This window comes from Balaenoptera physalus, assembly GCF_965194825.1.
Source record: "Balaenoptera physalus genome assembly, contig: HAP1_SCAFFOLD_393, whole genome shotgun sequence".
In the NCBI taxonomy this organism is placed as follows: domain Eukaryota; kingdom Metazoa; phylum Chordata; class Mammalia; order Artiodactyla; family Balaenopteridae; genus Balaenoptera; species Balaenoptera physalus.
The window spans coordinates 721,441-793,529 of record NW_028126293.1 but is presented as its reverse complement, the minus strand read 5'-3'; positions in this window follow the sequence as shown (position 1 = coordinate 793,529).

The following is a 72,089-nucleotide window of genomic DNA, read 5'->3' as shown; positions in this document are numbered from 1 at the left end:
TATCTACGTCCGTTTTCTTTCTTTTTTTTAAAGTGAAACAGAGAAACTTACCTCTTCAAATTGTTTCCTTGAAAAATGTGCCATGTTCTGTGAATTCCTGTGGCCATTACCTGCACCAGGACATTTTTTGAGGGCAGGTGTCGTTTACAGCCCTGTAGTAATCGTGAATATCACATGACCATTAGTTCTGCGTTTAAAGCTGCTGTTGCAGGCAACGGCCACAAGGGGACAGCATTTCTATATTCCCAACTCTGGTTACTAGGGCAACAGAGCCTTCCTGGAAGTCCTGTTTGTAGGTTGTAGAGTAGAGTGGAATGTGCCAGGACAACCCCCCGAAAACTATGTCTACTTATTTGTTGTTGGTATTCTCAGTTTAATTTTTATTTTTCTCAGAGCAAATTTGATTGCAATGTTGTGTTTGTTCTAGGTGTACAGAATCTCTTTCATTGATTTATATATCTTTTCATGTTTGGATCCTGTTCCATATAGGTTATTACAGAATGTTGTATAGACCTCTCTTGGTATTCGGTATGTCTGATGATTATATATTTTATAAGTATTATCATATGTCTGTTAAACCCAATATCCTCCGTTATACATTCCTCACACCTTTCCATTTGGTTAACCACAGGCTTGTTTTCTGAACACGTGAGTGTCCTTCTCTGTGGAAATAGGTTCATTCCTATCAATTTTTAGGTAACACCTCTACGTGATATCATAGGATATGTGTCTCTCGCTTTCTGACTTACTTCAAGTTGTGTGATTATCTGTAGCCACATCTATGGTGCTGCAAACGGCATTGTTTCATTCTTTTCTGTGTCTAATATTGCATTGTGTACATGGACCACTTTTTCGTCCACTCATCTGATGATGGACATTTTTGTTGCTTCCATGTCTTGGCTATTGTAAATACTGCTGCAGTACACGATTTTCCATCCTGTGTCTTTCTGATTCTGGCTTTCACAGGTGACAGGCCCAATAGTGGGCCTTCCGGATCATATGGTGACTCAATTTTTACCTTTAAACGCACTGCCATTCTGTTCGTATTATTGGCTGTTTCCAGTTTACATCCCACTTAGACCGAGAGGTTACGCTATTCTCCACAACTTCTTCAACATCTATCGTTTGTTGACTTTTTGCCGATGGTCATTCTGACTGGTGTGAGGTGATACCTTTGTGTAGATTGGATTTGCATGCGTCTAATAATTCCTGATGTTTTGTGTTTATCAATGTCCTTTGCATTTTTTTTTACGATTCAGCTAAACTTACAACTTCAAATTGCCTTCTTGAAAAGTTTGCCGCGTTTGGATTTCTTTGGCCATTCCCTACCCCAGGACAGTTTTTGAGGGCATGAGTCATTTACAGCCCTGCGGTCCTTGTGAATATTAATGACCATTAGCAGTGGATTTAAAGCTGCTGTTTGAGGAAACGGCCTTAGGGTGGCAGCATTTCTACGTTGCCAACTCTGCTTGCTAGGGAAACAGAAGCTTGCTGCAAGTTGTGCTTTTAGGTTGCAGATTAGAGTGGAATGTGTCAGGACAAACCCCCATAAGTCTTAGCCTCCTTAATTCTTGTTTGTGTCTTTAAGTTTTAATTTTTATCAGAGCAAATTTGATTGAAATATGTCTTTTGTTCTAGGTGTACAGAATCTTGTTCATGAACACATATACATATAACTATTGATCTTTGACTGCTTTTCCATGAAGGTTATTACAAAGTGTTGAGTAGACCACTCTTGGTATTCCATAGGTCTTTGGGGACGATATATTTTATATGTATTAGTATATGTTTGTTAACCCCAATATCCTAATTTATCCATTCCTCACACCTTTTCATTGGCATAACCATAAGTTTGTCTTCTCCATCTGAGATTGTCTTTGTCTATGGATATATGTTCATTTTTATGAATTTTCAGACACCATAAGTGATATCATAGGACATTTGTCTTTCACATTTGGACTTACTTCACGTTGTGTGATTATCTCTAGGCTTATCTTTGGTGCTGCATATGCCATTCTTTTATTTTTTTTCGTGGCTAGTATTCCATTCTGTACATGTACCACTTCTTCTTTGTCCATTCATCTGTTTATGGACCTTTTTTTTGCTTCCATGTCTTGGGTATTTCAATATTGCTGCAGTGCATGTTTGCCTGTCTGTGCCTTTCCGATTCTGATCTTGTTAGGGTATAGGCCCATTAGGGGATCGGCTGCATCATATGGTAGCTCAATTTTTACCTTTTAAACGCAGCTCCATTCTGTTCTCATTAGTGCTGTTACCGCTTTACATCCCACCAGCAGCTAGAAGGTACACAGTTCCCTAAAACCTCTTCAGTGTTTATAGTTTGTAGACGTTTTGCTGATGGTCATTTGACTGGTGAGAGCTGAAACCTTTGTGGACGTTGGATTTGCATGCAGCTAATAATTCCTTATACTGAGCTTTAGGCATGTCCTTTTTTTTTGTTTTCCTTTTTTTTAAAAGAGTGAGTACAACTTCCCTCTTCATATTGACTTCTTGAAAAATTTGTCATGTGTTGAATTTTCTTGCCTATTCCCTACCCCAGGACATTTTTTGAGGGCAGGTGTCATTTACAGCCCTGCAGTCCTTGTGACTATTAAGCGACCATTAGCACTGGGTTTAATGCTGCTGTTGTGGAAAACAGCCACAAGGCGGCAGCATTATTACGGTCTCAACTCTTGTTACTAGGACAACAGAGTCTTCCTGGTCGTCGTATTCCTGGGTTGTAAATTAGAGTGGAATGTGCTGGGACAAGACCACAGAAGTTTATGTCTCCTTACTTAGGTTCGTTTTTTAAATTTAATTTATATTTCTTATCGGAGGAAATTTGATTAGAGTGTTTTGATTGTCTGGCTGTACAGAATCTGGTCAGTGATTCATACATATGTCTGTTCATCTTCGGATCCTGTTACCATGTATGTTATTACAGAATGTTGAGTAGACCTCCCTTGGTATTTGGTAGGTGTTTCGTCAGTATATATTTTCTATGTATTGGTGATTATATAATTCATATAGTTTATATGTTATATGTTTATATACATTTAACAGACATTAGTATATGTATGTTAGCCCCATAATCCTAATTTATCCGTCCTCCCACCTTTCATTTCGGTTAACCATTAGCTTGTTTTATAAGTCTGTGAGTGTCTTTTTCTGTGGAAATATGTTCATTGGTAGCAATCTTAGGATAACATGTATAAATGATATCATAGGATATTTGTCATTCCCTTTTGACTTACTTAACGTAATATGATTATTTCTAGGCTCATGTGTAGTCCTGAAAACGGCATTGTTGATTTTTTTTCCAAAGCTACTATTCCGTTCGGTACGTATACCACTTCTTCTTTGTCCATTTATCTGTTGATGGACATTTTGTTTGCTTGCATGGCGTGGCTATTGTAAATATTGCTGCAGTGCATGTTTGCCTGTGTGTGCCTTTCCGATTCTGGTCTTCTTAGGGTATAGGCCTATTAGGGGATCGGCCGCATCATATGGTAGCTCAGTTTTTACGATTTAAACGCAGCTCCATTCTGTTCTCATGATTAGCTGTTACCAGTTTACATCCAACCTACAGCATAGTGGGTATGCATTTCTCCACCAACCCGTCAGCATTCAATGTTTGTAGAGTTTTTACAGATGGCATTTTGATTATTGGGTGGCGAAATGTTTTTGTAGTTTGGATTTGGGTCCAACCAATAATTCCTGACATTGAGCTTTTATACATGTTCTTCTATTTTTAAAATAACAGAGTGAGTAACACTTACCTCTTCAAACAGTTTTCTTGAAAAATTTTCCATATTATGAACTTTCTTGGCCACTACCTACCCCAGGACATTTTTTGAGGACACGTGTCATTTACGGCCCTACAATTACTGTGAATCTCAAGTGACCATTAGCCCTGTGTTTAAAGCTGCTATTGTGGGAAACGGCCACAAGGCGGCAGCATTTCTCCATTTCCAAATCTGGTTACTAGGGCAGCAGAGCCTTCCTGAAAGTCGTGTTCCTAGGTTGTAAATTAGAATGGGATATGCCAGGGAAAACCCCAATAACTTTATGTCTCATTAATTGTTGTTCGTGGTTTTAATTTTTTAAATTGGGGTAATGCGTAGGATAGTGTTTGTTCTGAGTGTACACAATCAGGTTCAATTGAACATTATATATATCTATTCATGTACAGAGCCTCTTCCCATGTAAATTACTATTATTTTTTTTAATAAATTTATTTTATTTATTTATTTATTTTTGGCTGAGTTGGATCTTCGTTGCTGCATGTGGGCTTTCTCCAGTTGCGGTGAGCGGGGGCTACTCTCCGTTGCGGTGCACGGGCTTCTCACTGCCGTGGCTTCTCTTGTTGCGGAGCACGGGCTCTAGGCGTGCTGGCTTCAGTAGTTGTGGTGCCTGGGCTCAGTAGCTATGGCTCATGGGCTCCAGAGCGTAGGCTCATTAGTTGTGGGGCACGGGCTTAGTTGCTCTGCAGCATGTGGGATCTTCCTGAACCAGGGATCGAACCTGTGTCCCCTGCATTGGCAGGCGGATTCTTTACCACGGTGCCACCAGGCAAGCCCCCGTGTAAATTATTACAGAGCGTTCAGTAGACCTCCCTTGGTATATGGTCGGTCTTTTTGATACATGTGTTTAATATGTATTTGTATACGTATGGTAACCCTAATCTTGATGTATCCATTCCTCCCACCTTTCCTTTTAGATAACCATAGTTTGTTTTCGAAGTCTGTGAGAGTCTTTCTCTGTGGAAATATGTGCATACGTGTCAGTTGTTAGGTAACAGCTAGGAGTGATATCACAGTTTATTTGTCGTCTGCTTTCCGACTTACCTCATGTTCTGTGATTATCTCTAGGCTCATCTATGGTGCTGCAAAGAGCAGTGTTTCATCCTTTTCCATGGCGAATATTCCGTTGTGTACACGGACCACTTCTTCTTTGTGCATTCATCTGTTGATGGACATTTTGGTTACTTCCAAGTCTTGGCTATGCTAAATATTGATGCAGTGCAGGATTGCCAGCCTGTGTCTTTTGGATTCTGGTCTTCTCAGGGGTTAGGCCCAGCAGTGGGCCTACTAGATCATATGGTAGTTCAATTTTTACCCTTCAACGCACCTCCATTCTGTTCTCACTACTGGCTGTTAGCAGTTTACATCCCACCAGCAACTACAGGGTACACAGATCTCTAAAACCCCTTCAGCATTTATTGTTTGTAGACTTTTTCCTGATGGCATTTTGAGGGTGGGGTGGTGATACCTTTTTGTAGTTTGGATTTGCATGCGTCTAATAATTCCCGATATTGAGCTTTTATCTACGTCCGTTTTCTTTCTTTTTTTTAAAGTGAAACAGAGAAACTTACCTCTTCAAATTGTTTCCTTGAAAAATGTGCCATGTTCTGTGAATTCCTGTGGCCATTACCTGCACCAGGACATTTTTTGAGGGCAGGTGTCGTTTACAGCCCTGTAGTAATCGTGAATATCACATGACCATTAGTTCTGCGTTTAAAGCTGCTGTTGCAGGCAACGGCCACAAGGGGACAGCATTTCTATATTCCCAACTCTGGTTACTAGGGCAACAGAGCCTTCCTGGAAGTCCTGTTTGTAGGTTGTAGAGTAGAGTGGAATGTGCCAGGACAACCCCCCAAAAACTATGTCTACTTATTTGTTGTTGGTATTCTCAGTTTAATTTTCATTTTTCTCAGAGCAAATTTGATTGCAATGTTGTGTTTGTTCTAGGTGTACAGAATCTCTTTCATTGATTTATATATCTTTTCATGTTTGGATCCTGTTCCATATAGGTTATTACAGAATGTTGTATAGACCTCTCTTGGTATTCGGTATGTCTGATGATTATATATTTTATAAGTATTATCATATGTCTGTTAAACCCAATATCCTCCGTTATACATTCCTCACAGCTTTCCATTTGGTTAACCACAGGCTTGTTTTCTGAACACGTGAGTGTCCTTCTCTGTGGAAATAGGTTCATTCCTATCAATTTTTAGGTAACACCTCTACGTGATATCATAAGATATGTGTCTCTCGCTTTCTGACTTACTTCAAGTTGTGTGATTATCTGTAGCCACATCTATGGTGCTGCAAACGGCATTGTTTCATTCTTTTCTGTGTCTAATATTGCATTGTGTACATGGACCACTTTTTCGTCCACTCATCTGATGATGGACATTTTTGTTGCTTCCATGTCTTGGCTATTGTAAATACTGCTGCAGTACACGATTTTCCATCCTGTGTCTTTCTGATTCTGGCTTTCACAGGTGACAGGCCCAATAGTGGGCCTTCCGGATCATATGGTGACTCAATTTTTACCTTTAAACGCACTGCCATTCTGTTCGTATTATTGGCTGTTTCCAGTTTACATCCCACTTAGACTGAGAGGTTACGCTATTCTCCACAACTTCTTCAACATCTATCGTTTGTTGACTTTTTGACGATGGTCATTCTGACTGGTGTGAGGTGATACCATTGTGTAGATTGGATTTGCATGCGTCTAATAATTCCTGATGTTTTGTGTTTATCAATGTCCTTTGCATTTTTTTTTACGATTCAGCTAAACTTACAACTTCAAATTGCCTTCTTGAAAAGTTTGCCGCGTTTGGATTTCTTTGGCCATTCCCTACCCCAGGACAGTTTTTGAGGGCATGAGTCATTTACAGCCCTGCGGTCCTTGTGAATATTAATGACCATTAGCAGTGGATTTAAAGCTGCTGTTTGAGGAAACGGCCTTAGGGTGGCAGCATTTCTACGTTGCCAACTCTGCTTGCTAGGGAAACAGAAGCTTGCTGCAAGTTGTGCTTTTAGGTTGCAGATTAGAGTGGAATGTGTCAGGACAAACCCACATAAGTCTTAGCCTCCTTAATTCTTGTTTGTGTCTTTAAGTTTTAATTTTTATCAGAGCAAATTTGATTGAAATATGTCTTTTGTTCTAGGTGTACAGAATCTTGTTCATGAACACATATACATATAACTATTGATCTTTGACTGCTTTTCCATGAAGGTTATTACAAAGTGTTGAGTAGACCACTCTTGGTATTCCATAGGTCTTTGGGGACGATATATTTTATATGTATTAGTATATGTTTGTTAACCCCAATATCCTAATTTATCCATTCCTCACACCTTTTCATTGGCATAACCATAAGTTTGTCTTCTCCATCTGAGATTGTCTTTGTCTATGGATATATGTTCATTTTTATGAATTTTCAGACACCATAAGTGATATCATAGGACATTTGTCTTTCACATTTGGACTTACTTCACGTTGTGTGATTATCTCTAGGCTTATCTTTGGTGCTGCATATGCCATTCTTTTATTTTTTTTCGTGGCTAGTATTCCATTCTGTACATGTACCACTTCTTCTTTGTCCATTCATCTGTTTATGGACCTTTTTTTTGCTTCCATGTCTTGGCTATTTCAATATTGCTGCAGTGCATGTTTGCCTGTCTGTGCCTTTCCGATTCTGATCTTGTTAGGGTATAGGCCCATTAGGGGATCGGCTGCATCATATGGTAGCTCAATTTTTACCTTTTAAACGCAGCTCCATTCTGTTCTCATTAGTGCTGTTACCGCTTTACATCCCACCAGCAGCTAGAAGGTACACAGTTCCCTAAAACCTCTTCAGTGTTTATAGTTTGTAGACGTTTTGCTGATGGTCATTTGACTGGTGAGAGCTGAAACCTTTGTGGACGTTGGATTTGCATGCAGCTAATAATTCCTTATACTGAGCTTTAGGCATGTCCTTTTTTTTTGTTTTCCTTTTTTTTAAAAGAGTGAGTACAACTTCCCTCTTCATATTGACTTCTTGAAAAATTTGTCATGTGTTGAATTTTCTTGCCTATTCCCTACCCCAGGACATTTTTTGAGGGCAGGTGTCATTTACAGCCCTGCAGTCCTTGTGACTATTAAGCGACCATTAGCACTGGGTTTAATGCTGCTGTTGTGGAAAACAGCCACAAGGCGGCAGCATTATTACGGTCTCAACTCTTGTTACTAGGACAACAGAGTCTTCCTGGTCGTCGTATTCCTGGGTTGTAAATTAGAGTGGAATGTGCTGGGACAAGACCACAGAAGTTTATGTCTCCTTACTTAGGTTCGTTTTTTAAATTTAATTTATATTTCTTATCGGAGGAAATTTGATTAGAGTGTTTTGATTGTCTGGCTGTACAGAATCTGGTCAGTGATTCATACATATGTCTGTTCATCTTCGGATCCTGTTACCATGTATGTTATTACAGAATGTTGAGTAGACCTCCCTTGGTATTTGGTAGGTGTTTCGTCAGTATATATTTTCTATGTATTGGTGATTATATAATTCATATAGTTTATATGTTATATGTTTATATACATTTAACAGACATTAGTATATGTATGTTAGCCCCATAATCCTAATTTATCCGTCCTCCCACCTTTCATTTCGGTTAACCATTAGCTTGTTTTATAAGTCTGTGAGTGTCTTTTTCTGTGGAAATATGTTCATTGGTAGCAATCTTAGGATAACATGTATAAATGATATCATAGGATATTTGTCATTCCCTTTTGACTTACTTAACGTAATATGATTATTTCTAGGCTCATGTGTAGTCCTGAAAACGGCATTGTTGATTTTTTTTCCAAACCTACTATTCCGTTCGGTACGTATACCACTTCTTCTTTGTCCATTTATCTGTTGATGGACATTTTGTTTGCTTGCATGGCGTGGCTATTGTAAATATTGCTGCAGTGCATGTTTGCCTGTGTGTGCCTTTCCGATTCTGGTCTTCTTAGGGTATAGGCCTATTAGGGGATCGGCCGCATCATATGGTAGCTCAGTTTTTACGATTTAAACGCAGCTCCATTCTGTTCTCATGATTAGCTGTTACCAGTTTACATCCAACCTACAGCATAGTGGGTATGCATTTCTCCACCAACCCGTCAGCATTCAATGTTTGTAGAGTTTTTACAGATGGCATTTTGATTATTGGGTGGCGAAATGTTTTTGTAGTTTGGATTTGGGTCCAACCAATAATTCCTGACATTGAGCTTTTATACATGTTCTTCTATTTTTAAAATAACAGAGTGAGTAACACTTACCTCTTCAAACAGTTTTCTTGAAAAATTTTCCATATTATGAACTTTCTTGGCCATTACCTACCCCAGGACATTTTTTGAGGACACGTGTCATTTACGGCCCTACAATTACTGTGAATCTCAAGTGACCATTAGCCCTGTGTTTAAAGCTGCTATTGTGGGAAACGGCCACAAGGCGGCAGCATTTCTCCATTTCCAAATCTGGTTACTAGGGCAGCAGAGCCTTCCTGAAAGTCGTGTTCCTAGGTTGTAAATTAGAATGGGATATGCCAGGGAAAACCCCAATAACTTTATGTCTCATTAATTGTTGTTCGTGGTTTTAATTTTTTAAATTGGGGTAATGCGTAGGATAGTGTTTGTTCTGAGTGTACACAATCAGGTTCAATTGAACATTATATATATCTATTCATGTACAGAGCCTCTTCCCATGTAAATTACTATTATTTTTTTTAATAAATTTATTTTATTTATTTATTTATTTTTGGCTGAGTTGGATCTTTGTTGCTGCATGTGGGCTTTCTCCAGTTGCGGTGAGCGGGGGCTACTCTCCGTTGCGGTGCACGGGCTTCTCACTGCCGTGGCTTCTCTTGTTGCGGAGCACGGGCTCTAGGCGTGCTGGCTTCAGTAGTTGTGGTGCCTGGGCTCAGTAGCTATGGCTCATGGGCTCCAGAGCGTAGGCTCATTAGTTGTGGGGCACGGGCTTAGTTGCTCTGCAGCATGTGGGATCTTCCTGAACCAGGGATCGAACCTGTGTCCCCTGCATTGGCAGGCGGATTCTTTACCACGGTGCCACCAGGCAAGCCCCCGTGTAAATTATTACAGAGCGTTCAGTAGACCTCCCTTGGTATATGGTCGGTCTTTTTGATACATGTGTTTAATATGTATTTGTATACGTATGGTAACCCTAATCTTGATGTATCCATTCCTCCCACCTTTCCTTTTAGATAACCATAGTTTGTTTTCGAAGTCTGTGAGAGTCTTTCTCTGTGGAAATATGTGCATACGTGTCAGTTGTTAGGTAACAGCTAGGAGTGATATCACAGTTTATTTGTCGTCTGCTTTCCGACTTACCTCATGTTCTGTGATTATCTCTAGGCTCATCTATGGTGCTGCAAAGAGCAGTGTTTCATCCTTTTCCATGGCGAATATTCCGTTGTGTACACGGACCACTTCTTCTTTGTGCATTCATCTGTTGATGGACATTTTGGTTACTTCCAAGTCTTGGCTATGCTAAATATTGATGCAGTGCAGGATTGCCAGCCTGTGTCTTTTGGATTCTGGTCTTCTCAGGGGTTAGGCCCAGCAGTGGGCCTACTAGATCATATGGTAGTTCAATTTTTACCCTTCAACGCACCTCCATTCTGTTCTCACTACTGGCTGTTAGCAGTTTACATCCCACCAGCAACTACAGGGTACACAGATCTCTAAAACCCCTTCAGCATTTATTGTTTGTAGACTTTTTCCTGATGGCATTTTGAGGGTGGGGTGGTGATACCTTTTTGTAGTTTGGATTTGCATGCGTCTAATAATTCCCGATATTGAGCTTTTATCTACGTCCGTTTTCTTTCTTTTTTTTAAAAGTGAAACAGAGAAACTTACCTCTTCAAATTGTTTCCTTGAAAAATGTGCCATGTTCTGTGAATTCCTGTGGCCATTACCTGCACCAGGACATTTTTTGAGGGCAGGTGTCGTTTACAGCCCTGTAGTAATTGTGAATATCACATGACCATTAGTTCTGCGTTTAAAGCTGCTGTTGCAGGCAACGGCCACAAGGGGACAGCATTTCTATATTCCCAACTCTGGTTACTAGGGCAACAGAGCCTTCCTGGAAGTCCTGTTTGTAGGTTGTAGAGTAGAGTGGAATGTGCCAGGACAACCCCCCAAAAACTATGTCTACTTATTTGTTGTTGGTATTCTCAGTTTAATTTTCATTTTTCTCAGAGCAAATTTGATTGCAATGTTGTGTTTGTTCTAGGTGTACAGAATCTCTTTCATTGATTCATATATCTTTTCATGTTTGGATCCTGTTCCATATAGGTTATTACAGAATGTTGTATAGACCTCTCTTGGTATTCGGTATGTCTGATGATTATATATTTTATAAGTATTATCATATGTCTGTTAAACCCAATATCCTCCGTTATACATTCCTCACACCTTTCCATTTGGTTAACCACAAGCTTGTTTTCTGAACACGTGAGTGTCCTTCTCTGTGGAAATAGGTTCATTCCTATCAATTTTTAGGTAACACCTCTACGTGATATCATAGGATATGTGTCTCTCGCTTTCTGACTTACTTCAAGTTGTGTGATTATCTGTAGCCACATCTATGGTGCTGCAAACGGCATTGTTTCATTCTTTTCTGTGTCTAAAATTGCATTGTGTACATGGACCACTTTTTCGTCCACTCATCTGATGATGGACATTTTTGTTGCTTCCATGTCTTGGCTATTGTAAATACTGCTGCAGTACACGATTTTCCATCCTGTGTCTTTCTGATTCTGGCTTTCACAGGTGACAGGCCCAATAGTGGGCCTTCCGGATCATATGGTGACTCAATTTTTACCTTTAAACGCACTGCCATTCTGTTCGTATTATTGGCTGTTTCCAGTTTACATCCCACTTAGACCGAGAGGTTACGCTATTCTCCACAACTTCTTCAACATCTATCGTTTGTTGACTTTTTGCCGATGGTCATTCTGACTGGTGTGAGGTGATACCTTTGTGTAGATTGGATTTGCATGCGTCTAATAATTCCTGATGTTTTGTGTTTATCAATGTCCTTTGCATTTTTTTTTACGATTCAGCTAAACTTACAACTTCAAATTGCCTTCTTGAAAAGTTTGCCGCGTTTGGATTTCTTTGGCCATTCCCTACCCCAGGACAGTTTTTGAGGGCATGAGTCATTTACAGCCCTGCAGTCCTTGTGAATATTAATGACCATTAGCAGTGGATTTAAAGCTGCTGTTTGTGGAAACGGCCTTAGGGTGGCAGCATTTCTACGTTGCCAACTCTGCTTGCTAGGGAAACAGAAGCTTGCTGCAAGTTGTGCTTTTAGGTTGCAGATTAGAGTGGAATGTGTCAGGACAAACCCCCATAAGTCTTAGCCTCCTTAATTCTTGTTTGTGTCTTTAAGTTTTAATTTTTATCAGAGCAAATTTGATTGAAATATGTCTTTTGTTCTAGGTGTACAGAATCTTGTTCATGAACACATATACATATAACTATTGATCTTTGACTGCTTTTCCATGAAGGTTATTACAAAGTGTTGAGTAGACCACTCTTGGTATTCCATAGGTCTTTGGGGACGATATATTTTATATGTATTAGTATATGTTTGTTAACCCCAATATCCTAATTTATCCATTCCTCACACCTTTTCATTGGCATAACCATAAGTTTGTCTTCTCAATCTGAGATTGTCTTTGTCTATGGATATATGTTCATTTTTATGAATTTTCAGACACCATAAGTGATATCATAGGACATTTGTCTTTCACATTTGGACTTACTTCACGTTGTGTGATTATCTCTAGGCTTATCTTTGGTGCTGCATATGCCATTCTTTTATTTTTTTTCGTGGCTAGTATTCCATTCTGTACATGTACCACTTCTTCTTTGTCCATTCATCTGTTTATGGACCTTTTTTTTGCTTCCATGTCTTGGCTATTTCAATATTGCTGCAGTGCATGTTTGCCTGTCTGTGCCTTTCCGATTCTGATCTTGTTAGGGTATAGGCCCATTAGGGGATCGGCCGCATCATATGGTAGCTCAATTTTTACCTTTTAAACGCAGCTCCATTCTGTTCTCATTAGTGCTGTTACCACTTTACATCCCACCAGCAGCTAGAAGGTACACAGTTCCCTAAAACCTCTTCAGTGTTTATAGTTTGTAGACGTTTTGCTGATGGTCATTTGACTGGTGAGAGCTGAAACCTTTGTGGACGTTGGATTTGCATGCAGCTAATAATTCCTTATACTGAGCTTTAGGCATGTCCTTTTTTTTTGTTTTCCTTTTTTTTAAAAGAGTGAGTACAACTTCCCTCTTCATATTGACTTCTTGAAAAATTTGTCATGTGTTGAATTTTCTTGCCTATTCCCTACCCCAGGACATTTTTTGAGGGCAGGTGTCATTTACAGCCCTGCAGTCCTTGTGACTATTAAGCGACCATTAGCACTGGGTTTAATGCTGCTGTTGTGGAAAACAGCCACAAGGCGGCAGCATTATTACGTTCTCAACTCTTGTTACTAGGACAACAGAGTCTTCCTGGTCGTCGTATTCCTCGGTTGTAAATTAGAGTGGAATGTGCTGGGACAAGACCACAGAAGTTTACGTCTCCTTACTTAGGTTCGTTTTTTAAATTTAATTTATATTTCTTATCGGAGGAAATTTGATTAGAGTGTTTTGATTGTCTGGCTGTACAGAATCTGGTCAGTGATTCATACATATGTCTGTTCATCTTCGGATCCTGTTACCATGTATGTTATTACAGAATGTTGAGTAGACCTCCCTTGGTATTTGGTAGGTGTTTCGTCAGTATATATTTTCTATGTATTGGTGATTATATAATTCATATAGTTTATATGTTATATGTTTATATACATTTAACAGACATTAGTATATGTATGTTAGCCCCATAATCCTAATTTATCCGTCCTCCCACCTTTCATTTCGGTTAACCATTAGCTTGTTTTATAAGTCTGTGAGTGTCTTTTTCTGTGGAAATATGTTCATTGGTAGCAATCTTAGGATAACATGTATAAATGATATCATAGGATATTTGTCATTCCCTTTTGACTTACTTAACGTAATATGATTATTTCTAGGCTCATGTGTAGTCCTGAAAACGGCATTGTTGATTTTTTTTCCAAAGCTACTATTCCGTTCGGTACGTATACCACTTCTTCTTTGTCCATTTATCTGTTGATGGACATTTTGTTTGCTTGCATGGCGTGGCTATTGTAAATATTGCTGCAGTGCATGTTTGCCTGTGTGTGCCTTTCCGATTCTGGTCTTCTTAGGGTATAGGCCTATTAGGGGATCGGCCGCATCATATGGTAGCTCAGTTTTTACGATTTAAACGCAGCTCCATTCTGTTCTCATGATTAGCTGTTACCAGTTTACATCCAACCTACAGCATAGTGGGTATGCATTTCTCCACCAACCCGTCAGCATTCAATGTTTGTAGAGTTTTTACAGATGGCATTTTGATTATTGGGTGGCGAAATGTTTTTGTAGTTTGGATTTGGGTCCAACCAATAATTCCTGACATTGAGCTTTTATACATGTTCTTCTATTTTTAAAATAACAGAGTGAGTAACACTTACCTCTTCAAACAGTTTTCTTGAAAAATTTTCCATATTATGAACTTTCTTGGCCATTACCTACCCCAGGACATTTTTTGAGGACACGTGTCATTTACGGCCCTACAATTACTGTGAATCTCAAGTGACCATTAGCCCTGTGTTTAAAGCTGCTATTGTGGGAAACGGCCACAAGGCGGCAGCATTTCTCCATTTCCAAATCTGGTTACTAGGGCAGCATAGCCTTCCTGAAAGTCGTGTTCCTAGGTTGTAAATTAGAATGGGATATGCCAGGGAAAACCCCAATAACTTTATGTCTCATTAATTGTTGTTCGTGGTTTTAATTTTTTAAATTGGGGTAATGCGTAGGATAGTGTTTGTTCTGAGTGTACACAATCAGGTTCAATTGAACATTATATATATCTATTCATGTACAGAGCCTCTTCCCATGTAAATTACTATTATTTTTTTTAATAAATTTATTTTATTTATTTATTTATTTTTGGCTGAGTTGGATCTTCGTTGCTGCATGTGGGCTTTCTCCGGTTGCGGTGAGCGGGGGCTACTCTCCGTTGCGGTGCACGGGCTTCTCACTGCCGTGGCTTCTCTTGTTGCGGAGCACGGGCTCTAGGCGTGCTGGCTTCAGTAGTTGTGGTGCCTGGGCTCACTAGCTATGGCTCATGGGCTCCAGAGCGTAGGCTCATTAGTTGTGGGGCACGGGCTTAGTTGCTCTGCAGCATGTGGGATCTTCCTGAACCAGGGATCGAACCTGTGTCCCCTGCATTGGCAGGCGGATTCTTTACCACGGTGCCACCAGGCAAGCCCCCGTGTAAATTATTACAGAGCGTTCAGTAGACCTCCCTTGGTATATGGTCGGTCTTTTTGATACATGTGTTTAATATGTATTTGTATACGTATGGTAACCCTAATCTTGATGTATCCATTCCTCCCACCTTTCCTTTTAGATAACCATAGTTTGTTTTCGAAGTCTGTGAGAGTCTTTCTCTGTGGAAATATGTGCATACGTGTCAGTTGTTAGGTAACAGCTAGGAGTGATATCACAGTTTATTTGTCGTCTGCTTTCCGACTTACCTCATGTTCTGTGATTATCTCTAGGCTCATCTATGGTGCTGCAAAGAGCAGTGTTTCATCCTTTTCCATGGCGAATATTCCGTTGTGTACACGGACCACTTCTTCTTTGTGCATTCATCTGTTGATGGACATTTTGGTTACTTCCAAGTCTTGGCTATGCTAAATATTGATGCAGTGCAGGATTGCCAGCCTGTGTCTTTTGGATTCTGGTCTTCTCAGGGGTTAGGCCCAGCAGTGGGCCTACTAGATCATATGGTAGTTCAATTTTTACCCTTCAACGCACCTCCATTCTGTTCTCACTACTGGCTGTTAGCAGTTTACATCCCACCAGCAACTACAGGGTACACAGATCTCTAAAACCCCTTCAGCATTTATTGTTTGTAGACTTTTTCCTGATGGCATTTTGAGGGTGGGGTGGTGATACCTTTTTGTAGTTTGGATTTGCATGCGTCTAATAATTCCCGATATTGAGCTTTTATCTACGTCCGTTTTCTTTCTTTTTTTTAAAAGTGAAACAGAGAAACTTACCTCTTCAAATTGTTTCCTTGAAAAATGTGCCATGTTCTGTGAATTCCTGTGGCCATTACCTGCACCAGGACATTTTTTGAGGGCAGGTGTCGTTTACAGCCCTGTAGTAATTGTGAATATCACATGACCATTAGTTCTGCGTTTAAAGCTGCTGTTGCAGGCAACGGCCACAAGGGGACAGCATTTCTATATTCCCAACTCTGGTTACTAGGGCAACAGAGCCTTCCTGGAAGTCCTGTTTGTAGGTTGTAGAGTAGAGTGGAATGTGCCAGGACAACCCCCCAAAAACTATGTCTACTTATTTGTTGTTGGTATTCTCAGTTTAATTTTCATTTTTCTCAGAGCAAATTTGATTGCAATGTTGTGTTTGTTCTAGGTGTACAGAATCTCTTTCATTGATTCATATATCTTTTCATGTTTGGATCCTGTTCCATATAGGTTATTACAGAATGTTGTATAGACCTCTCTTGGTATTCGGTATGTCTGATGATTATATATTTTATAAGTATTATCATATGTCTGTTAAACCCAATATCCTCCGTTATACATTCCTCACACCTTTCCATTTGGTTAACCACAAGCTTGTTTTCTGAACACGTGAGTGTCCTTCTCTGTGGAAATAGGTTCATTCCTATCAATTTTTAGGTAACACCTCTACGTGATATCATAGGATATGTGTCTCTCGCTTTCTGACTTACTTCAAGTTGTGTGATTATCTGTAGCCACATCTATGGTGCTGCAAACGGCATTGTTTCATTCTTTTCTGTGTCTAATATTGCATTGTGTACATGGACCACTTTTTCGTCCACTCATCTGATGATGGACATTTTTGTTGCTTCCATGTCTTGGCTATTGTAAATACTGCTGCAGTACACGATTTTCCATCCTGTGTCTTTCTGATTCTGGCTTTCACAGGTGACAGGCCCAATAGTGGGCCTTCCGGATCATATGGTGACTCAATTTTTACCTTTAAACGCACTGCCATTCTGTTCGTATTATTGGCTGTTTCCAGTTTACATCCCACTTAGACCGAGAGGTTACGCTATTCTCCACAACTTCTTCAACATCTATCGTTTGTTGACTTTTTGCCGATGGTCATTCTGACTGGTGTGAGGTGATACCTTTGTGTAGATTGGATTTGCATGCGTCTAATAATTCCTGATGTTTTGTGTTTATCAATGTCCTTTGCATTTTTTTTTACGATTCAGCTAAACTTACAACTTCAAATTGCCTTCTTGAAAAGTTTGCCGCGTTTGGATTTCTTTGGCCATTCCCTACCCCAGGACAGTTTTTGAGGGCATGAGTCATTTACAGCCCTGCGGTCCTTGTGAATATTAATGACCATTAGCAGTGGATTTAAAGCTGCTGTTTGTGGAAACGGCCTTAGGGTGGCAGCATTTCTACGTTGCCAACTCTGCTTGCTAGGGAAACAGAAGCTTGCTGCAAGTTGTGCTTTTAGGTTGCAGATTAGAGTGGAATGTGTCAGGACAAACCCCCATAAGTCTTAGCCTCCTTAATTCTTGTTTGTGTCTTTAAGTTTTAATTTTTATCAGAGCAAATTTGATTGAAATATGTCTTTTGTTCTAGGTGTACAGAATCTTGTTCATGAACACATATACATATAACTATTGATCTTTGACTGCTTTTCCATGAAGGTTATTACAAAGTGTTGAGTAGACCACTCTTGGTATTCCATAGGTCTTTGGGGACGATATATTTTATATGTATTAGTATATGTTTGTTAACCCCAATATCCTAATTTATCCATTCCTCACACCTTTTCATTGGCATAACCATAAGTTTGTCTTCTCAATCTGAGATTGTCTTTGTCTATGGATATATGTTCATTTTTATGAATTTTCAGACACCATAAGTGATATCATAGGACATTTGTCTTTCACATTTGGACTTACTTCACGTTGTGTGATTATCTCTAGGCTTATCTTTGGTGCTGCATATGCCATTCTTTTATTTTTTTTCGTGGCTAGTATTCCATTCTGTACATGTACCACTTCTTCTTTGTCCATTCATCTGTTTATGGACCTTTTTTTTGCTTCCATGTCTTGGCTATTTCAATATTGCTGCAGTGCATGTTTGCCTGTCTGTGCCTTTCCGATTCTGATCTTGTTAGGGTATAGGCCCATTAGGGGATCGGCCGCATCATATGGTAGCTCAATTTTTACCTTTTAAACGCAGCTCCATTCTGTTCTCATTAGTGCTGTTACCACTTTACATCCCACCAGCAGCTAGAAGGTACACAGTTCCCTAAAACCTCTTCAGTGTTTATAGTTTGTAGACGTTTTGCTGATGGTCATTTGACTGGTGAGAGCTGAAACCTTTGTGGACGTTGGATTTGCATGCAGCTAATAATTCCTTATACTGAGCTTTAGGCATGTCCTTTTTTTTTGTTTTCCTTTTTTTTAAAAGAGTGAGTACAACTTCCCTCTTCATATTGACTTCTTGAAAAATTTGTCATGTGTTGAATTTTCTTGCCTATTCCCTACCCCAGGACATTTTTTGAGGGCAGGTGTCATTTACAGCCCTGCAGTCCTTGTGACTATTAAGCGACCATTAGCACTGGGTTTAATGCTGCTGTTGTGGAAAACAGCCACAAGGCGGCAGCATTATTACGTTCTCAACTCTTGTTACTAGGACAACAGAGTCTTCCTGGTCGTCGTATTCCTCGGTTGTAAATTAGAGTGGAATGTGCTGGGACAAGACCACAGAAGTTTACGTCTCCTTACTTAGGTTCGTTTTTTAAATTTAATTTATATTTCTTATCGGAGGAAATTTGATTAGAGTGTTTTGATTGTCTGGCTGTACAGAATCTGGTCAGTGATTCATACATATGTCTGTTCATCTTCGGATCCTGTTACCATGTATGTTATTACAGAATGTTGAGTAGACCTCCCTTGGTATTTGGTAGGTGTTTCGTCAGTATATATTTTCTATGTATTGGTGATTATATAATTCATATAGTTTATATGTTATATGTTTATATACATTTAACAGACATTAGTATATGTATGTTAGCCCCATAATCCTAATTTATCCGTCCTCCCACCTTTCATTTCGGTTAACCATTAGCTTGTTTTATAAGTCTGTGAGTGTCTTTTTCTGTGGAAATATGTTCATTGGTAGCAATCTTAGGATAACATGTATAAATGATATCATAGGATATTTGTCATTCCCTTTTGACTTACTTAACGTAATATGATTATTTCTAGGCTCATGTGTAGTCCTGAAAACGGCATTGTTGATTTTTTTTCCAAAGCTACTATTCCGTTCGGTACGTATACCACTTCTTCTTTGTCCATTTATCTGTTAAAGGACATTTTGTTTGCTTGCATGGCGTGGCTATTGTAAATATTGCTGCAGTGCATGTTTGCCTGTGTGTGCCTTTCCGATTCTGGTCTTCTTAGGGTATAGGCCTATTAGGGGATCGGCCGCATCATATGGTAGCTCAGTTTTTACGATTTAAACGCAGCTCCATTCTGTTCTCATGATTAGCTGTTACCAGTTTACATCCAACCTACAGCATAGTGGGTATGCATTTCTCCACCAACCCGTCAGCATTCAATGTTTGTAGAGTTTTTACAGATGGCATTTTGATTATTGGGTGGCGAAATGTTTTTGTAGTTTGGATTTGGGTCCAACCAATAATTCCTGACATTGAGCTTTTATACATGTTCTTCTATTTTTAAAATAACAGAGTGAGTAACACTTACCTCTTCAAACAGTTTTCTTGAAAAATTTTCCATATTATGAACTTTCTTGGCCATTACCTACCCCAGGACATTTTTTGAGGACACGTGTCATTTACGGCCCTACAATTACTGTGAATCTCAAGTGACCATTAGCCCTGTGTTTAAAGCTGCTATTGTGGGAAACGGCCACAAGGCGGCAGCATTTCTCCATTTCCAAATCTGGTTACTAGGGCAGCAGAGCCTTCCTGAAAGTCGTGTTCCTAGGTTGTAAATTAGAATGGGATATGCCAGGGAAAACCCCAATAACTTTATGTCTCATTAATTGTTGTTCGTGGTTTTAATTTTTTAAATTGGGGTAATGCGTAGGATAGTGTTTGTTCTGAGTGTACACAATCAGGTTCAATTGAACATTATATATATCTAATCATGTACAGAGCCTCTTCCCATGTAAATTACTATTATTTTTTTTAATAAATTTATTTTATTTATTTATTTATTTTTGGCTGAGTTGGATCTTCGTTGCTGCATGTGGGCTTTCTCCAGTTGCGGTGAGCGGGGGCTACTCTCCGTTGCGGTGCACGGGCTTCTCACTGCCGTGGCTTCTCTTGTTGCGGAGCACGGGCTCTAGGCGTGCTGGCTTCAGTAGTTGTGGTGCCTGGGCTCAGTAGCTATGGCTCATGGGCTCCAGAGCGTAGGCTCATTAGTTGTGGGGCACGGGCTTAGTTGCTCTGCAGCATGTGGGATCTTCCTGAACCAGGGATCGAACCTGTGTCCCCTGCATTGGCAGGCGGATTCTTTACCACGGTGCCACCAGGCAAGCCCCCGTGTAAATTATTACAGAGCGTTCAGTAGACCTCCCTTGGTATATGGTCGGTCTTTTTGATACATGTGTTTAATATGTATTTGTATACGTATGGTAACCCTAATCTTGATGTATCCATTCCTCCCACCTTTCCTTTTAGATAACCATAGTTTGTTTTCGAAGTCTGTGAGAGTCTTTCTCTGTGGAAATATGTGCATACGTGTCAGTTGTTAGGTAACAGCTAGGAGTGATATCACAGTTTATTTGTCGTCTGCTTTCCGACTTACCTCATGTTCTGTGATTATCTCTAGGCTCATCTATGGTGCTGCAAAGAGCAGTGTTTCATCCTTTTCCATGGCGAATATTCCGTTGTGTACACGGACCACTTCTTCTTTGTGCATTCATCTGTTGATGGACATTTTGGTTACTTCCAAGTCTTGGCTATGCTAAATATTGATGCAGTGCAGGATTGCCAGCCTGTGTCTTTTGGATTCTGGTCTTCTCAGGGGTTAGGCCCAGCAGTGGGCCTACTAGATCATATGGTAGTTCAATTTTTACCCTTCAACGCACCTCCATTCTGTTCTCACTACTGGCTGTTAGCAGTTTACATCCCACCAGCAACTACAGGGTACACAGATCTCTAAAACCCCTTCAGCATTTATTGTTTGTAGACTTTTTCCTGATGGCATTTTGAGGGTGGGGTGGTGATACCTTTTTGTAGTTTGGATTTGCATGCGTCTAATAATTCCCGATATTGAGCTTTTATCTACGTCCGTTTTCTTTCTTTTTTTTAAAGTGAAACAGAGAAACTTACCTCTTCAAATTGTTTCCTTGAAAAATGTGCCATGTTCTGTGAATTCCTGTGGCCATTACCTGCACCAGGACATTTTTTGAGGGCAGGTGTCGTTTACAGCCCTGTAGTAATTGTGAATATCACATGACCATTAGTTCTGCGTTTAAAGCTGCTGTTGCAGGCAACGGCCACAAGGGGACAGCATTTCTATATTCCCAACTCTGGTTACTAGGGCAACAGAGCCTTCCTGGAAGTCCTGTTTGTAGGTTGTAGAGTAGAGTGGAATGTGCCAGGACAACCCCCCAAAAACTATGTCTACTTATTTGTTGTTGGTATTCTCAGTTTAATTTTCATTTTTCTCAGAGCAAATTTGATTGCAATGTTGTGTTTGTTCTAGGTGTACAGAATCTCTTTCATTGATTCATATATCTTTTCATGTTTGGATCCTGTTCCATATAGGTTATTACAGAATGTTGTATAGACCTCTCTTGGTATTCGGTATGTCTGATGATTATATATTTTATAAGTATTATCATATGTCTGTTAAACCCAATATCCTCCGTTATACATTCCTCACACCTTTCCATTTGGTTAACCACAAGCTTGTTTTCTGAACACGTGAGTGTCCTTCTCTGTGGAAATAGGTTCATTCCTATCAATTTTTAGGTAACACCTCTACGTGATATCATAGGATATGTGTCTCTCGCTTTCTGACTTACTTCAAGTTGTGTGATTATCTGTAGCCACATCTATGGTGCTGCAAACGGCATTGTTTCATTCTTTTCTGTGTCTAATATTGCATTGTGTACATGGACCACTTTTTCGTCCACTCATCTGATGATGGACATTTTTGTTGCTTCCATGTCTTGGCTATTGTAAATACTGCTGCAGTACACGATTTTCCATCCTGTGTCTTTCTGATTCTGGCTTTCACAGGTGACAGGCCCAATAGTGGGCCTTCCGGATCATATGGTGACTCAATTTTTACCTTTAAACGCACTGCCATTCTGTTCGTATTATTGGCTGTTTCCAGTTTACATCCCACTTAGACCGAGAGGTTACGCTATTCTCCACAACTTCTTCAACATCTATCGTTTGTTGACTTTTTGCCGATGGTCATTCTGACTGGTGTGAGGTGATACCTTTGTGTAGATTGGATTGGCATGCGTCTAATAATTCCTGATGTTTTGTGTTTATCAATGTCCTTTGCATTTTTTTTTACGATTCAGCTAAACTTACAACTTCAAATTGCCTTCTTGAAAAGTTTGCCGCGTTTGGATTTCTTTGGCCATTCCCTACCCCAGGACAGTTTTTGAGGGCATGAGTCATTTACAGCCCTGCGGTCCTTGTGAATATTAATGACCATTAGCAGTGGATTTAAAGCTGCTGTTTGAGGAAACGGCCTTAGGGTGGCAGCATTTCTACGTTGCCAACTCTGCTTGCTAGGGAAACAGAAGCTTGCTGCAAGTTGTGCTTTTAGGTTGCAGATTAGAGTGGAATGTGTCAGGACAAACCCCCATAAGTCTTAGCCTCCTTAATTCTTGTTTGTGTCTTTAAGTTTTAATTTTTATCAGAGCAAATTTGATTGAAATATGTCTTTTGTTCTAGGTGTACAGAATCTTGTTCATGAACACATATACATATAACTATTGATCTTTGACTGCTTTTCCATGAAGGTTATTACAAAGTGTTGAGTAGACCACTCTTGGTATTCCATAGGTCTTTGGGGACGATATATTTTATATGTATTAGTATATGTTTGTTAACCCCAATATCCTAATTTATCCATTCCTCACACCTTTTCATTGGCATAACCATAAGTTTGTCTTCTCAATCTGAGATTGTCTTTGTCTATGGATATATGTTCATTTTTATGAATTTTCAGACACCATAAGTGATATCATAGGACATTTGTCTTTCACATTTGGACTTACTTCACGTTGTGTGATTATCTCTAGGCTTATCTTTGGTGCTGCATATGCCATTCTTTTATTTTTTTTCGTGGCTAGTATTCCATTCTGTACATGTACCACTTCTTCTTTGTCCATTCATCTGTTTATGGACCTTTTTTTTGCTTCCATGTCTTGGCTATTTCAATATTGCTGCAGTGCATGTTTGCCTGTCTGTGCCTTTCCGATTCTGATCTTGTTAGGGTATAGGCCCATTAGGGGATCGGCCGCATCATATGGTAGCTCAATTTTTACCTTTTAAACGCAGCTCCATTCTGTTCTCATTAGTGCTGTTACCACTTTACATCCCACCAGCAGCTAGAAGGTACACAGTTCCCTAAAACCTCTTCAGTGTTTATAGTTTGTAGACGTTTTGCTGATGGTCATTTGACTGGTGAGAGCTGAAACCTTTGTGGACGTTGGATTTGCATGCAGCTAATAATTCCTTATACTGAGCTTTAGGCATGTCCTTTTTTTTTGTTTTCCTTTTTTTTAAAAGAGTGAGTACAACTTCCCTCTTCATATTGACTTCTTGAAAAATTTGTCATGTGTTGAATTTTCTTGCCTATTCCCTACCCCAGGACATTTTTTGAGGGCAGGTGTCATTTACAGCCCTGCAGTCCTTGTGACTATTAAGCGACCATTAGCACTGGGTTTAATGCTGCTGTTGTGGAAAACAGCCACAAGGCGGCAGCATTATTACGTTCTCAACTCTTGTTACTAGGACAACAGAGTCTTCCTGGTCGTCGTATTCCTCGGTTGTAAATTAGAGTGGAATGTGCTGGGACAAGACCACAGAAGTTTATGTCTCCTTACTTAGGTTCGTTTTTTAAATTTAATTTATATTTCTTATCGGAGGAAATTTGATTAGAGTGTTTTGATTGTCTGGCTGTACAGAATCTGGTCAGTGATTCATACATATGTCTGTTCATCTTCGGATCCTGTTACCATGTATGTTATTACAGAATGTTGAGTAGACCTCCCTTGGTATTTGGTAGGTGTTTCGTCAGTATATATTTTCTATGTATTGGTGATTATATAATTCATATAGTTTATATGTTATATGTTTATATACATTTAACAGACATTAGTATATGTATGTTAGCCCCATAATCCTAATTTATCCGTCCTCCCACCTTTCATTTCGGTTAACCATTAGCTTGTTTTATAAGTCTGTGAGTGTCTTTTTCTGTGGAAATATGTTCATTGGTAGCAATCTTAGGATAACATGTATAAATGATATCATAGGATATTTGTCATTCCCTTTTGACTTACTTAACGTAATATGATTATTTCTAGGCTCATGTGTAGTCCTGAAAACGGCATTGTTGATTTTTTTTCCAAAGCTACTATTCCGTTCGGTACGTATACCACTTCTTCTTTGTCCATTTATCTGTTGATGGACATTTTGTTTGCTTGCATGGCGTGGCTATTGTAAATATTGCTGCAGTGCATGTTTGCCTGTGTGTGCCTTTCCGATTCTGGTCTTCTTAGGGTATAGGCCTATTAGGGGATCGGCCGCATCATATGGTAGCTCAGTTTTTACGATTTAAACGCAGCTCCATTCTGTTCTCATGATTAGCTGTTACCAGTTTACATCCAACCTACAGCATAGTGGGTATGCATTTCTCCACCAACCCGTCAGCATTCAATGTTTGTAGACTTTTTACAGATGGCATTTTGATTATTGGGTGGCGAAATGTTTTTGTAGTTTGGATTTGGGTCCAACCAATAATTCCTGACATTGAGCTTTTATACATGTTCTTCTATTTTTAAAATAACAGAGTGAGTAACACTTACCTCTTCAAACAGTTTTCTTGAAAAATTTTCCATATTATGAACTTTCTTGGCCATTACCTACCCCAGGACATTTTTTGAGGACACGTGTCATTTACGGCCCTACAATTACTGTGAATCTCAAGTGACCATTAGCCCTGTGTTTAAAGCTGCTATTGTGGGAAACGGCCACAAGGCGGCAGCATTTCTCCATTTCCAAATCTGGTTACTAGGGCAGCAGAGCCTTCCTGAAAGTCGTGTTCCTAGGTTGTAAATTAGAATGGGATATGCCAGGGAAAACCCCAATAACTTTATGTCTCATTAATTGTTGTTCGTGGTTTTAATTTTTTAAATTGGGGTAATGCGTAGGATAGTGTTTGTTCTGAGTGTACACAATCAGGTTCAATTGAACATTATATATATCTAATCATGTACAGAGCCTCTTCCCATGTAAATTACTATTATTTTTTTTAATAAATTTATTTTATTTATTTATTTATTTTTGGCTGAGTTGGATCTTCGTTGCTGCATGTGGGCTTTCTCCAGTTGCGGTGAGCGGGGGCTACTCTCCGTTGCGGTGCACGGGCTTCTCACTGCCGTGGCTTCTCTTGTTGCGGAGCACGGGCTCTAGGCGTGCTGGCTTCAGTAGTTGTGGTGCCTGGGCTCAGTAGCTATGGCTCATGGGCTCCAGAGCGTAGGCTCATTAGTTGTGGGGCACGGGCTTAGTTGCTCTGCAGCATGTGGGATCTTCCTGAACCAGGGATCGAACCTGTGTCCCCTGCATTGGCAGGCGGATTCTTTACCACGGTGCCACCAGGCAAGCCCCCGTGTAAATTATTACAGAGCGTTCAGTAGACCTCCCTTGGTATATGGTCGGTCTTTTTGATACATGTGTTTAATATGTATTTGTATACGTATGGTAACCCTAATCTTGATGTATCCATTCCTCCCACCTTTCCTTTTAGATAACCATAGTTTGTTTTCGAAGTCTGTGAGAGTCTTTCTCTGTGGAAATATGTGCATACGTGTCAGTTGTTAGGTAACAGCTAGGAGTGATATCACAGTTTATTTGTCGTCTGCTTTCCGACTTACCTCATGTTCTGTGATTATCTCTAGGCTCATCTATGGTGCTGCAAAGAGCAGTGTTTCATCCTTTTCCATGGCGAATATTCCGTTGTGTACACGGACCACTTCTTCTTTGTGCATTCATCTGTTGATGGACATTTTGGTTACTTCCAAGTCTTGGCTATGCTAAATATTGATGCAGTGCAGGATTGCCAGCCTGTGTCTTTTGGATTCTGGTCTTCTCAGGGGTTAGGCCCAGCAGTGGGCCTACTAGATCATATGGTAGTTCAATTTTTACCCTTCAACGCACCTCCATTCTGTTCTCACTACTGGCTGTTAGCAGTTTACATCCCACCAGCAACTACAGGGTACACAGATCTCTAAAACCCCTTCAGCATTTATTGTTTGTAGACTTTTTCCTGATGGCATTTTGAGGGTGGGGTGGTGATACCTTTTTGTAGTTTGGATTTGCATGCGTCTAATAATTCCCGATATTGAGCTTTTATCTACGTCCGTTTTCTTTCTTTTTTTTAAAAGTGAAACAGAGAAACTTACCTCTTCAAATTGTTTCCTTGAAAAATGTGCCATGTTCTGTGAATTCCTGTGGCCATTACCTGCACCAGGACATTTTTTGAGGGCAGGTGTCGTTTACAGCCCTGTAGTAATCGTGAATATCACATGACCATTAGTTCTGCGTTTAAAGCTGCTGTTGCAGGCAACGGCCACAAGGGGACAGCATTTCTATATTCCCAACTCTGGTTACTAGGGCAACAGAGCCTTCCTGGAAGTCCTGTTTGTAGGTTGTAGAGTAGAGTGGAATGTGCCAGGACAACCCCCCAAAAACTATGTCTACTTATTTGTTGTTGGTATTCTCAGTTTAATTTTCATTTTTCTCAGAGCAAATTTGATTGCAATGTTGTGTTTGTTCTAGGTGTACAGAATCTCTTTCATTGATTCATATATCTTTTCATGTTTGGATCCTGTTCCATATAGGTTATTACAGAATGTTGTATAGACCTCTCTTGGTATTCGGTATGTCTGATGATTATATATTTTATAAGTATTATCATATGTCTGTTAAACCCAATATCCTCCGTTATACATTCCTCACACCTTTCCATTTGGTTAACCACAAGCTTGTTTTCTGAACACGTGAGTGTCCTTCTCTGTGGAAATAGGTTCATTCCTATCAATTTTTAGGTAACACCTCTACGTGATATCATAGGATATGTGTCTCTCGCTTTCTGACTTACTTCAAGTTGTGTGATTATCTGTAGCCACATCTATGGTGCTGCAAACGGCATTGTTTCATTCTTTTCTGTGTCTAATATTGCATTGTGTACATGGACCACTTTTTCGTCCACTCATCTGATGATGGACATTTTTGTTGCTTCCATGTCTTGGCTATTGTAAATACTGCTGCAGTACACGATTTTCCATCCTGTGTCTTTCTGATTCTGGCTTTCACAGGTGACAGGCCCAATAGTGGGCCTTCCGGATCATATGGTGACTCAATTTTTACCTTTAAACGCACTGCCATTCTGTTCGTATTATTGGCTGTTTCCAGTTTACATCCCACTTAGACCGAGAGGTTACGCTATTCTCCACAACTTCTTCAACATCTATCGTTTGTTGACTTTTTGCCGATGGTCATTCTGACTGGTGTGAGGTGATACCTTTGTGTAGATTGGATTGGCATGCGTCTAATAATTCCTGATGTTTTGTGTTTATCAATGTCCTTTGCATTTTTTTTTACGATTCAGCTAAACTTACAACTTCAAATTGCCTTCTTGAAAAGTTTGCCGCGTTTGGATTTCTTTGGCCATTCCCTACCCCAGGACAGTTTTTGAGGGCATGAGTCATTTACAGCCCTGCAGTCCTTGTGAATATTAATGACCATTAGCAGTGGATTTAAAGCTGCTGTTTGAGGAAACGGCCTTAGGGTGGCAGCATTTCTACGTTGCCAACTCTGCTTGCTAGGGAAACAGAAGCTTGCTGCAAGTTGTGCTTTTAGGTTGCAGATTAGAGTGGAATGTGTCAGGACAAACCCCCATAAGTCTTAGCCTCCTTAATTCTTGTTTGTGTCTTTAAGTTTTAATTTTTATCAGAGCAAATTTGATTGAAATATGTCTTTTGTTCTAGGTGTACAGAATCTTGTTCATGAACACATATACATATAACTATTGATCTTTGACTGCTTTTCCATGAAGGTTATTACAAAGTGTTGAGTAGACCACTCTTGGTATTCCATAGGTCTTTGGGGACGATATATTTTATATGTATTAGTATATGTTTGTTAACCCCAATATCCTAATTTATCCATTCCTCACACCTTTTCATTGGCATAACCATAAGTTTGTCTTCTCAATCTGAGATTGTCTTTGTCTATGGATATATGTTCATTTTTATGAATTTTCAGACACCATAAGTGATATCATAGGACATTTGTCTTTCACATTTGGACTTACTTCACGTTGTGTGATTATCTCTAGGCTTATCTTTGGTGCTGCATATGCCATTCTTTTATTTTTTTTCGTGGCTAGTATTCCATTCTGTACATGTACCACTTCTTCTTTGTCCATTCATCTGTTTATGGACCTTTTTTTTGCTTCCATGTCTTGGCTATTTCAATATTGCTGCAGTGCATGTTTGCCTGTCTGTGCCTTTCCGATTCTGATCTTGTTAGGGTATAGGCCCATTAGGGGATCGGCCGCATCATATGGTAGCTCAATTTTTACCTTTTAAACGCAGCTCCATTCTGTTCTCATTAGTGCTGTTACCGCTTTACATCCCACCAGCAGCTAGAAGGTACACAGTTCCCTAAAACCTCTTCAGTGTTTATAGTTTGTAGACGTTTTGCTGATGGTCATTTGACTGGTGAGAGCTGAAACCTTTGTGGACGTTGGATTTGCATGCAGCTAATAATTCCTTATACTGAGCTTTAGGCATGTCCTTTTTTTTTGTTTTCCTTTTTTTTAAAAGAGTGAGTACAACTTCCCTCTTCATATTGACTTCTTGAAAAATTTGTCATGTGTTGAATTTTCTTGCCTATTCCCTACCCCAGGACATTTTTTGAGGGCAGGTGTCATTTACAGCCCTGCAGTCCTTGTGACTATTAAGCGACCATTAGCACTGGGTTTAATGCTGCTGTTGTGGAAAACAGCCACAAGGCGGCAGCATTATTACGTTCTCAACTCTTGTTACTAGGACAACAGAGTCTTCCTGGTCGTCGTATTCCTCGGTTGTAAATTAGAGTGGAATGTGCTGGGACAAGACCACAGAAGTTTATGTCTCCTTACTTAGGTTCGTTTTTTAAATTTAATTTATATTTCTTATCGGAGGAAATTTGATTAGAGTGTTTTGATTGTCTGGCTGTACAGAATCTGGTCAGTGATTCATACATATGTTTGTTCATCTTCGGATCCTGTTACCATGTATGTTATTACAGAATGTTGAGTAGACCTCCCTTGGTATTTGGTAGGTGTTTCGTCAGTATATATTTTCTATGTATTGGTGATTATATAATTCATATAGTTTATATGTTATATGTTTATATACATTTAACAGACATTAGTATATGTATGTTAGCCCCATAATCCTAATTTATCCGTCCTCCCACCTTTCATTTCGGTTAACCATTAGCTTGTTTTATAAGTCTGTGAGTGTCTTTTTCTGTGGAAATATGTTCATTGGTAGCAATCTTAGGATAACATGTATAAATGATATCATAGGATATTTGTCATTCCCTTTTGACTTACTTAACGTAATATGATTATTTCTAGGCTCATGTGTAGTCCTGAAAACGGCATTGTTGATTTTTTTTCCAAACCTACTATTCCGTTCGGTACGTATACCACTTCTTCTTTGTCCATTTATCTGTTGATGGACATTTTGTTTGCTTGCATGGCGTGGCTATTGTAAATATTGCTGCAGTGCATGTTTGCCTGTGTGTGCCTTTCCGATTCTGGTCTTCTTAGGGTATAGGCCTATTAGGGGATCGGCCGCATCATATGGTAGCTCAGTTTTTACGATTTAAACGCAGCTCCATTCTGTTCTCATGATTAGCTGTTACCAGTTTACATCCAACCTACAGCATAGTGGGTATGCATTTCTCCACCAACCCGTCAGCATTCAATGTTTGTAGACTTTTTACAGATGGCATTTTGATTATTGGGTGGCGAAATGTTTTTGTAGTTTGGATTTGGGTCCAAACAATAATTCCTGACATTGAGCTTTTATACATGTTCTTCTATTTTTAAAATAACAGAGTGAGTAACACTTACCTCTTCAAACAGTTTTCTTGAAAAATTTTCCATATTATGAACTTTCTTGGCCATTACCTACCCCAGGACATTTTTTGAGGACACGTGTCATTTACGGCCCTACAATTATTGTGAATCTCAAGTGACCATTAGCCCTGTGTTTAAAGCTGCTATTGTGGGAAACGGCCACAAGGCGGCAGCATTTCTCCATTTCCAAATCTGGTTACTAGGGCAGCAGAGCCTTCCTGAAAGTCGTGTTCCTAGGTTGTAAATTAGAATGGGATATGCCAGGGAAAACCCCAATAACTTTATGTCTCATTAATTGTTGTTCGTGGTTTTAATTTTTTAAATTGGGGTAATGCGTAGGATAGTGTTTGTTCTGAGTGTACACAATCAGGTTCAATTGAACATTATATATATCTAATCATGTACAGAGCCTCTTCCCATGTAAATTACTATTATTTTTTTTAATAAATTTATTTTATTTATTTATTTATTTTTGGCTGAGTTGGATCTTCGTTGCTGCATGTGGGCTTTCTCCAGTTGCGGTGAGCGGGGGCTACTCTCCGTTGCGGTGCAGGGGCTTCTCACTGCCGTGGCTTCTCTTGTTGCGGAGCACGGGCTCTAGGCGTGCTGGCTTCAGTAGTTGTGGTGCCTGGGCTCAGTAGCTATGACTCATGGGCTCCAGAGCGTAGGCTCATTAGATGTGGGGCACGGGCTTAGTTGCTCTGCAGCATGTGGGATCTTCCTGAACCAGGGATCGAACCTGTGTCCCCTGCATTGGCAGGCGGATTCTTTACCACGGTGCCACCAGGCAAGCCCCCGTGTAAATTATTACAGAGCGTTCAGTAGACCTCCCTTGGTATATGGTCGGTCTTTTTGATACATGTGTTTAATATGTATTTGTATACGTATGGTAACCCTAATCTTGATGTATCCATTCCTCCCACCTTTCCTTTTAGATAACCATAGTTTGTTTTCGAAGTCTGTGAGAGTCTTTCTCTGTGGAAATATGTGCATACGTGTCAGTTGTTAGGTAACAGCTAGGAGTGATATCACAGTTTATTTGTCGTCTGCTTTCCGACTTACCTCATGTTCTGTGATTATCTCTAGGCTCATCTATGGTGCTGCAAAGAGCAGTGTTTCATCCTTTTCCATGGCGAATATTCCATTGTGTACACGGACCACTTCTTCTTTGTGCATTCATCTGTTGATGGACATTTTGGTTACTTCCAAGTCTTGGCTATGCTAAATATTGATGCAGTGCAGGATTGCCAGCCTGTGTCTTTTGGATTCTGGTCTTCTCAGGGGTTAGGCCCAGCAGTGGGCCTACTAGATCATATGGTAGTTCAATTTTTACCCTTCAACGCACCTCCATTCTGTTCTCACTACTGGCTGTTAGCAGTTTACATCCCACCAGCAACTACAGGGTACACAGATCTCTAAAACCCCTTCAGCATTTATTGTTTGTAGACTTTTTCCTGATGGCATTTTGAGGGTGGGGTGGTGATACCTTTTTGTAGTTTGGATTTGCATGCGTCTAATAATTCCCGATATTGAGCTTTTATCTACGTCCGTTTTCTTTCTTTTTTTTTAAAGTGAAACAGAGAAACTTATCTCTTCAAATTGTTTCCTTGAAAAATGTGCCATGTTCTGTGAATTCCTGTGGCCATTACCTGCACCAGGACATTTTTTGAGGGCAGGTGTCGTTTACAGCCCTGTAGTAATCGTGAATATCACATGACCATTAGTTCTGCGTTTAAAGCTGCTGTTGCAGGCAACGGCCACAAGGGGACAGCATTTCTATATTCCCAACTCTGGTTACTAGGGCAACAGAGCCTTCCTGGAAGTCCTGTTTGTAGGTTGTAGAGTAGAGTGGAATGTGCCAGGACAACCCCCCAGAAACTATGTCTACTTATTTGTTGTTGGTATTCTCAGTTTAATTTTCATTTTTCTCAGAGCAAATTTGATTGCAATGTTGTGTTTGTTCTAGGTGTACAGAATCTCTTTCATTGATTCGTATATCTTTTCATGTTTGGATCCTGTTCCATATAGGTTATTACAGAATGTTGTATAGACCTCTCTTGGTATTCGGTATGTCTGATGATTATATATTTTATAAGTATTATCATATGTCTGTTAAACCCAATATCCTCCGTTATACATTCCTCACACCTTTCCATTTGGTTAACCACAAGCTTGTTTTCTGAACACGTGAGTGTCCTTCTCTGTGGAAATAGGTTCATTCCTATCACTTTTTAGGTAACACCTCTACGTGATATCATAGGATATGTGTCTCTCGCTTTCTGACTTACTTCAAGTTGTGTGATTATCTGTAGCCACATCTATGGTGCTGCAAACGGCATTGTTTCATTCTTTTCTGTGTCTAATATTGCATTGTGTACATGGACCACTTTTTCGTCCACTCATCTGATGATGGACATTTTTGTTGCTTCCATGTCTTGGCTATTGTAAATACTGCTGCAGTACACGATTTTCCATCCTGTGTCTTTCTGATTCTGGCTTTCACAGGTGACAGGCCCAATAGTGGGCCTTCCGGATCATATGGTGACTCAATTTTTACCTTTAAACGCACTGCCATTCTGTTCGTATTATTGGCTGTTTCCAGTTTACATCCCACTTAGACCGAGAGGTTACGCTATTCTCCACAACTTCTTCAACATCTATCGTTTGTTGACTTTTTGCCGATGGTCATTCTGACTGGTGTGAGGTGATACCTTTGTGTAGATTGGATTTGCATGCGTCTAATAATTCCTGATGTTTTGTGTTTATCAATGTTCTTTGCATTTTTTTTTACGATTCAGCTAAACTTACAACTTCAAATTGCCTTCTTGAAAAGTTTGCCGCGTTTGGATTTCTTTGGCCATTCCCTACCCCAGGACAGTTTTTGAGGGCATGAGTCATTTACAGCCCTGCAGTCCTTGTGAATATTAATGACCATTAGCAGTGGATTTAAAGCTGCTGTTTGAGGAAACGGCCTTAGGGTGGCAGCATTTCTACGTTGCCAACTCTGCTTGCTAGGGAAACAGAAGCTTGCTGCAAGTTGTGCTTTTAGGTTGCAGATTAGAGTGGAATGTGTCAGGACAAACCCCCATAAGTCTTAGCCTCCTTAATTCTTGTTTGTGTCTTTAAGTTTTAATTTTTATCAGAGCAAATTTGATTGAAATATGTCTTTTGTTCTAGGTGTACAGAATCTTGTTCATGGACACATATACATATATCTATTGATCTTTGTGTCCTTTTCCATGTAGGTTATTACAAAGTGTTGAGTAGACCACTCTTGGTATTCCATAGGTCTTTGGGGATGATATAGTTTATATGTCTTAGTATATGTTGGTTAACCCCAATATCCTAATTTATCCATTCCTCACACCTTTTCATTGGCATAACCATAAGTTTGTCTTCTCAATCTGAGATTGTCTTTGTCTATGGATATATGTTCATTTTTATGAATTTTCAGACACCATAAGTGATATCATAGGACATTTGTCTTTCACATTTTGACTTACTTCACGTTGTGTGATTATCTCTAGGCTTATCTTTGGTGCTGCATATGCCATTCTTTTATTTTTCTTCGTGGCTAGTATTCCATTCTGTACATGTACCACTTCTTCTTTGTCCATTCATCTGTTTATGGACCTTTTTTTTGCTTCCATGTCTTGGCTATTTCAATATTGCTGCAGTGCATGTTTGCCTGTCTGTGCCTTTCCGATTCTGATCTTGTTAGGGTATAGGCCCATTAGGGGATCGGCCGCATCATATGGTAGCTCAATTTTTACCTTTTAAACGCAGCTCCCCTCTGTTCTCATTAGTGCTGTTACCACCTAACATCCCACCAGCAGCTAGAAAGTACACAGTTCCCTAAAACCTCTTCAGTGTTTATAGTTTGTAGACGTTTTGCTGATGGTCATTTGACTGTTGAGAGCTGAAACCTTTGTGGACGTTGGATTTGCATGCAGCTAATAATTCCTTATACTGAGCTTTAGGCATGTCATTTCTTTTCTTTTCCTTTTTTTTTTAAAGAGTGAGTACAACTTCCCTCTTCATATTGACTTCTTGAAAAATTTGTCATGTGTTGAATTTTCTTGCCTATTCCCTACCCCAGGACATTTTTTGAGGGCAGGTGTCATTTACAGCCCTGCAGTCCTTGTGACTATTAAGCGACCATTAGCACTGGGTTTAATGCTGCTGTTGTGGAAAACAGCCACAAGGCGGCAGCATTATTACGTTCTCAACTCTTGTTACTAGGACAACAGTCTTCCTGGTCGTCGTATTCCTCGGTTGTAAATTAGAGTGGAATGTGCTGGGACAAGATCACAGAAGTTTATGTCTCCTTACTTAGGTTCGTTTTTTAAACTTAACTTATATTTCTTATCGGAGGAAATTTGATTAGAGTGTTTTGATTGTCTGGCTGTACAGAATCTGAGCAATGATTCATACATATGTCTGTTCATCTTCGGATCCTGTTACCATGTATGTTATTACAGAATGTTGAGTAGACCTCCCTTGGTATTTGGTAGGTGTTTCGTCATTATATATTTTCTATATATTGGTGATTATATAATTCATATAGTTTATATGTTATATGTTTATATACATTTAACATACATTAGTATATGTATGTTAGCCCCATAATCCTAATTTATCCGTCCTCCCACCTTTCATTTCGGTTAACCATTAGCTTGTTTTATAAGTCTGTGAGTGTCTTTTTCTGTGGAAATATGTTCATTGGTAGCAATCTTAGGATAACATGTATAAATGATATCATAGGATATTTGTCATTCCCTTTTGACTTACTTAACGTAATATGATTATTTCTAGGCTCATGTGTAGTCCTGAAAACGGCATTGTTCATTTTTTTTCCAAACCTACTATTCCGTTCGGTACGTATACCACTTCTTCTTTGTCCATTTATCTGTTGATGGACATTTTGTTTGCTTGCATGGCGTGGCTATTGTAAATATTGCTGCAGTGCATGTTTGCCTGTGTGTGCCTTTCCGATTCAGGTCTTCTTAGGGTATAGGCCTATTAGGGGATCGGCCGCATCATATGGTAGCTCAGTTTTTACGATTTAAACGCAGCTCCATTCTGTTCTCATGATTAGCTGTTACCAGTTTACATCCAACCTACAGCATAGTGGGTATGCATTTCTCCACCAACCCGTCAGCATTCGTTGTTTGTAGACTTTTTACAGATGGCATTTTGATTATTGGGTGGCGAAATGTTTTTGTAGTTTGGATTTGGGTCCAACCAATAATTCCTGACATTGAGCTTTTATACATGTTCTTCTATTTTTAAATTAACAGAGTGAGTAACACTAACCTCTTCAAACAGTTTTCTTGAAAAATTTTCCATATTATGAACTTTCTTGGCCATTACCTACCCCAGGACATTTTTTGAGGATACGTGTCATTTACGGCCCTACAATTACCGTGAATCTCAAGTGACCATTAGCCCTGTGTTTAAAGCTGCTATTGTGGGAAACGGCCACAAGGCGGCAGCATTTCTCCATTTCCAAATCTGGTTACTAGGGCAGCAGAGCCTTCCTGAAAGTCGTGTTCCTAGGTTGTAAATTAGAATGGGATATGCCAGGGAAAACCCCAATAACTTTATGTCTCATTAATTGTTGTTCGTGGTTTTAATTTTTAAAATTGGGGTAATGCGTAGGATAGTGTTCGTTCTGAGTGTACACAATCAGGTTCAATTGAACATTATATATATCTATTCATGTACAGAGCCTCTTCCCATGTAAATTACTATTATTTTTTTTAATAAATTTATTTTATTTATTTATTTATTTTTGGCTGAGTTGGATCTTCGTTGCTGCATGTGGGCTTTCTTCAGTTGCGGTGAGCGGGGGCTACTCTCCGTTGCGGTGCACGGGCTTCTCACAGCAGTGGCTTCTCTTGTTGCGGAGCACGGGCTCTAGGCGTGCTGGCTTCAGTAGTTGTGGTGCCTGGGCTCAGTAGCTATGGCTCCTGGGCTCCAGAGCGTAGGCTCATTAGTTGTGGGGCACGGGCTTAGTTGCTCTGCAGCATGTGGGATCTTCCTGAACCAGGGATCGAACCTGTGTCCCCTGCATTGGCAGGCGGATTCTTTACCACGGTGCCACCAGGCAAGCCCCCGTGTAAATTATTACAGAGCGTTCAGTAGACGTCCCTTGGTATATGGTCGGTGTTTTTGATACATGTGTTTAATATGTATTTGTATACATATGGTAACCCTAATCTTGATGTATCCATTCCTCCCACCTTTCCTTTTAGATAACCATAGTTTGTTTTCGAAGTCTGTGAGAGTCTTTCTATGTGGAAATATGTGCATACGTGTCAGTTGTTAGGTAACAGCTAGGAGTGATATCACAGTTTATTTGTCGTCTGCTTTCCGACTTACCTCATGTTCTGTGATTATCTCTAGGCTCATCTATGGTGCTGCAAAGAGCAGTGTTTCATCCTTTTCCATGGCGAATATTCCGTTGTGTACACGGACCACTTCTTCTTTGTGCATTCATCTGTTGATGGACATTTTGGTTACTTCCAAGTCTTGGCTATGCTAAATATTGATGCAGTGCAGGATTGCCAGCCTGTGTCTTTTGGATTCTGGTCTTCTCAGGGGTTAGGCCCAGCAGTGGGCCTACTAGATCATATGGTAGTTCAATTTTTACCCTTCAACGCACCTCCATTCTGTTCTCACTACTGGCTGTTAGCAGTTTACATCCCACCAGCAACTACAGGGTACACAGATCTCTAAAACCCCTTCAGCATTTATTGTTTGTAGACTTTTTCCTGATGGCATTTTGAGGGTGGGGTGGTGATACCTTTTTGTAGTTTGGATTTGCATGCGTCTAATAATTCCCGATATTGAGCTTTTATCTACGTCCGTTTTCTTTCTTTTTTTTAAAGTGAAACAGAGAAACTTACCTCTTCAAATTGTTTCCTTGAAAAATGTGCCATGTTCTGTGAATTCCTGTGGCCATTACCTGCACCAGGACATTTTTTGAGGGCAGGTGTCGTTTACAGCCCTGTAGTAATCGTGAATATCACATGACCATTAGTTCTGCGTTTAAAGCTGCTGTTGCAGGCAACGGCCACAAGGGGACAGCATTTCTATATTCCCAACTCTGGTTACTAGGGCAACAGAGCCTTCCTGGAAGTCCTGTTTGTAGGTTGTAGAGTAGAGTGGAATGTGCCAGGACAACCCCCCAAAAACTATGTCTACTTATTTGTTGTTGGTATTCTCAGTTTAATTTTCATTTTTCTCAGAGCAAATTTGATTGCAATGTTGTGTTTGTTCTAGGTGTACAGAATCTCTTTCATTGATTCATATATCTTTTCATGTTTGGATCCTGTTCCATATAGGTTATTACAGAATGTTGTATAGACCTCTCTTGGTATTCGGTATGTCTGAAGATTATATATTTTATAAGTATTATCATATGTCTGTTAAACCCAATATCCTCCGTTATACATTCCTCACACCTTTCCATTTGGTTAACCACAGGCTTGTTTTCTGAACACGTGAGTGTCCTTCTCTGTGGAAATAGGTTCATTCCTATCAATTTTTAGGTAACACCTCTACGTGATATCATAGGATATGTGTCTCTCGCTTTCTGACTTACTTCAAGTTGTGTGATTATCTGTAGCCACATCTATGGTGCTGCAAACGGCATTGTTTCATTCTTTTCTGTGTGTAATATTGCATTGTGTACATGGACCACTTTTTCGTCCACTCATCTGATGATGGACATTTTTGTTGCTTCCATGTCTTGGCTATTGTAAATACTGCTGCAGTACACGATTTTCCATCCTGTGTCTTTCTGATTCTGGCTTTCACAGGTGACAGGCCCAATAGTGGGCCTTCCGGATCATATGGTGACTCAATTTTTACCTTTAAACGCACTGCCATTCTGTTCGTATTATTGGCTGTTTCCAGTTTACATCCCACTTAGACCGAGAGGTTACGCTATTCTCCACAACTTCTTCAACATCTATCGTTTGTTGACTTTTTGCCGATGGTCATTCTGACTGGTGTGAGGTGATACCTTTGTGTAGATTGGATTGGCATGCGTCTAATAATTCCTGATGTTTTGTGTTTATCAATGTCCTTTGCATTTTTTTTTACGATTCAGCTAAACTTACAACTTCAAATTGCCTTCTTGAAAAGTTTGCCGCGTTTGGATTTCTTTGGCCATTCCCTACCCCAGGACAGTTTTTGAGGGCATGAGTCATTTACAGCCCTGCGGTCCTTGTGAATATTAATGACCATTAGCAGTGGATTTAAAGCTGCTGTTTGAGGAAACGGCCTTAGGGTGGCAGCATTTCTACGTTGCCAACTCTGCTTGCTAGGGAAACAGAAGCTTGCTGCAAGTTGTGCTTTTAGGTTGCAGATTAGAGTGGAATGTGTCAGGACAAACCCCCATAAGTCTTAGCCTCCTTAATTCTTGTTTGTGTCTTTAAGTTTTAATTTTTATCAGAGCAAATTTGATTGAAATATGTCTTTTGTTCTAGGTGTACAGAATCTTGTTCATGAACACATATACATATAACTATTGATCTTTGACTGCTTTTCCATGAAGGTTATTACAAAGTGTTGAGTAGACCACTCTTGGTATTCCATAGGTCTTTGGGGACGATATATTTTATATGTATTAGTATATGTTTGTTAACCCCAATATCCTAATTTATCCATTCCTCACACCTTTTCATTGGCATAACCATAAGTTTGTCTTCTCAATCTGAGATTGTCTTTGTCTATGGATATATGTTCATTTTTATGAATTTTCAGACACCATAAGTGATATCATAGGACATTTGTCTTTCACATTTGGACTTACTTCACGTTGTGTGATTATCTCTAGGCTTATCTTTGGTGCTGCATATGCCATTCTTTTATTTTTTTTCGTGGCTAGTATTCCATTCTGTACATGTACCACTTCTTCTTTGTCCATTCATCTGTTTATGGACCTTTTTTTTGCTTCCATGTCTTGGCTATTTCAATATTGCTGCAGTGCATGTTTGCCTGTCTGTGCCTTTCCGATTCTGATCTTGTTAGGGTATAGGCCCATTAGGGGATCGGCCGCATCATATGGTAGCTCAATTTTTACCTTTTAAACGCAGCTCCATTCTGTTCTCATTAGTGCTGTTACCGCTTTACATCCCACCAGCAGCTAGAAGGTACACAGTTCCCTAAAACCTCTTCAGTGTTTATAGTTTGTAGACGTTTTGCTGATGGTCATTTGACTGGTGAGAGCTGAAACCTTTGTGGACGTTGGATTTGCATGCAGCTAATAATTCCTTATACTGAGCTTTAGGCATGTCCTTTTTTTTTGTTTTCCTTTTTTTTAAAAGAGTGAGTACAACTTCCCTCTTCATATTGACTTCTTGAAAAATTTGTCATGTGTTGAATTTTCTTGCCTATTCCCTACCCCAGGACATTTTTTGAGGGCAGGTGTCATTTACAGCCCTGCAGTCCTTGTGACTATTAAGCGACCATTAGCACTGGGTTTAATGCTGCTGTTGTGGAAAACAGCCACAAGGCGGCAGCATTATTACGTTCTCAACTCTTGTTACTAGGACAACAGAGTCTTCCTGGTCGTCGTATTCCTCGGTTGTAAATTAGAGTGGAATGTGCTGGGACAAGACCACAGAAGTTTATGTCTCCTTACTTAGGTTCGTTTTTTAAATTTAATTTATATTTCTTATCGGAGGAAATTTGATTAGAGTGTTTTGATTGTCTGGCTGTACAGAATCTGGTCAGTGATTCATACATATGTTTGTTCATCTTCGGATCCTGTTACCATGTATGTTATTACAGAATGTTGAGTAGACCTCCCTTGGTATTTGGTAGGTGTTTCGTCAGTATATATTTTCTATGTATTGGTGATTATATAATTCATATAGTTTATATGTTATATGTTTATATACATTTAACAGACATTAGTATATGTATGTTAGCCCCATAATCCTAATTTATCCGTCCTCCCACCTTTCATTTCGGTTAACCATTAGCTTGTTTTATAAGTCTGTGAGTGTCTTTTTCTGTGGAAATATGTTCATTGGTAGCAATCTTAGGATAACATGTATAAATGATATCATAGGATATTTGTCATTCCCTTTTGACTTACTTAACGTAATATGATTATTTCTAGGCTCATGTGTAGTCCTGAAAACGGCATTGTTGATTTTTTTTCCAAACCTACTATTCCGTTCGGTACGTATACCACTTCTTCTTTGTCCATTTATCTGTTGATGGACATTTTGTTTGCTTGCATGGCGTGGCTATTGTAAATATTGCTGCAGTGCATGTTTGCCTGTGTGTGCCTTTCCGATTCTGGTCTTCTTAGGGTATAGGCCTATTAGGGGATCGGCCGCATCATATGGTAGCTCAGTTTTTACGATTTAAACGCAGCTCCATTCTGTTCTCATGATTAGCTGTTACCAGTTTACATCCAACCTACAGCATAGTGGGTATGCATTTCTCCACCAACCCGTCAGCATTCAATGTTTGTAGACTTTTTACAGATGGCATTTTGATTATTGGGTGGCGAAATGTTTTTGTAGTTTGGATTTGGGTCCAAACAATAATTCCTGACATTGAGCTTTTATACATGTTCTTCTATTTTTAAAATAACAGAGTGAGTAACACTTACCTCTTCAAACAGTTTTCTTGAAAAATTTTCCATATTATGAACTTTCTTGGCCATTACCTACCCCAGGACATTTTTTGAGGACACGTGTCATTTACGGCCCTACAATTACTGTGAATCTCAAGTGACCATTAGCCCTGTGTTTAAAGCTGCTATTGTGGGAAACGGCCACAAGGCGGCAGCATTTCTCCATTTCCAAATCTGGTTACTAGGGCAGCAGAGCCTTCCTGAAAGTCGTGTTCCTAGGTTGTAAATTAGAATGGGATATGCCAGGGAAAACCCCAATAACTTTATGTCTCATTAATTGTTGTTCGTGGTTTTAATTTTTTAAATTGGGGTAATGCGTAGGATAGTGTTTGTTCTTAGTGTACACAATCAGGTTCAATTGAACATTATATATATCTAATCATGTACAGAGCCTCTTCCCATGTAAATTACTATTATTTTTTTTAATAAATTTATTTTATTTATTTATTTATTTTTGGCTGAGTTGGATCTTCGTTGCTGCATGTGGGCTTTCTCCAGTTGCGGTGAGCGGGGGCTACTCTCCGTTGCGGTGCAGGGGCTTCTCACTGCCGTGGCTTCTCTTGTTGCGGAGCACGGGCTCTAGGCGTGCTGGCTTCAGTAGTTGTGGTGCCTGGGCTCAGTAGCTATGACTCATGGGCTCCAGAGCGTAGGCTCATTAGATGTGGGGCACGGGCTTAGTTGCTCTGCAGCATGTGGGATCTTCCTGAACCAGGGATCGAACCTGTGTCCCCTGCATTGGCAGGCGGATTCTTTACCACGGTGCCACCAGGCAAGCCCCCGTGTAAATTATTACAGAGCGTTCAGTAGACCTCCCTTGGTATATGGTCGGTCTTTTTGATACATGTGTTTAATATGTATTTGTATACGTATGGTAACCCTAATCTTGATGTATCCATTCCTCCCACCTTTCCTTTTAGATAACCATAGTTTGTTTTCGAAGTCTGTGAGAGTCTTTCTCTGTGGAAATATGTGCATACGTGTCAGTTGTTAGGTAACAGCTAGGAGTGATATCACAGTTTATTTGTCGTCTGCTTTCCGACTTACCTCATGTTCTGTGATTATCTCTAGGCTCATCTATGGTGCTGCAAAGAGCAGTGTTTCATCCTTTTCCATGGCGAATATTCCATTGTGTACACGGACCACTTCTTCTTTGTGCATTCATCTGTTGATGGACATTTTGGTTACTTCCAAGTCTTGGCTATGCTAAATATTGATGCAGTGCAGGATTGCCAGCCTGTGTCTTTTGGATTCTGGTCTTCTCAGGGGTTAGGCCCAGCAGTGGGCCTACTAGATCATATGGTAGTTCAATTTTTACCCTTCAACGCACCTCCATTCTGTTCTCACTACTGGCTGTTAGCAGTTTACATCCCACCAGCAACTACAGGGTACACAGATCTCTAAAACCCCTTCAGCATTTATTGTTTGTAGACTTTTTCCTGATGGCATTTTGAGGGTGGGGTGGTGATACCTTTTTGTAGTTTGGATTTGCATGCGTCTAATAATTCCCGATATTGAGCTTTTATCTACGTCCGTTTTCTTTCTTTTTTTTTAAAGTGAAACAGAGAAACTTATCTCTTCAAATTGTTTCCTTGAAAAATGTGCCATGTTCTGTGAATTCCTGTGGCCATTACCTGCACCAGGACATTTTTTGAGGGCAGGTGTCGTTTACAGCCCTGTAGTAATCGTGAATATCACATGACCATTAGTTCTGCGTTTAAAGCTGCTGTTGCAGGCAACGGCCACAAGGGGACAGCATTTCTATATTCCCAACTCTGGTTACTAGGGCAACAGAGCCTTCCTGGAAGTCCTGTTTGTAGGTTGTAGAGTAGAGTGGAATGTGCCAGGACAACCCCCCAGAAACTATGTCTACTTATTTGTTGTTGGTATTCTCAGTTTAATTTTCATTTTTCTCAGAGCAAATTTGATTGCAATGTTGTGTTTGTTCTAGGTGTACAGAATCTCTTTCATTGATTCGTATATCTTTTCATGTTTGGATCCTGTTCCATATAGGTTATTACAGAATGTTGTATAGACCTCTCTTGGTATTCGGTATGTCTGATGATTATATATTTTATAAGTATTATCATATGTCTGTTAAACCCAATATCCTCCGTTATACATTCCTCACACCTTTCCATTTGGTTAACCACAAGCTTGTTTTCTGAACACGTGAGTGTCCTTCTCTGTGGAAATAGGTTCATTCCTATCACTTTTTAGGTAACACCTCTACGTGATATCATAGGATATGTGTCTCTCGCTTTCTGACTTACTTCAAGTTGTGTGATTATCTGTAGCCACATCTATGGTGCTGCAAACGGCATTGTTTCATTCTTTTCTGTGTCTAATATTGCATTGTGTACATGGACCACTTTTTCGTCCACTCATCTGATGATGGACATTTTTGTTGCTTCCATGTCTTGGCTATTGTAAATACTGCTGCAGTACACGATTTTCCATCCTGTGTCTTTCTGATTCTGGCTTTCACAGGTGACAGGCCCAATAGTGGGCCTTCCGGATCATATGGTGACTCAATTTTTACCTTTAAACGCACTGCCATTCTGTTCGTATTATTGGCTGTTTCCAGTTTACATCCCACTTAGACCGAGAGGTTACGCTATTCTCCACAACTTCTTCAACATCTATCGTTTGTTGACTTTTTGCCGATGGTCATTCTGACTGGTGTGAGGTGATACCTTTGTGTAGATTGGATTTGCATGCGTCTAATAATTCCTGATGTTTTGTGTTTATCAATGTTCTTTGCATTTTTTTTTACGATTCAGCTAAACTTACAACTTCAAATTGCCTTCTTGAAAAGTTTGCCGCGTTTGGATTTCTTTGGCCATTCCCTACCCCAGGACAGTTTTTGAGGGCATGAGTCATTTACAGCCCTGCAGTCCTTGTGAATATTAATGACCATTAGCAGTGGATTTAAAGCTGCTGTTTGAGGAAACGGCCTTAGGGTGGCAGCATTTCTACGTTGCCAACTCTGCTTGCTAGGGAAACAGAAGCTTGCTGCAAGTTGTGCTTTTAGGTTGCAGATTAGAGTGGAATGTGTCAGGACAAACCCCCATAAGTCTTAGCCTCCTTAATTCTTGTTTGTGTCTTTAAGTTTTAATTTTTATCAGAGCAAATTTGATTGAAATATGTCTTTTGTTCTAGGTGTACAGAATCTTGTTCATGGACACATATACATATATCTATTGATCTTTGTGTCCTTTTCCATGTAGGTTATTACAAAGTGTTGAGTAGACCACTCTTGGTATTCCATAGGTCTTTGGGGATGATATAGTTTATATGTCTTAGTATATGTTGGTTAACCCCAATATCCTAATTTATCCATTCCTCACACCTTTTCATTGGCATAACCATAAGTTTGTCTTCTCAATCTGAGATTGTCTTTGTCTATGGATATATGTTCATTTTTATGAATTTTCAGACACCATAAGTGATATCATAGGACATTTGTCTTTCACATTTTGACTTACTTCACGTTGTGTGATTATCTCTAGGCTTATCTTTGGTGCTGCATATGCCATTCTTTTATTTTTCTTCGTGGCTAGTATTCCATTCTGTACATGTACCACTTCTTCTTTGTCCATTCATCTGTTTATGGACCTTTTTTTTGCTTCCATGTCTTGGCTATTTCAATATTGCTGCAGTGCATGTTTGCCTGTCTGTGCCTTTCCGATTCTGATCTTGTTAGGGTATAGGCCCATTAGGGGATCGGCCGCATCATATGGTAGCTCAATTTTTACCTTTTAAACGCAGCTCCCCTCTGTTCTCATTAGTGCTGTTACCACCTAACATCCCACCAGCAGCTAGAAAGTACACAGTTCCCTAAAACCTCTTCAGTGTTTATAGTTTGTAGACGTTTTGCTGATGGTCATTTGACTGTTGAGAGCTGAAACCTTTGTGGACGTTGGATTTGCATGCAGCTAATAATTCCTTATACTGAGCTTTAGGCATGTCATTTCTTTTCTTTTCCTTTTTTTTTTAAAGAGTGAGTACAACTTCCCTCTTCATATTGACTTCTTGAAAAATTTGTCATGTGTTGAATTTTCTTGCCTATTCCCTACCCCAGGACATTTTTTGAGGGCAGGTGTCATTTACAGCCCTGCAGTCCTTGTGACTATTAAGCGACCATTAGCACTGGGTTTAATGCTGCTGTTGTGGAAAACAGCCACAAGGCGGCAGCATTATTACGTTCTCAACTCTTGTTACTAGGACAACAGTCTTCCTGGTCGTCGTATTCCTCGGTTGTAAATTAGAGTGGAATGTGCTGGGACAAGATCACAGAAGTTTATGTCTCCTTACTTAGGTTCGTTTTTTAAACTTAACTTATATTTCTTATCGGAGGAAATTTGATTAGAGTGTTTTGATTGTCTGGCTGTACAGAATCTGAGCAATGATTCATACATATGTCTGTTCATCTTCGGATCCTGTTACCATGTATGTTATTACAGAATGTTGAGTAGACCTCCCTTGGTATTTGGTAGGTGTTTCGTCATTATATATTTTCTATATATTGGTGATTATATAATTCATATAGTTTATATGTTATATGTTTATATACATTTAACATACATTAGTATATGTATGTTAGCCCCATAATCCTAATTTATCCGTCCTCCCACCTTTCATTTCGGTTAACCATTAGCTTGTTTTATAAGTCTGTGAGTGTCTTTTTCTGTGGAAATATGTTCATTGGTAGCAATCTTAGGATAACATGTATAAATGATATCATAGGATATTTGTCATTCCCTTTTGACTTACTTAACGTAATATGATTATTTCTAGGCTCATGTGTAGTCCTGAAAACGGCATTGTTCATTTTTTTTCCAAACCTACTATTCCGTTCGGTACGTATACCACTTCTTCTTTGTCCATTTATCTGTTGATGGACATTTTGTTTGCTTGCATGGCGTGGCTATTGTAAATATTGCTGCAGTGCATGTTTGCCTGTGTGTGCCTTTCCGATTCAGGTCTTCTTAGGGTATAGGCCTATTAGGGGATCGGCCGCATCATATGGTAGCTCAGTTTTTACGATTTAAACGCAGCTCCATTCTGTTCTCATGATTAGCTGTTACCAGTTTACATCCAACCTACAGCATAGTGGGTATGCATTTCTCCACCAACCCGTCAGCATTCGTTGTTTGTAGACTTTTTACAGATGGCATTTTGATTATTGGGTGGCGAAATGTTTTTGTAGTTTGGATTTGGGTCCAACCAATAATTCCTGACATTGAGCTTTTATACATGTTCTTCTATTTTTAAATTAACAGAGTGAGTAACACTAACCTCTTCAAACAGTTTTCTTGAAAAATTTTCCATATTATGAACTTTCTTGGCCATTACCTACCCCAGGACATTTTTTGAGGATACGTGTCATTTACGGCCCTACAATTACCGTGAATCTCAAGTGACCATTAGCCCTGTGTTTAAAGCTGCTATTGTGGGAAACGGCCACAAGGCGGCAGCATTTCTCCATTTCCAAATCTGGTTACTAGGGCAGCAGAGCCTTCCTGAAAGTCGTGTTCCTAGGTTGTAAATTAGAATGGGATATGCCAGGGAAAACCCCAATAACTTTATGTCTCATTAATTGTTGTTCGTGGTTTTAATTTTTAAAATTGGGGTAATGCGTAGGATAGTGTTCGTTCTGAGTGTACACAATCAGGTTCAATTGAACATTATATATATCTATTCATGTACAGAGCCTCTTCCCATGTAAATTACTATTATTTTTTTTAATAAATTTATTTTATTTATTTATTTATTTTTGGCTGAGTTGGATCTTCGTTGCTGCATGTGGGCTTTCTTCAGTTGCGGTGAGCGGGGGCTACTCTCCGTTGCGGTGCACGGGCTTCTCACAGCAGTGGCTTCTCTTGTTGCGGAGCACGGGCTCTAGGCGTGCTGGCTTCAGTAGTTGTGGTGCCTGGGCTCAGTAGCTATGGCTCATGGGCTCCAGAGCGTAGGCTCATTAGTTGTGGGGCACGGGCTTAGTTGCTCTGCAGCATGTGGGATCTTCCTGAACCAGGGATCGAACCTGTGTCCCCTGCATTGGCAGGCGGATTCTTTACCACGGTGCCACCAGGCAAGCCCCCGTGTAAATTATTACAGAGCGTTCAGTAGACGTCCCTTGGTATATGGTCGGTGTTTTTGATACATGTGTTTAATATGTATTTGTATACATATGGTAACCCTAATCTTGATGTATCCATTCCTCCCACCTTTCCTTTTAGATAACCATAGTTTGTTTTCGAAGTCTGTGAGAGTCTTTCTATGTGGAAATATGTGCATACGTGTCAGTTGTCAGGTAACAGCTAGGAGTGATATCACAGTTTATTTGTCGTCTGCTTTCCGACTTACCTCATGTTCTGTGATTATCTCTAGGCTCATCTATGGTGCTGCAAAGAGCAGTGTTTCATCCTTTTCCATGGCGAATATTCCGTTGTGTACACGGACCACTTCTTCTTTGTGCATTCATCTGTTGATGGACATTTTGGTTACTTCCAAGTCTTGGCTATGCTAAATATTGATGCAGTGCAGGATTGCCAGCCTGTGTCTTTTGGATTCTGGTCTTCTCAGGGGTTAGGCCCAGCAGTGGGCCTACTAGATCATATGGTAGTTCAATTTTTACCCTTCAACGCACCTCCATTCTGTTCTCACTACTGGCTGTTAGCAGTTTACATCCCACCAGCAACTACAGGGTACACAGATCTCTAAAACCCCTTCAGCATTTATTGTTTGTAGACTTTTTCCTGATGGCATTTTGAGGGTGGGGTGGTGATACCTTTTTGTAGTTTGGATTTGCATGCGTCTAATAATTCCCGATATTGAGCTTTTATCTACGTCCGTTTTCTTTCTTTTTTTTAAAGTGAAACAGAGAAACTTACCTCTTCAAATTGTTTCCTTGAAAAATGTGCCATGTTCTGTGAATTCCTGTGGCCATTACCTGCACCAGGACATTTTTTGAGGGCAGGTGTCGTTTACAGCCCTGTAGTAATCGTGAATATCACATGACCATTAGTTCTGCGTTTAAAGCTGCTGTTGCAGGCAACGGCCACAAGGGGACAGCATTTCTATATTCCCAACTCTGGTTACTAGGGCAACAGAGCCTTCCTGGAAGTCCTGTTTGTAGGTTGTAGAGTAGAGTGGAATGTGCCAGGACAACCCCCCAAAAACTATGTCTACTTATTTGTTGTTGGTATTCTCAGTTTAATTTTCATTTTTCTCAGAGCAAATTTGATTGCAATGTTGTGTTTGTTCTAGGTGTACAGAATCTCTTTCATTGATTCATATATCTTTTCATGTTTGGATCCTGTTCCATATAGGTTATTACAGAATGTTGTATAGACCTCTCTTGGTATTCGGTATGTCTGAAGATTATATATTTTATAAGTATTATCATATGTCTGTTAAACCCAATATCCTCCGTTATACATTCCTCACACCTTTCCATTTGGTTAACCACAGGCTTGTTTTCTGAACACGTGAGTGTCCTTCTCTGTGGAAATAGGTTCATTCCTATCAATTTTTAGGTAACACCTCTACGTGATATCATAGGATATGTGTCTCTCGCTTTCTGACTTACTTCAAGTTGTGTGATTATCTGTAGCCACATCTATGGTGCTGCAAACGGCATTGTTTCATTCTTTTCTGTGTGTAATATTGCATTGTGTACATGGACCACTTTTTCGTCCACTCATCTGATGATGGACATTTTTGTTGCTTCCATGTCTTGGCTATTGTAAATACTGCTGCAGTACACGATTTTCCATCCTGTGTCTTTCTGATTCTGGCTTTCACAGGTGACAGGCCCAATAGTGGGCCTTCCGGATCATATGGTGACTCAATTTTTACCTTTAAACGCACTGCCATTCTGTTCGTATTATTGGCTGTTTCCAGTTTACATCCCACTTAGACCGAGAGGTTACGCTATTCTCCACAACTTCTTCAACATCTATCGTTTGTTGACTTTTTGCCGATGGTCATTCTGACTGGTGTGAGGTGATACCTTTGTGTAGATTGGATTGGCATGCGTCTAATAATTCCTGATGTTTTGTGTTTATCAATGTCCTTTGCATTTTTTTTTACGATTCAGCTAAACTTACAACTTCAAATTGCCTTCTTGAAAAGTTTGCCGCGTTTGGATTTCTTTGGCCATTCCCTACCCCAGGACAGTTTTTGAGGGCATGAGTCATTTACAGCCCTGCGGTCCTTGTGAATATTAATGACCATTAGCAGTGGATTTAAAGCTGCTGTTTGAGGAAACGGCCTTAGGGTGGCAGCATTTCTACGTTGCCAACTCTGCTTGCTAGGGAAACAGAAGCTTGCTGCAAGTTGTGCTTTTAGGTTGCAGATTAGAGTGGAATGTGTCAGGACAAACCCCCATAAGTCTTAGCCTCCTTAATTCTTGTTTGTGTCTTTAAGTTTTAATTTTTATCAGAGCAAATTTGATTGAAATATGTCTTTTGTTCTAGGTGTACAGAATCTTGTTCATGAACACATATACATATAACTATTGATCTTTGACTGCTTTTCCATGAAGGTTATTACAAAGTGTTGAGTAGACCACTCTTGGTATTCCATAGGTCTTTGGGGACGATATATTTTATATGTATTAGTATATGTTTGTTAACCCCAATATCCTAATTTATCCATTCCTCACACCTTTTCATTGGCATAACCATAAGTTTGTCTTCTCAATCTGAGATTGTCTTTGTCTATGGATATATGTTCATTTTTATGAATTTTCAGACACCATAAGTGATATCATAGGACATTTGTCTTTCACATTTGGACTTACTTCACGTTGTGTGATTATCTCTAGGCTTATCTTTGGTGCTGCATATGCCATTCTTTTATTTTTTTTCGTGGCTAGTATTCCATTCTGTACATGTACCACTTCTTCTTTGTCCATTCATCTGTTTATGGACCTTTTTTTTGCTTCCATGTCTTGGCTATTTCAATATTGCTGCAGTGCATGTTTGCCTGTCTGTGCCTTTCCGATTCTGATCTTGTTAGGGTATAGGCCCATTAGGGGATCGGCCGCATCATATGGTAGCTCAATTTTTACCTTTTAAACGCAGCTCCATTCTGTTCTCATTAGTGCTCTTACCGCTTTACATCCCACCAGCAGCTAGAAGGTACACAGTTCCCTAAAACCTCTTCAGTGTTTATAGTTTGTAGACGTTTTGCTGATGGTCATTTGACTGGTGAGAGCTGAAACCTTTGTGGACGTTGGATTTGCATGCAGCTAATAATTCCTTATACTGAGCTTTAGGCATGTCCTTTTTTTTTGTTTTCCTTTTTTTTAAAAGAGTGAGTACAACTTCCCTCTTCATATTGACTTCTTGAAAAATTTGTCATGTGTTGAATTTTCTTGCCTATTCCCTACCCCAGGACATTTTTTGAGGGCAGGTGTCATTTACAGCCCTGCAGTCCTTGTGACTATTAAGCGACCATTAGCACTGGGTTTAATGCTGCTGTTGTGGAAAACAGCCACAAGGCGGCAGCATTATTACAGTCTCAACTCTTGTTACTAGGACAACAGAGTCTTCCTGGTCGTCGTATTCCTGGGTTGTAAATTAGAGTGGAATGTGCTGGGACAAGACCACAGAAGTTTATGTCTCCTTACTTAGGTTCGTTTTTTAAATTTAATTTATATTTCTTATCGGAGGAAATTTGATTAGAGCGTTTTGATTGTCTGGCTGTACAGAATCTGGTCAGTGATTCATACATATGTCTGTTCATCTTCGGATCCTGTTACCATGTATGTTATTACAGAATGTTGAGTAGACCTCCCTTGGTATTTGGTAGGTGTTTCGTCATTATATATTTTCTATGTATTGGTGATTATATAATTCATATAGTTTATATGTTATATGTTTATATACATTTAACAGACATTAGTATATGTATGTTAGCCCCATAATCCTAATTTATCCGTCCTCCCACCTTTCATTTCGGTTAACCATTAGCTTGTTTTATAAGTCTGTGAGTGTCTTTTTCTGTGGAAATATGTTCATTGGTAGCAATCTTAGGATAACATGTATAAATGATATCATAGGATATTTGTCATTCCCTTTTGACTTACTTAACGTAATATGATTATTTCTAGGCTCATGTGTAGTCCTGAAAACGGCATTGTTGATTTTTTTTCCAAACCTACTATTCCGTTCGGTACGTATACCACTTCTTCTTTGTCCATTTATCTGTTGATGGACATTTTGTTTGCTTGCATGGCGTGGCTATTGTAAATATTGCTGCAGTGCATGTTTGCCTGTGTGTGCCTTTCCGATTCTGGTCTTCTTAGGGTATAGGCCTATTAGGGGATCGGCCGCATCATATGGTAGCTCAGTTTTTACGATTTAAACGCAGCTCCATTCTGTTCTCATGATTAGCTGTTACCAGTTTACATCCAACCTACAGCATAGTGGGTATGCATTTCTCCACCAACCCGTCAGCATTCAATGTTTGTAGACTTTTTACAGATGGCATTTTGATTATTGGGTGGCGAAATGTTTTTGTAGTTTGGATTTGGGTCCAACCAATAATTCCTGACATTGAGCTTTTATACATGTTCTTCTATTTTTAAAATAACAGAGTGAGTAACACTTACCTCTTCAAACAGTTTTCTTGAAAAATTTTCCATATTATGAACTTTCTTGGCCATTACCTACCCCAGGACATTTTTTGAGGACACGTGTCATTTACGGCCCTACAATTACTGTGAATCTCAAGTGACCATTAGCCCTGTGTTTAAAGCTGCTATTGTGGGAAACGGCCACAAGGCGGCAGCATTTCTCCATTTCCAAATCTGGTTACTAGGGCAGCAGAGCCTTCCTGAAAGTCGTGTTCCTAGGTTGTAAATTAGAATGGGATATGCCAGGGAAAACCCCAATAACTTTATGTCTCATTAATTGTTGTTCGTGGTTTTAATTTTTTAAATTGGGGTAATGCGTAGGATAGTGTTTGTTCTGAGTGTACACAATCAGGTTCAATTGAACATTATATATATCTATTCATGTACAGAGCCTCTTCCCATGTAAATTACTATTATTTTTTTTAATAAATTTATTTTATTTATTTATTTATTTTTGGCTGAGTTGGATCTTCGTTGCTGCATGTGGGCTTTCTCCAGTTGCGGTGAGCGGGGGCTACTCTCCGTTGCGGTGCACGGGCTTCTCACTGCCGTGGCTTCTCTTGTTGCGGAGCACGGGCTCTAGGCGTGCTGGCTTCAGTAGTTGTGGTGCCTGGGCTCAGTAGCTATGGCTCATGGGCTCCAGAGCGTAGGCTCATTAGTTGTGGGGCACGGGCTTAGTTGCTCTGCAGCATGTGGGATCTTCCTGAACCAGGGATCGAACCTGTGTCCCCTGCATTGGCAGGCGGATTCTTTACCACGGTGCCACCAGGCAAGCCCCCGTGTAAATTATTACAGAGAGTTCAGTAGACCTCCCTTGGTATATGGTCGGTCTTTTTGATACATGTGTTTAATATGTATTTGTATACGTATGGTAACCCTAATCTTGATGTATCCATTCCTCCCACCTTTCCTTTTAGATAACCATAGTTTGTTTTCGAAGTCTGTGAGAGTCTTTCTCTGTGGAAATATGTGCATACGTGTCAGTTGTTAGGTAACAGCTAGGAGTGATATCACAGTTTATTTGTCGTCTGCTTTCCGACTTACCTCATGTTCTGTGATTATCTCTAGGCTCATCTATGGTGCTGCAAAGAGCAGTGTTTCATCCTTTTCCATGGCGAATATTCCATTGTGTACACGGACCACTTCCTCTTTGTGCATTCATCTGTTGATGGACATTTTGGTTACTTCCAAGTCTTGGCTATGCTAAATATTGATGCAGTGCAGGATTGCCAGCCTGTGTCTTTTGGATTCTGGTCTTCTCAGGGGTTAGGCCCAGCAGTGGGCCTACTAGATCATATGGTAGTTCAATTTTTACCCTTCAACGCACCTCCATTCTGTTCTCACTACTGGCTGTTAGCAGTTTACATCCCACCAGCAACTACAGGGTACACAGATCTCTAAAACCCCTTCAGCATTTATTGTTTGTAGACTTTTTCCTGATGGCATTTTGAGGGTGGGGTGGTGATACCTTTTTGTAGTTTGGATTTGCATGCGTCTAATAATTCCCGATATTGAGCTTTTATCTACATCCGTTTTCTTTCTTTTTTTTAAAGTGAAACAGAGAAACTTACCTCTTCAAATTGTTTCCTTGAAAAATGTGCCATGTTCTGTGAATTCCTGTGGCCATTACCTGCACCAGGACATTTTTTGAGGGCAGGTGTCGTTTACAGCCCTGTAGTAATCGTGAATATCACATGACCATTAGTTCTGCGTTTAAAGCTGCTGTTGCAGGCAACGGCCACAAGGGGACAGCATTTCTATATTCCCAACTCTGGTTACTAGGGCAACAGAGCCTTCCTGGAAGTCCTGTTTGTAGGTTGTAGAGTAGAGTGGAATGTGCCAGGACAACCCCCCAAAAACTATGTCTACTTATTTGTTGTTGGTATTCTCAGTTTAATTTTCATTTTTCTCAGAGCAAATTTGATTGCAATGTTGTGTTTGTTCTAGGTGTACAGAATCTCTTTCATTGATTCATATATCTTTTCATGTTTGGATCCTGTTCCATATAGGTTATTACAGAATGTTGTATAGACCTCTCTTGGTATTCGGTATGTCTGATGATTATATATTTTATAAGTATTATCATATGTCTGTTAAACCCAATATCCTCCGTTATACATTCCTCACACCTTTCCATTTGGTTAACCACAGGCTTGTTTTCTGAACACGTGAGTGTCCTTCTCTGTGGAAATAGGTTCATTCCTATCAATTTTTAGGTAACACCTCTACGTGATATCATAGGATATGTGTCTCTCGCTTTCTGACTTACTTCAAGTTGTGTGATTATCTGTAGCCACATCTATGGTGCTGCAAACGGCATTGTTTCATTCTTTTCTGTGTCTAATATTGCATTGTGTACATGGACCACTTTTTCGTCCACTCATCTGATGATGGACATTTTTGTTGCTTCCATGTCTTGGCTATTGTAAATACTGCTGCAGTACACGATTTTCCATCCTGTGTCTTTCTGATTCTGGCTTTCACAGGTGACAGGCCCAATAGTGGGCCTTCCGGATCATATGGTGACTCAATTTTTACCTTTAAACGCACTGCCATTCTGTTCGTATTATTGGCTGTTTCCAGTTTACATCCCACTTAGACCGAGAGGTTACGCTATTCTCCACAACTTCTTCAACATCTATCGTTTGTTGACTTTTTGCCGATGGTCATTCTGACTGGTGTGAGGTGATGCCTTTGTGTAGATTGGATTTGCATGCGTCTAATAATTCCTGATGTTTTGTGTTTATCAATGTCCTTTGCATTTTTTTTTACGATTCAGCTAAACTTACAACTTCAAATTGCCTTCTTGAAAAGTTTGCCACGTTTGGATTTCTTTGGCCATTCCCTACCCCAGGACAGTTTTTGAGGGCATGAGTCATTTACAGCCCTGCGGTCCTTGTGAATATTAATGACCATTAGCAGTGGATTTAAAGCTGCTGTTTGAGGAAACGGCCTTAGGGTGGCAGCATTTCTACGTTGCCAACTCTGCTTGCTAGGGAAACAGAAGCTTGCTGCAAGTTGTGCTTTTAGGTTGCAGATTAGAGTGGAATGTGTCAGGACAAACCCCCATAAGTCTTAGCCTCCTTAATTCTTGTTTGTGTCTTTAAGTTTTAATTTTTATCAGAGCAAATTTGATTGAAATATGTCTTTTGTTCTAGGTGTACAGAATCTTGTTCATGAACACATATACATATATCTATTGATCTTTGACTGCTTTTCCATGTAGGTTATTACAAAGTGTTGAGTAGAGCACTCTTGGTATTCCGTAGGTCTTTGGGGATGATATATTTTATATGTATTAGTATATGTTTGTTAACCCCAATATCCTAATTTATCCATTCCTCACACCTTTTCATTGGCATAACCATAAGTTTGTCTTCTCAATCTGAGATTGTCTTTGTCAATGGATATATGTTCATTTTTATGAATTTTCAGACACCATAAGTGATATCATAGGACATTTGTCTTTCACATTTTGACTTACTTCACGTTGTGTGATTATCTCTAGGCTTGTCTTTGGTGCTGCATATGCCATTCTTTTATTTTTTTTCGTGGCTAGTATTCCATTCTGTACATGTACCACTTCTTCTTTGTCCATTCATCTGTTTATGGACCTTTTTTTTGCTTCCATGTCTTGGCTATTTCAATATTGCTGCAGTGCATGTTTGCCTGTCTGTGCCTTTCCGATTCTGATCTTGTTAGGGTATAGGCCCATTAGGGGATCGGCCGCATCATATGGTAGCTCAATTTTTACCTTTTAAACGCAGCTCCATTCTGTTCTCATTAGTGCTGTTACCACTTTACATCCCACCAGCAGCTAGAAGGTACACAGTTCCCTAAAACCTCTTCAGTGTTTATAGTTTGTAGAGGTTTTGCTGATGGTCATTTGACTGGTGAGAGCTGAAACCTTTGTGGACGTTGGATTTGCATGCAGCTAATAATTCCTTATACTGAGCTTTAGGCATGTCCTTTTTTTTTGTTTTCCTTTTTTTTAAAAGAGTGAGTACAACTTCCCTCTTCATATTGACTTCTTGAAAAATTTGTCATGTGTTGAATTTTCTTGCCTATTCCCTACCCCAGGACATTTTTTGAGGGCAGGTGTCATTTACAGCCCTGCAGTCCTTGTGACTATTAAGCGACCATTAGCACTGGGTTTAATGCTGCTGTTGTGGAAAACAGCCACAAGGCGGCAGCATTATTACGTTCTCAACTCTTGTTACTAGGACAACAGAGTCTTCCTGGTCGTCGTATTCCTCGGTTGTAAATTAGAGTGGAATGTGCTGGGACAAGACCACAGAAGTTTATGTCTCCTTACTTAGGTTCGTTTTTTAAATTTAATTTATATTTCTTATCGGAGGAAATTTGATTAGAGTGTTTTGATTGCCTGGCTGTACAGAATCTGGTCAGTGATTCATACATATGTCTGTTCATCTTCGGATCCTGTTACCATGTATGTTATTACAGAATGTTGAGTAGACCTCCCTTGGTATTTGGTAGGTGTTTCGTCATTATATATTTTCTATGTATTGGTGATTATATAATTCATATAGTTTATATGTTATATGTTTATATACATTTAACAGACATTAGTATATGTATGTTAGCCCCATAATCCTAATTTATCCGTCCTCCCACCTTTCATTTCGGTTAACCATTAGCTTGTTTTATAAGTCTGTCTTTTTCTGTGGAAATATGTTCATTGGTAGCAATCTTAGGATAACATGTATAAATGATATCATAGGATATTTGTCATTCCCTTTTGACTTACTTAACGTAATATGATTATTTCTAGGCTCATGTGTAGTCCTGAAAACGGCATTGTTGATTTTTTTTCCAAACCTACTATTCCGTTCGGTACGTATACCACTTCTTCTTTGTCCATTTATCTGTTGATGGACATTTTGTTTGCTTGCATGGCGTGGCTATTGTAAATATTGCTGCAGTGCATGTTTGCCTGTGTGTGCCTTTCCGATTCTGGTCTTCTTAGGGTATAGGCCTATTAGGGGATCGGCCGCATCATATGGTAGCTCAGTTTTTACGATTTAAACGCAGCTCCATTCTGTTCTCATGATTAGCTGTTACCAGTTTACATCCAACCTACAGCATAGTGGGTATGCATTTCTCCACCAACCCGTCAGCATTCATTGTTTGTAGACTTTTTACAGATGGCATTTTGAATATTGGGTGGCGAAATGTTTTTGTAGTTTGGATTTGGGTCCAACCAATAATTCCTGACATTGAGCTTTTATACATGTTCTTCTATTTTTAAAATAACAGAGTGAGTAACACTTACCTCTTCAAACAGTTTTCTTGAAAAATTTTCCATATTATGAACTTTCTTGGCCATTACCTACCCCAGGACATTTTTTGAGGACACGTGTCATTTACGGCCCTACAATTACTGTGAATCTCAAGTGACCATTAGCCCTGTGTTTAAAGCTGCTATTGTGGGAAACGGCCACAAGGCGGCAGCATTTCTCCATTTCCAAATCTGGTTACTAGGGCAGCAGAGCCTTCCTGAAAGTCGTGTTCCTAGGTTGTAAATTAGAATGGGATATGCCAGGGAAAACCCCAATAACTTTATGTCTCATTAATTGTTGTTCGTGGTTTTAATTTTTTAAATTGGGGTAATGCGTAGGATAGTGTTTGTTCTGAGTGTACACAATCAGGTTCAATTGAACATTATATATATCTATTCATGTACAGAGCCTCTTCCCATGTAAATTACTATTATTTTTTTTAATAAATTTATTTTATTTATTTATTTACTTTTGGCTGAGTTGGATCTTCGTTGCTGCATGTGGGCTTTCTCCAGTTGCGGTGAGCGGGGGCTACTCTCCGTTGCGGTGCACGGGCTTCTCACTGCCGTGGCTTCTCTTGTTGCGGAGCACGGGCTCTAGGCGTGCTGGCTTCAGTAGTTGTGGTGCCTGGGCTCAGTAGCTATGGCTCATGGGCTCCAGAGCGTAGGCTCATTAGTTGTGGGGCACGGGCTTAGTTGCTCTGCAGCATGTGGGATCTTCCTGAACCAGGGATCGAACCTGTGTCCCCTGCATTGGCAGGCGGATTCTTTACCACGGTGCCACCAGGCAAGCCCCCGTGTAAATTATTACAGAGCGTTCAGTAGACCTCCCTTGGTATATGGTCGGTCTTTTTGATACATGTGTTTAATATGTATTTGTATACGTATGGTAACCCTAATCTTGATGTATCCATTCCTCCCACCTTTCCTTTTAGATAACCATAGTTTGTTTTCGAAGTCTGTGAGAGTCTTTCTCTGTGGAAATATGTGCATACGTGTCAGTTGTTAGGTAACAGCTAGGAGTGATATCACAGTTTATTTGTCGTCTGCTTTCCGACTTACCTCATGTTCTGTGATTATCTCTAGGCTCATCTATGGTGCTGCAAAGAGCAGTGTTTCATCCTTTTCCATGGCGAATATTCCGTTGTGTACACGGACCACTTCTTCTTTGTGCATTCATCTGTTGATGGACATTTTGGTTACTTCCAAGTCTTGGCTATGCTAAATATTGATGCAGTGCAGGATTGCCAGCCTGTGTCTTTTGGATTCTGGTCTTCTCAGGGGTTAGGCCCAGCAGTGGGCCTACTAGATCATATGGTAGTTCAATTTTTACCCTTCAACGCACCTCCATTCTGTTCTCACTACTGGCTGTTAGCAGTTTACATCCCACCAGCAACTACAGGGTACACAGATCTCTAAAACCCCTTCAGCATTTATTGTTTGTAGACTTTTTCCTGATGGCATTTTGAGGGTGGGGTGGTGATACCTTTTTGTAGTTTGGATTTGCATGCGTCTAATAATTCCCGATATTGAGCTTTTATCTACGTCCGTTTTCTTTCTTTTTTTTAAAAGTGAAACAGAGAAACTTACCTCTTCAAATTGTTTCCTTGAAAAATGTGCCATGTTCTGTGAATTCCTGTGGCCATTACCTGCACCAGGACATTTTTTGAGGGCAGGTGTCGTTTACAGCCCTGTAGTAATCGTGAATATCACATGACCATTAGTTCTGCGTTTAAAGCTGCTGTTGCAGGCAACGGCCACAAGGGGACAGCATTTCTATATTCCCAACTCTGGTTACTAGGGCAACAGAGCCTTCCTGGAAGTCCTGTTTGTAGGTTGTAGAGTAGAGTGGAATGTGCCAGGACAACCCCCCAAAAACTATGTCTACTTATTTGTTGTTGGTATTCTCAGTTTAATTTTCATTTTTCTCAGAGCAAATTTGATTGCAATGTTGTGTTTGTTCTAGGTGTACAGAATCTCTTTCATTGATTCATATATCTTTTCATGTTTGGATCCTGTTCCATATAGGTTATTACAGAATGTTGTATAGACCTCTCTTGGTATTCGGTATGTCTGATGATTATATATTTTATAAGTATTATCATATGTCTGTTAAACCCAATATCCTCCGTTATACATTCCTCACACCTTTCCATTTGGTTAACCACAAGCTTGTTTTCTGAACACGTGAGTGTCCTTCTCTGTGGAAATAGGTTCATTCCTATCAATTTTTAGGTAACACCTCTACGTGATATCATAGGATATGTGTCTCTCGCTTTCTGACTTACTTCAAGTTGTGCGATTATCTGTAGCCACATCTATGGTGCTGCAAACGGCATTGTTTCATTCTTTTCTGTGTCTAATATTGCATTGTGTACATGGACCACTTTTTCGTCCACTCATCTGATGATGGACATTTTTGTTGCTTCCATGTCTTGGCTATTGTAAATACTGCTGCAGTACACGATTTTCCATCCTGTGTCTTTCTGATTCTGGCTTTCACAGGTGACAGGCCCAATAGTGGGCCTTCCGGATCATATGGTGACTCAATTTTTACCTTTAAACGCACTGCCATTCTGTTCGTATTATTGGCTGTTTCCAGTTTACATCCCACTTAGACCGAGAGGTTACGCTATTCTCCACAACTTCTTCAACATCTATCGTTTGTTGACTTTTTGCCGATGGTCATTCTGACTGGTGTGAGGTGATACCTTTGTGTAGATTGGATTTGCATGCGTCTAATAATTCCTGATGTTTTGTGTTTATCAATGTCCTTTGCATTTTTTTTTACGATTCAGCTAAACTTACAACTTCAAATTGCCTTCTTGAAAAGTTTGCCGCGTTTGAATTTCTTTGGCCATTCCCTACCCCAGGACAGTTTTTGAGGGCATGAGTCATTTACAGCCCTGCGGTCCTTGTGAATATTAATGACCATTAGCAGTGGATTTAAAGCTGCTGTTTGAGGAAACGGCCTTAGGGTGGCAGCATTTCTACGTTGCCAACTCTGCTTGCTAGGGAAACAGAAGCTTGCTGCAAGTTGTGCTTTTAGGTTGCAGATTAGAGTGGAATGTGTCAGGACAAACCCCCATAAGTCTTAGCCTCCTTAATTCTTGTTTGTGTCTTTAAGTTTTAATTTTTATCAGAGCAAATTTGATTGAAATATGTCTTTTGTTCTAGGTGTACAGAATCTTGTTCATGAACACATATACATATAACTATTGATCTTTGACTGCTTTTCCATGAAGGTTATTACAAAGTGTTGAGTAGACCACTCTTGGTATTCCATAGGTCTTTGGGGACGATATATTTTATATGTATTAGTATATGTTTGTTAACCCCAATATCCTAATTTATCCATTCCTCACACCTTTTCATTGGCATAACCATAAGTTTGTCTTCTCAATCTGAGATTGTCTTTGTCTATGGATATATGTTCATTTTTATGAATTTTCAGACACCATAAGTGATATCATAGGACATTTGTCTTTCACATTTTGACTTACTTCACGTTGTGTGATTATCTCTAGGCTTATCTTTGGTGCTGCATATGCCATTCTTTTATTTTTTTTCGTGGCTAGTATTCCATTCTGTACATGTACCACTTCTTCTTTGTCCATTCATCTGTTTATGGACCTTTTTTTTGCTTCCATGTCTTGGCTATTTCAATATTGCTGCAGTGCATGTTTGCCTGTCTGTGCCTTTCCGATTCTGATCTTGTTAGGGTATAGGCCCATTAGGGGATCGGCCGCATCATATGGTAGCTCAATTTTTACCTTTTAAACGCAGCTCCATTCTGTTCTCATTAGTGCTGTAACCGCTTTACATCCCACCAGCAGCTAGAAGGTACACAGTTCCCTAAAACCTCTTCAGTGTTTATAGTTTGTAGACGTTTTGCTGATGGTCATTTGACTGGTGAGAGCTGAAACCTTTGTGGACGTTGGATTTGCATGCAGCTAATAATTCCTTATACTGAGCTTTAGGCATGTCCTTTTTTTTTGTTTTCCTTTTTTTTAAAAGAGTGAGTACAACTTCCCTCTTCATATTGACTTCTTGAAAAATTTGTCATGTGTTGAATTTTCTTGCCTATTCCCTACCCCAGGACATTTTTTGAGGGCAGGTGTCATTTACAGCCCTGCAGTCCTTGTGACTATTAAGCGACCATTAGCACTGGGTTTAATGCTGCTGTTGTGGAAAACAGCCACAAGGCGGCAGCATTATTACGGTCTCAACTCTTGTTACTAGGACAACAGAGTCTTCCTGGTCGTCGTATTCCTCGGTTGTAAATTAGAGTGGAATGTGCTGGGACAAGACCACAGAAGTTTATGTCTCCTTACTTAGGTTCGTTTTTTAAATTTAATTTATATTTCTTATCGGAGGAAATTTGATTAGAGTGTTTTGATTGCCTGGCTGTACAGAATCTGGTCAGTGATTCATACATATGTCTGTTCATCTTCGGATCCTGTTACCATGTATGTTATTACAGAATGTTGAGTAGACCTCCCTTGGTATTTGGTAGGTGTTTCGTCATTATATATTTTCTATGTATTGGTGATTATATAATTCATATAGTTTATATGTTATATGTTTATATACATTTAACAGACATTAGTATATGTATGTTAGCCCCATAATCCTAATTTATCCGTCCTCCCACCTTTCATTTCGGTTAACCATTAGCTTGTTTTATAAGTCTGTGAGTGTCTTTTTCTGTGGAAATATGTTCATTGGTAGCAATCTTAGGATAACATGTATAAATGATATCATAGGATATTTGTCATTCCCTTTTGACTTACTTAACGTAATATGATTATTTCTAGGCTCATGTGTAGTCCTGAAAACGGCATTGTTGATTTTTTTTCCAAACCTACTATTCCGTTCGGTACGTATACCACTTCTTCTTTGTCCATTTATCTGTTGATGGACATTTTGTTTGCTTGCATGGCGTGGCTATTGTAAATATTGCTGCAGTGCATGTTTGCCTGTGTGTGCCTTTCCGATTCTGGTCTTCTTAGGGTATAGGCCTATTAGGGGATCGGCCACATCATATGGTAGCTCAGTTTTTACGATTTAAACGCAGCTCCATTCTGTTCTCATGATTAGCTGTTACCAGTTTACATCCAACCTACAGCATAGTGGGTATGCATTTCTCCACCAACCCGTCAGCATTCAATGTTTGTAGACTTTTTACAGATGGCATTTTGATTATTGGGTGGCGAAATGTTTTTGTAGTTTGGATTTGGGTCCAACCAATAATTCCTGACATTGAGCTTTTATACATGTTCTTCTATTTTTAAAATAACAGAGTGAGTAACACTTACCTCTTCAAACAGTTTTCTTGAAAAATTTTCCATATTATGAACTTTCTTGGCCATTACCTACCCCAGGACATTTTTTGAGGACACGTGTCATTTACGGCCCTACAATTACTGTGAATCTCAAGTGACCATTAGCCCTGTGTTTAAAGCTGCTATTGTGGGAAACGGCCACAAGGCGGCAGCATTTCTCCATTTCCAAATCTGGTTACTAGGGCAGCAGAGCCTTCCTGAAAGTCGTGTTCCTAGGTTGTAAATTAGAATGGGATATGCCAGGGAAAACCCCAATAACTTTATGTCTCATTAATTGTTGTTCGTGGTTTTAATTTTTTAAATTGGGGTAATGCGTAGGATAGTGTTTGTTCTGAGTGTACACAATCAGGTTCAATTGAACATTATATATATCTATTCATGTACAGAGCCTCTTCCCATGTAAATTACTATTATTTTTTTTAATAAATTTATTTTATTTATTTATTTACTTTTGGCTGAGTTGGATCTTCGTTGCTGCATGTGGGCTTTCTCCAGTTGCGGTGAGCGGGGGCTACTCTCCGTTGCGGTGCACGGGCTTCTCACTGCCGTGGCTTCTCTTGTTGCGGAGCACGGGCTCTAGGCGTGCTGGCTTCAGTAGTTGTGGTGCCTGGGCTCAGTAGCTATGGCTCATGGGCTCCAGAGCGTAGGCTCATTAGTTGTGGGGCACGGGCTTAGTTGCTCTGCAGCATGTGGGATCTTCCTGAACCAGGGATCGAACCTGTGTCCCCTGCATTGGCAGGCAGATTCTTTACCACGGTGCCACCAGGCAAGCCCCCGTGTAAATTATTACAGAGCGTTCAGTAGACCTCCCTTGGTATATGGTCGGTCTTTTTGATACATGTGTTTAATATGTATTTGTATACGTATGGTAACCCTAATCTTGATGTATCCATTCCTCCCACCTTTCCTTTTAGATAACCATAGTTTGTTTTCGAAGTCTGTGAGAGTCTTTCTCTGTGGAAATATGTGCATACGTGTCAGTTGTTAGGTAACAGCTAGGAGTGATATCACAGTTTATTTGTCGTCTGCTTTCCGACTTACCTCATGTTCTGTGATTATCTCTAGGCTCATCTATGGTGCTGCAAAGAGCAGTGTTTCATCCTTTTCCATGGCGAATATTCCATTGTGTACACGGACCACTTCCTCTTTGTGCATTCATCTGTTGATGGACATTTTGGTTACTTCCAAGTCTTGGCTATGCTAAATATTGATGCAGTGCAGGATTGCCAGCCTGTGTCTTTTGGATTCTGGTCTTCTCAGGGGTTAGGCCCAGCAGTGGGCCTACTAGATCATATGGTAGTTCAATTTTTACCCTTCAACGCACCTCCATTCTGTTCTCACTACTGGCTGTTAGCAGTTTACATCCCACCAGCAACTACAGGGTACACAGATCTCTAAAACCCCTTCAGCATTTATTGTTTGTAGACTTTTTCCTGATGGCATTTTGAGGGTGGGGTGGTGATACCTTTTTGTAGTTTGGATTTGCATGCGTCTAATAATTCCCGATATTGAGCTTTTATCTACGTCCGTTTTCTTTCTTTTTTTTAAAGTGAAACAGAGAAACTTACCTCTTCAAATTGTTTCCTTGAAAAATGTGCCATGTTCTGTGAATTCCTGTGGCCATTACCTGCACCAGGACATTTTTTGAGGGCAGGTGTCGTTTACAGCCCTGTAGTAATCGTGAATATCACATGACCATTAGTTCTGCGTTTAAAGCTGCTGTTGCAGGCAACGGCCACAAGGGGACAGCATTTCTATATTCCCAACTCTGGTTACTAGGGCAACAGAGCCTTCCTGGAAGTCCTGTTTGTAGGTTGTAGAGTAGAGTGGAATGTGCCAGGACAACCCCCCAGAAACTATGTCTACTTATTTGTTGTTGGTATTCTCAGTTTAATTTTCATTTTTCTCAGAGCAAATTTGATTGCAATGTTGTGTTTGTTCTAGGTGTACAGAATCTCTTTCATTGATTTATATATCTTTTCATGTTTGGATCCTGTTCCATATAGGTTATTACAGAATTTTGTATAGACCTCTCTTGGTATTCGGTATGTCTGATGATTATATATTTTATAAGTATTATCATATGTCTGTTAAACCCAATATCCTCCGTTATACATTCCTCACACCTTTCCATTTGGTTAACCACAGGCTTGTTTTCTGAACACGTGAGTGTCCTTCTCTGTGGAAATAGGTTCATTCCTATCAATTTTTAGGTAACACCTCTACGTGATATCATAGGATATGTGTCTCTCGCTTTCTGACTTACTTCAAGTTGTGTGATTATCTGTAGCCACATCTATGGTGCTGCAAACGGCATTGTTTCATTCTTTTCTGTGTCTAATATTGCATTGTGTACATGGACCACTTTTTCGTCCACTCATCTGATGATGGACATTTTTGTTGCTTCCATGTCTTGGCTATTGTAAATACTGCTGCAGTACACGATTTTCCATCCTGTGTCTTTCTGATTCTGGCTTTCACAGGTGACAGGCCCAATAGTGGGCCTTCCGGATCATATGGTGACTCAATTTTTACCTTTAAACGCACTGCCATTCTGTTCGTATTATTGGCTGTTTCCAGTTTACATCCCACTTAGACCGAGAGGTTACGCTATTCTCCACAACTTCTTCAACATCTATCGTTTGTTGACTTTTTGCCGATGGTCATTCTGACTGGTGTGAGGTGATACCATTGTGTAGATTGGATTTGCATGCGTCTAATAATTACTGATGTTTTGTGTTTATCAATGTCCTTTGCATTTTTTTTTACGATTCAGCTAAACTTACAACTTCAAATTGCCTTCTTGAAAAGTTTGCCGCGTTTGGATTTCTTTGGCCATTCCCTACCCCAGGACAGTTTTTGAGGGCATGAGTCATTTACAGCCCTGCGGTCCTTGTGAATATTAATGACCATTAGCAGTGGATTTAAAGCTGCTGTTTGAGGAAACGGCCTTAGGGTGGCAGCATTTCTACGTTGCCAACTCTGCTTGCTAGGGAAACAGAAGCTTGCTGCAAGTTGTGCTTTTAGGTTGCAGATTAGAGTGGAATGTGTCAGGACAAACCCCCATAAGTCTTAGCCTCCTTAATTCTTGTTTGTGTCTTTAAGTTTTAATTTTTATCAGAGCAAATTTGATTGAAATATGTCTTTTGTTCTAGGTGAACAGAATCATGTTCATGAACACATATACATATAACTATTGATCTTTGACTCCTTTTCCATGAAAGTTATTACAAAGTGTTGAGTAGACCACACTTGGTATTCAATATGTCTTTGGGGATGATATATTTTATATGTATTAGTATATGTTTGTTAACCCCAATATCCTAATTTATCGATTCCTCACACCTTTTCATTGGCATAACCATAAGTTTGTCTTCTCAATCTGAGATTGTCTTTGTCTATGGATATATGTTCATTTTTATGAATTTTCAGACACCATAAGTGATATCATAGGACATTTGTCTTTCACATTTGGACTTACTTCACGTTGTGTGATTATCTCTAGGCTTATCTTTGGTGCTGCATATGCCATTCTTTTATTTTTTTTCGTGGCTAGTATTCCATACTGTACACGTACCACTTCTTCTTTGTCCATTCATCTGTTTATGGACCTTTTTTTTGCTTCCATGTCTTGGCTATTTCAATATTGCTGCAGTGCATGTTTGCCTGTCTGTGCCTTTCCGATTCTGATCTTGTTAGGGTATAGGCCCATTAGGGGATCGGCCGCATCATATGGTAGCTCAATTTTTACCTTTTAAACGCAGCTCCATTCTGTTCTCATTAGTGCTGTTACCACTTTACATCCCACCAGCAGCTAGAAGGTACACAGTTCCCTAAAACCTCTTCAGTGTTTATAGTTTGTAGACGTTTTGCTGATGGTCATTTGACTGGTGAGAGCTGAAACCTTTGTGGACGTTGGATTTGCATGTAGCTAATAATTCCTTATACTGAGCTTTAGGCATGTCCTTTTTTTTTGTTTTCCTTTTTTTTAAAAGAGTGAGTACAACTTCCCTCTTCATATTGACTTCTTGAAAAATTTGTCATGTGTTGAATTTTCTTGCCTATTCCCTACCCCAGGACATTTTTTGAGGGCAGGTGTCATTTACAGCCCTGCAGTCCTTGTGACTATTAAGCGACCATTAGCACTGGGTTTAATGCTGCTGTTGTGGAAAACAGCCACAAGGCGGCAGCATTATTACGGTCTCAACTCTTGTTACTAGGACAACAGAGTCTTCCTGGTCGTCGTATTCCTGGGTTGTAAATTAGAGTGGAATGTGCTGGGACAAGACCACAGAAGTTTATGTCTCCTTACTTAGGTTCGTTTTTTAAATTTAATTTATATTTCTTATCGGAGGAAATTTGATTAGAGTGTTTTGATTGTCTGGCTGTACAGAATCTGGTCAGTGATTCATACATATGTCTGTTCATCTTCGGATCCTGTTACCATGTATGTTATTACAGAATGTTGAGTAGACCTCCCTTGGTATTTGGTAGGTGTTTCGTCATTATATATTTTCTATGTATTGGTGATTATATAATTCATATAGTTTATATGTTATATGTTTATATACATTTAACAGACATTAGTATATGTATGTTAGCCCCATAATCCTAATTTATCCATCCTCCCACCTTTCATTTCGGTTAACCATTAGCTTGTTTTATAAGTCTGTGAGTGTCTTTTTCTGTGGAAATATGTTCATTGGTAGCAATCTTAGGATAACATGTATAAATGATATCATAGGATATTTGTCATTCCCTTTTGACTTACTTAACGTAATATGATTATTTCTAGGCTCATGTGTAGTCCTGAAAACGGCATTGTTGATTTTTTTTCCAAACCTACTATTCCGTTCGGTACGTATACCACTTCTTCTTTGTCCATTTATCTGTTGATGGACATTTTGTTTGCTTGCATGGCGTGGCTATTGTAAATATTGCTGCAGTGCATGTTTGCCTGTGTGTGCCTTTCCGATTCTGGTCTTCTTAGGGTATAGGCCTATTAGGGGATCGGCCGCATCATATGGTAGCTCAGTTTTTACGATTTAAACGCAGCTCCATTCTGTTCTCATGATTAGCTGTTACCAGTTTACATCCAACCTACAGCATAGTGGGTATGCATTTCTCCACCAACCCGTCAGCATTCAATGTTTGTAGAGTTTTTACAGGTGGCATTTTGATTATTGGGTGGCGAAATGTTTTTGTAGTTTGGATTTGGGTCCAACCAATAATTCCTGACATTGAGCTTTTATACATGTTCTTCTATTTTTAAAATAACAGAGTGAGTAACACTTACCTCTTCAAACAGTTTTCTTGAAAAATTTTCCATATTATGAACTTTCTTGGCCATTACCTACCCCAGGACATTTTTTGAGGACACGTGTCATTTACGGCCCTACAATTACTGTGAATCTCAAGTGACCATTAGCCCTGTGTTTAAAGCTGCTATTGTGGGAAACGGCCACAAGGCGGCAGCATTTCTCCATTTCCAAATCTGGTTACTAGGGCAGCAGAGCCTTCCTGAAAGTCGTGTTCCTAGGTTGTAAATTAGAATGGGATATGCCAGGGAAAACCCCAATAACTTTATGTCTCATTAATTGTTGTTCGTGGTTTTAATTTTTTAAATTGGGGTAATGCGTAGGATAGTGTTTGTTCTGAGTGTACACAATCAGGTTCAATTGAACATTATATATATCTATTCATGTACAGAGCCTCTTCCCATGTAAATTACTATTATTTTTTTTAATAAATTTATTTTATTTATTTATTTATTTTTGGCTGAGTTGGATCTTCGTTGCTGCATGTGGGCTTTCTCCAGTTGCGGTGAGCGGGGGCTACTCTCCGTTGCGGTGCACGGGCTTCTCACTGCCGTGGCTTCTCTTGTTGCGGAGCACGGGCTCTAGGCGTGCTGGCTTCAGTAGTTGTGGTGCCTGGGCTCAGTAGCTATGGCTCATGGGCTCCAGAGCGTAGGCTCATTAGTTGTGGGGCACGGGCTTAGTTGCTCTGCAGCATGTGGGATCTTCCTGAACCAGGGATCGAACCTGTGTCCCCTGCATTGGCAGGCGGATTCTTTACCACGGTGCCACCAGGCAAGCCCCCGTGTAAATTATTACAGAGCGTTCAGTAGACCTCCCTTGGTATATGGTCGGTCTTTTTGATACATGTGTTTAATATGTATTTGTATACGTATGGTAACCCTAATCTTGATGTATCCATTCCTCCCACCTTTCCTTTTAGATAACCATAGTTTGTTTTCGAAGTCTGTGAGAGTCTTTCTCTGTGGAAATATGTGCATACGTGTCAGTTGTTAGGTAACAGCTAGGAGTGATATCACAGTTTATTTGTCGTCTGCTTTCCGACTTACCTCATGTTCTGTGATTATCTCTAGGCTCATCTATGGTGCTGCAAAGAGCAGTGTTTCATCCTTTTCCATGGCGAATATTCCGTTGTGTACACGGACCACTTCTTCTTTGTGCATTCATCTGTTGATGGACATTTTGGTTACTTCCAAGTCTTGGCTATGCTAAATATTGATGCAGTGCAGGATTGCCAGCCTGTGTCTTTTGGATTCTGGTCTTCTCAGGGGTTAGGCCCAGCAGTGGGCCTACTAGATCATATGGTAGTTCAATTTTTACCCTTCAACGCACCTCCATTCTGTTCTCACTACTGGCTGTTAGCAGTTTACATCCCACCAGCAACTACAGGGTACACAGATCTCTAAAACCCCTTCAGCATTTATTGTTTGTAGACTTTTTCCTGATGGCATTTTGAGGGTGGGGTGGTGATACCTTTTTGTAGTTTGGATTTGCATGCGTCTAATAATTCCCGATATTGAGCTTTTATCTACGTCCGTTTTCTTTCTTTTTTTTAAAAGTGAAACAGAGAAACTTACCTCTTCAAATTGTTTCCTTGAAAAATGTGCCATGTTCTGTGAATTCCTGTGGCCATTACCTGCACCAGGACATTTTTTGAGGGCAGGTGTCGTTTACAGCCCTGTAGTAATCGTGAATATCACATGACCATTAGTTCTGCGTTTAAAGCTGCTGTTGCAGGCAACGGCCACAAGGGGACAGCATTTCTATATTCCCAACTCTGGTTACTAGGGCAACAGAGCCTTCCTGGAAGTCCTGTTTGTAGGTTGTAGAGTAGAGTGGAATGTGCCAGGACAACCCCCCAAAAACTATGTCTACTTATTTGTTGTTGGTATTCTCAGTTTAATTTTCATTTTTCTCAGAGCAAATTTGATTGCAATGTTGTGTTTGTTCTAGGTGTACAGAATCTCTTTCATTGATTCATATATCTTTTCATGTTTGGATCCTGTTCCATATAGGTTATTACAGAATGTTGTATAGACCTCTCTTGGTATTCGGTATGTCTGATGATTATATATTTTATAAGTATTATCATATGTCTGTTAAACCCAATATCCTCCGTTATACATTCCTCACACCTTTCCATTTGGTTAACCACAAGCTTGTTTTCTGAACACGTGAGTGTCCTTCTCTGTGGAAATAGGTTCATTCCTATCAATTTTTAGGTAACACCTCTACGTGATATCATAGGATATGTGTCTCTCGCTTTCTGACTTACTTCAAGTTGTGTGATTATCTGTAGCCACATCTATGGTGCTGCAAACGGCATTGTTTCATTCTTTTCTGTGTCTAATATTGCATTGTGTACATGGACCACTTTTTCGTCCACTCATCTGATGATGGACATTTTTGTTGCTTCCATGTCTTGGCTATTGTAAATACTGCTGCAGTACACGATTTTCCATCCTGTGTCTTTCTGATTCTGGCTTTCACAGGTGACAGGCCCAATAGTGGGCCTTCCGGATCATATGGTGACTCAATTTTTACCTTTAAACGCACTGCCATTCTGTTCGTATTATTGGCTGTTTCCAGTTTACATCCCACTTAGACCGAGAGGTTACGCTATTCTCCACAACTTCTTCAACATCTATCGTTTGTTGACTTTTTGCCGATGGTCATTCTGACTGGTGTGAGGTGATACCTTTGTGTAGATTGGATTTGCATGCGTCTAATAATTCCTGATGTTTTGTGTTTATCAATGTCCTTTGCATTTTTTTTTACGATTCAGCTAAACTTACAACTTCAAATTGCCTTCTTGAAAAGTTTGCCGCGTTTGGATTTCTTTGGCCATTCCCTACCCCAGGACAGTTTTTGAGGGCATGAGTCATTTACAGCCCTGCGGTCCTTGTGAATATTAATGACCATTAGCAGTGGATTTAAAGCTGCTGTTTGTGGAAACGGCCTTAGGGTGGCAGCATTTCTACGTTGCCAACTCTGCTTGCTAGGGAAACAGAAGCTTGCTGCAAGTTGTGCTTTTAGGTTGCAGATTAGAGTGGAATGTGTCAGGACAAACCCCCATAAGTCTTAGCCTCCTTAATTCTTGTTTGTGTCTTTAAGTTTTAATTTTTATCAGAGCAAATTTGATTGAAATATGTCTTTTGTTCTAGGTGTACAGAATCTTGTTCATGAACACATATACATATAACTATTGATCTTTGACTGCTTTTCCATGAAGGTTATTACAAAGTGTTGAGTAGACCACTCTTGGTATTCCATAGGTCTTTGGGGACGATATATTTTATATGTATTAGTATATGTTTGTTAACCCCAATATCCTAATTTATCCATTCCTCACACCTTTTCATTGGCATAACCATAAGTTTGTCTTCTCAATCTGAGATTGTCTTTGTCTATGGATATATGTTCATTTTTATGAATTTTCAGACACCATAAGTGATATCATAGGACATTTGTCTTTCACATTTGGACTTACTTCACGTTGTGTGATTATCTCTAGGCTTATCTTTGGTGCTGCATATGCCATTCTTTTATTTTTTTTCGTGGCTAGTATTCCATTCTGTACATGTACCACTTCTTCTTTGTCCATTCATCTGTTTATGGACCTTTATTTTGCTTCCATGTCTTGGCTATTTCAATATTGCTGCAGTGCATGTTTGCCTGTCTGTGCCTTTCCGATTCTGATCTTGTTAGGGTATAGGCCCATTAGGGGATCGGCCGCATCATATGGTAGCTCAATTTTTACCTTTTAAACGCAGCTCCATTCTGTTCTCATTAGTGCTGTTACCACTTTACATCCCACCAGCAGCTAGAAGGTACACAGTTCCCTAAAACCTCTTCAGTGTTTATAGTTTGTAGACGTTTTGCTGATGGTCATTTGACTGGTGAGAGCTGAAACCTTTGTGGACGTTGGATTTGCATGCAGCTAATAATTCCTTATACTGAGCTTTAGGCATGTCCTTTTTTTTTGTTTTCCTTTTTTTTAAAAGAGTGAGTACAACTTCCCTCTTCATATTGACTTCTTGAAAAATTTGTCATGTGTTGAATTTTCTTGCCTATTCCCTACCCCAGGACATTTTTTGAGGGCAGGTGTCATTTACAGCCCTGCAGTCCTTGTGACTATTAAGCGACCATTAGCACTGGGTTTAATGCTGCTGTTGTGGAAAACAGCCACAAGGCGGCAGCATTATTACGTTCTCAACTCTTGTTACTAGGACAACAGAGTCTTCCTGGTCGTCGTATTCCTCGGTTGTAAATTAGAGTGGAATGTGCTGGGACAAGACCACAGAAGTTTATGTCTCCTTACTTAGGTTCGTTTTTTAAATTTAATTTATATTTCTTATCGGAGGAAATTTGATTAGAGTGTTTTGATTGTCTGGCTGTACAGAATCTGGTCAGTGATTC